Source organism: Durio zibethinus, chromosome 10 (genome assembly GCF_047325235.1).
Source record: "Durio zibethinus cultivar Kanyao isolate XHJ-2024 chromosome 10, ASM4732523v1, whole genome shotgun sequence".
Classification (NCBI taxonomy): Eukaryota; Viridiplantae; Streptophyta; class Magnoliopsida; order Malvales; family Malvaceae; genus Durio; species Durio zibethinus.
The window spans coordinates 13,863,430-13,935,518 of record NC_143171.1 but is presented as its reverse complement, the minus strand read 5'-3'; the positions used below and the strand labels follow the sequence as shown (position 1 = coordinate 13,935,518).

At 28.4% G+C, this 72,089-nt stretch overlaps 1 long non-coding RNA gene and 1 pseudogene across 1 annotated transcript; one reads left to right on the top strand and one right to left on the bottom strand.

Annotated features, from left to right (window-relative positions):
• Positions 1–28,618: 28,618 nt before the first annotated feature.
• Positions 28,619–28,715, top strand: LOC149516432 (small nucleolar RNA R71; annotated as a pseudogene).
• Positions 28,716–52,986: 24,271 nt separating this feature from the next.
• Positions 52,987–55,717, bottom strand: LOC149516431 (uncharacterized). The gene is made up of 2 exons (XR_016345967.1): positions 54,017–55,717; positions 52,987–53,818 (listed from the first exon to the last, which is right to left on the bottom strand). It is a non-coding gene; the product is annotated as an uncharacterized LOC149516431 (long non-coding RNA).
• Positions 55,718–72,089: the final 16,372 nt, after the last annotated feature.

Here is a 72,089-nt window from a genome sequence, read left to right as displayed (position 1 = left end):
TTATATTGACATAAAAAGTTATACCATTTAATCCTTCTAGGATTAGTTTCTAACTTTTTTTTTTAAGAAATCTTTAACTGCTTGATAATCAGTTCTAATAGTAAAGTTTTTAGTTGCTAGATAAATATGAAATCTAGTTACAACATTTTTTATAGTAGCTCTTTTTCAAATATAATGTATTTTAATTCATTTGGTTTAAATTTTCCTTTAATATAACCATAAATTAATTCTTAATTACGTACCTTTGATTTAAGTACACATCTTCATTGTTGATTTGAAGCATCTATTTCAAGAATAAGTAATTCTCTTGGGTTAGGAAGATATACTTTAGGTATAAATTTAAGATTTGATTTAATTTGTTTAATAATATCATAATCATCTTCTGTTCAAGGAAAAGGTATATCATTTTTGGTTTTTCTTGCAAACTTTCTCTTTTATAGAGAGATTTTTAATGAATTATCTTTCATAATTAAGAAGACCTAGAAAGCTTTGAAGTTGTTTTTTATCTTCAAGTTCTTTTGAAAATTCTTTGATTTTTACTATAATATGATCTTATAAAGTAAGAACTTCTGAAGATAAATTTAATCCTAAGAAATCTATATTAGTTTTTTCAAGCTCTATCCTTTTAGGTTTGAATATTATACCATGTTTTATATATTCTTAAGCTATAAGATTTAGGTTTTTCCTATACTCATTTAATGTTTCAAAAAATATATAATCAATATATACTACATAAAAATCTTTATATGTTCCAAAAATTGTGTCCATCCATCTTTGGAAGATTTGTGGAGCATTACAAAGTCCAAAGGGCATGACTTTCCACTGATAATGACCTTTTGGTGCACTAAAAGCTATCAAAGATTTTAACATTCGATTAGCATTATTTCCCAAAATCCTTATTTACAATCAAATTTACTACAATATTTAACATTCTTTGCTTAATTATTAATACATCTTTTCTAAGAATAAAGTATCCATTAAATATTAAATTTTGATTAAGCCTTTTATAATTGATTGCCATTTTGGCTTTTCCTTTTTTTTGTTCAACATGATTTCATATCATAAATGCTGGGTTTGAATGTGGACTAGTAGTGGGTTCTATATGTCTTTTTTGTAAAAGTTCATTAATTTGTATATCAAATTCATCTATATCTTGTTTAGTATAGATTATTGGTTTTACTCTAATTATTTTCTTTGAATCAAGAATTTTTAAACTACAGAATCAAGGACTCCTAGACCATAATTTTAATGGTTCCTCATTAAGATTTTCTTTTAAGATTTTATATAACCATTGTTTTTCATTAATTGATTTAATTTTCATTTTCTTGATTTTAGGTTGGAAATCAGAGTCACATATATGTTTATGATTTTTTTTACTAATGGTATTTCTATAGATTCTTTATCTATAGTAAAAACAATATTATTCATATTCAAACATAAAGGTAAATAATTGTATAAAAATTATCTCCTAATAACGTATCATCATGCATAAAAAGAAAACATCAAATTTTTGGGATTATAAATTTTTTATTCATTAAATAAATAGAAACATTTTTGGCTTTATATCCTATTATTTTTTCTTTTTTGTCGATTTCTACTACTGCTATAGGGTGTTTCATTGGCTCTAATTTTTCTAATGGTAAAGCAATACTTCTACAACTACATAGAGTTGCTCCGGTGTCAATTAAAACATTTAAAGAGTATGGTTTATACTGTTAAAATCTAAATTATACTTCAATATAATTGTAATACCTTTTTGGTTGATTTTTGAAAATGTAATTACTTCATCATTGCCAATTTTATATTGGTTGATTATAGCCAAACTCTGAATATCATTTCTTCTAGTATTTCTAGAAGAAATTGAATTTAAAATTGAGTTTATTGAGCTGTAAATCAAATTTTCTTGATTTTAACTACTTGTATCTCCTAGAAAAATAGGAATATTTATATTTTTTTTGTACATATTGATTGAGCTTGAGAAAGAATAGATTGCCTATGTGAAACAAATGATTGTCCATTAATAATATTTTCAATGTCTTTATTATCTCTATTTGAGAATGAAGGTATTGAAGAGGGTGGTGGTAGAACTAAATTGTTACTAGAACCACTTTCTCCATGATTTTTAAAATACAAGTTATTTCCTTATGAAAAAATTCCATAAGTTTTATTTTTCTATTAAAAGAAATAGGTTCTATAATACCTTTTAATAGGCATCTAGTAGGTACTGGCATATGTCTAAGATTCATTAATCTTAGTTTGATTTCTAAACCAAAAGGTCTGGATTCAAATATTTCTATAATATTAGAATCTATTTCTTTAATAGATATAAAAGTATGATCAGTAAATTCATTAATAACTGTCTAGTTTATAGATAGATCATAAGCCACATTTCTAATTTCTAACTTGTTTGTCTATATTCTGAGTCTAAAACAATCTTCTATTAATGGGTCATTAACAAAAACAAAATTGTTTGGTTTTACTTTGAATCAAACAACACCTGATACAAGATTTGATTTTTTTCCTTCTATTAGTCTTTAATAAGATTTTGAAATCTTTTAACTACTAATATTTCTATTATTGGTATATCATTACCAATTTTAAATAATGCTTTTATAGTTATCATAATTATTCCTAAATGTATATATCTAACTTTAGGATATTTTTGTTTAATTCTCCTGATTTTTTCTTTTGTAAATAAAGGAATATCTACAAATCATTTATTAAAATCAATAGCTATGGTATTTCCAAGAAACTTTTCTATATGTTTTTGTGTCCATGGTTTGAATTTAGAAAAGACAGGTAGTTTATATATTTCATCTTTTTTTTAATGATTTTAGCTTTTCTAGTAGTTTATCTGAAATAGTAACATCTTGTCCTAACACATCACTTAATTTAGTCATTTGCTGTTCTTCAGCAAGTATATCTCTAGTTTTAAAACTAAGTTGATTATTAGCTTTTGATATAGGATTGTTACTAGATTTAAACTTGAAAATATACTCATCATCATTTGAATCAAAATCTATTTCAAAAATTAATTCATAAATAATTTCTTCTTTAGAAATTTCTTCTCCAAAACAAATTTCTAAATCTTATTCTTTGAGAGTTTTAACAACTTTTTATAGCACTTTTTCCTTTATTAGGATATTGAGGTGCTATATGACCTTCTTCATCACAAATGAAATATTTACATTTGGATTTCTTTTTGGAAGTTTTTCTTCTAACAAATTTTTTTTTTTTGGCTTCTATTTAACCAGTTTATATCTTCTTTTATTTTTATTTTTTATAGAATAGGTTTTAGATTGAAATTTACATCCCAATTCCCATTCATTTTCTAATATTTTTGTGCATTGTTTATCGTTTAATCTACTTTTAACTTGCTTAGTAGCCTTTGTTTTAAGGCAATGTTCTATGATTTGTTTAGAAGCAAAATAAATTCTATTTTCTATAAAATCTAAATAGTCTTTATTTTCTACTATAGGATTGTGAAGTTCTAAATATTTAGGATACTATTGATAGTACAGTTCATCCCAAGGTGATGGTAGTTTTATGAAAATATTGTTCTTTCCAAAATTTTGAATGTGATTCATCCAATTTTTAGTATTCATGAATATATTTTTTAGAAATTTTTTCTAAATGTCTTATATCACATAATTTTATCATAGTTAACACATAACTAGCTTCACTATTTTGATCAACAGGTTTCATTCTTCCACAAAATTCTTTTTTAGTAGATTTGTAAAGTTTTCTTAACCAATTTGGTATAGTTGTAATTTGATTTAAAAAAAGTTCCTTTTTAAAATCTTCTTGCTTCAAAGTTTTCTCATTTTTGTAAAAATTGCAAAACATCTCCTTAAAGTGTTCCATAAAAATAATTTAAAATTTTTTCTTTAGACTAAGTGTCTTTGTAGTTGTTTACTACAATAGTCATAGCCTAATCTTCTATGGTTTTTCCATAATCATTAATGGAGATTTTTGAAAAGTCTAAATATGTTCCTCTTTAAGCTACAGTTCTTTTGTTTAAAGATTCTATGTAGCTAGATTATGGTACAGGTTCTGTAATAGTTCCAAAAGATGTTCCAATTTGTTTTCTTTCATTTTTATAAATATCATCTTCAATTCTATTTTCAAACTTATTTTTATCATCAATTTTTCAGTTAGAAATTTCTCCAACTTTTCTTTTTCCCTTATTAACCTTTTGTTGATCATGATCAATATGTGTAGGCTTAGTATCGATCTCTTTGTCTACTTCTTCAAAATATGAGGATTCTATACTACTATTTTCATATTTTACTACTGGATTAGTAGTTAAAATTTAATCTTTTTTTTTATCTTCTTCATCTGAGCTACTTTCATCGGTAGCATTATAATTAAGCATATAACAGTAATTAAATATTTTGGAAAGTTCTATATGTGTTTCATAGTTTTTTTTTATCATATTTAAATAATCAATCCTTTTTTTAGGAGCAATAGTTTTTTCCATTTTATACTTAAGATGTTCTATAACACTTTTATGGGATTTAAAATCCAAATTTTCTATTTTAGAAAACTTAGTTGGTTGAACAGATGATGGTTTATCATCATTAAGTGTAAAGATAATATTACCATAATATAAAGGTCCAAAGCCATTTGTTTGACTCTTATCAACTTCTAATAATTGTAAATTTTTTATTAATATTTACTAATAACTATTTAGAACCTTGGTTTAAATCTAAACTATTAACTTGTCCTAAGCTATCTATTTTTTATTCTACTATATCAACTTTATTAAACAATTTTTTAAAGAAAATAGTAGATAAATAAACTAAACCATTAATACTATAGCTAATTATTAATGTATGATTTTCTAGTTGAGGATCCACATGCAGACTATGATTATGAATTTTTTGTAAACAAACACAGTTTTTAACTTCTTGCTCCATGTTCCTAGTACCTAAAACTGTTTGAATATCATACAAAGATTTCTAAGGCTAGATTAAAAGGCAACAATAAAGCCACAACACTAGCATAGAGATAGTAAACAGATATATGGGTTTTAAAACATAAAACTAAAAATTAAAAACTAAAAAAGTAAAGAAATACTTATAAAAATAGCTGAAAACTGAAAACCTCAATTGATATATATATATATATGTATATATATCTCAAAATAGATTTTTACTGACTATAATAGATAATGTTCTTTACAAAGCTTTGAAACCAATTACAAGAGAGATAAAAGATAAAAGGTGTGAAAGAAATATACAAGAGAGAAAGAAGAACAAGATGACTCAATGGGAAGAAGAGAGTTTGAGATCTTTCTTAGTCCTCGTCTCCCTTTATTGTCAATATCTATTAATTAGACTAGGTGACAAATTCTCAGTAGCAATTAATTGGATTAGATGACAAATTGCCAATAGCTATTAACTAGACTAGGTGACAAAATCTCTAACAATTATACATATCCGTCTTCTTAGCACAAGTGTTGACTTTTTATCTTCTTTTTCATGATTGGTCTGATTGTAGACTGGCTATTTGAAAGTCTAGAATTTTTTACTTGTTATCTTTTTTGTCCATCCTGTTGATTTGCCAAATTTATAGCATCTTCACCTTCTAGATTAAAAGATATTATTGAAGCTATTCTTGACTTGTTCCATTGTTCCCATCCTTCTTAATACTAAAGTACTAAAAATAGAGGATAATATAGGTTTTTTATATAAAGTGATATGTAATACAGGTTATAAAATTGTATAATTTTATATACAAATAAAATATACAATTATATCATACTTTTATAGGATATGTAATCTTTTTCTTTATAATAAATTACAATAGTCATAGATTATAACCTTTATAATTTTATAAATTACAAAAAATTACATATTCTCTTATAATTTTATAAAATTGTAGATTTTAGAAGAAAACTTTCTAAAAGGAAATCCAAATATAAATGTTTCATTTGTGATGAAAAAGCTTATATATCAACTCATTGTCTTAATAAACGAAAAAATGCTAAAAAAATTATTAAAACTCTCAAAAAACGAGATCTAGAAATTTGTTTAAAAAAAAGTTTATGAAGAAGAAATTATTTATGAATTAATTTTTGAAATAGATTATGATTCAGATGATAATGAGTATATTTTCATGCTTAATTCTAGTAATAATCCTATATTAGAAGCTAATAATCAATTTAGTTCTAAAACTAGAGATATACTTACTAAAGAACAACAAATGACTAAATTAAATGATGCTTAGACAAGATATTATTATTTAAGATGAACTGTTAGAATAATTATGTCAATATCTACTAATTAATGCATTGAGTGGCAGAGGACCTTATGCTTTCTTATGTTACGAATAGAACTTGTTTATTTAAGTTTTTCCTTTTCTAGCCATTCATGAATCCACTATTTTTGTTTCTACCTATACATGAATGAACTAGTTTTATTTTAAGTATTAAATATGGTTGCTATGGACACCTTTTTCTTATAGTTATTTTTGCCTATACGTGAATGAACTACTTTTTTTTTGTTTGTTATTATTGTTGTGGACACCTTTTTCTATCAAGTCATTTGTTATTGTGCATTATGTCATGCTAAGTGTGCTATATGGTTATTGTCTGCTTGTCATGCATTGGGAAGGGATATGAAGCCATGTTTGGGCTTTAATGCTTTCTAAGACATGTGAAGGCTATTATTATATTATATATATATAAGTTTATGATATATTTTATTGAAGATTAAAGTGTTTAAGCTATTAGGGTTTATGTCAAAATCAAAATTGCACTCTAATTAAAATTTTGAAATTTGATAATTTTTCAAAGCCTAACTCAAACTATTTCTCAATTATTATTCATCATGGAGATCAATTTTTGTATACTCATAATATGATTCATACTAGAAAAATGGTTGATTACTTTGATTTATGCTATGTAGACGTTATGCTAATGATTGAAATGAATGATATGATTAAGGTGCTAAGCTATACAGGTAATATAAGATGTTATTAGAAAATATCTATGGAGGCATTTAGTATTGATTCTATTAGGCCTCTTAGAATAGATGTTGATGTTGTCAATATGCTTACGAGCATGCTTAGGAATCATTACATCTATGTGTACTTAGAAAATGAGTCTATAAAATGAGTCTATAATTGATGAACATAACATAAATGGTAGTTTTGTTAAGAAAGTATAGGTGGATGTTACTTTAGAAACTGAAACTAAAGTAGAAACAGAAGTAAGATGTAATGTGAAAAAAGATGATAATCATAAAAATAATTTTGATTCCAATTTTAATGAGAATGAATATAATATGGAAGATGATCATGATCACAATTTTGAGGTTAATGTAGATTTGGGAATTAAGAAAGATATGGGTTTAGGTGATGAAGATCCAGTTGGAGGGGATGATAGTTTAAGTGTTGGAGCAAGTGTAACTAAAGATAGATATGAAAAATCAAATTCTTTGCATAGTGCACATGAATTTGATTAAAAAAATGTCAATAGATGAATGGAATTCAATAGTGAAACAGATATGAAAAATCTTAAGTTAGAAAAAGGTATATTGTTTGTTAATAGGGAGGTGTTGAAAAAAGCTATAAGATAGTATGGGGGAAGAATAAGTATAATGTCAAGTTTGAAAAGAATGACAAGAAGAGGGCTAAGGTAATATGCAATAAAGGTTGTCCATGAAAACTGTAGGGGGCAAAATTCAATGTAAAAGACCAACTGGACCATACTTGATAGATCAAGACTTATGTTTTTGAACATACATGTCTTAAAGACATGAAGAATAGAAACATGACTTTTATATGGATGGGTCAAAATTATGTTGACAAGTTTATTACTAATCTAAAATACTCCTTGAGTTCTTTTCAAAAAAATATGATGCCAAACTTTGTCATTAATGTGTCATTAACAAAAAGTTTTAGGGGTAAGCAAAGAGCACTTAAAATTGTGTATGGAAATCACAAGGAACAGTATGCTAAGATTTATGGGTATTTAGAGAAGTTCAGGCAAAGCTATAAAGGAACCATTACAATCTGTTCTCAAGATTGTAGATTATTTAAGAGGATGTATGTTTATTTACAAGCATGTAAAGATGGGTGTTCAAAGCTGGTTGTAGACATATTATCAGTTTTGATAGTTGCTTCCTAAAGGGGTATTATGGTGGATGTTTGTTGATAGCTATTGAGATTTATGCAAATAATTGCATCTATCACTGGTTTATACAGCTTTTGAAAGTGAAAACTATGACTCTTGGTGTTAGTTTCTGCTTTTGCTAAAAAATGACTATGAAGTTGCAAATTCTTATCATTGAACTTTTATGTCAGATAAACAAAAGGTTTGAACTTTATCCTTTTAATTTCTAATTAGTTCCTTTTAATATGAAATAAAGGTTATGATATGTAACTATAGTTTATATTTTTGTTGTTTTGGAAGGGACTTGTGGATGCACTTATGGATATTGTGCCTAATATTGAGCACAAAATTGTGTTAGGCATTTATACACAAATTTTAAGTTAAACCTTGCAAACAAAAGAAAAGCATCGAAGGACCGTTTGTGGAAAGCCCCTAGAGCTACTTATTTAAAGGAGTTAGAAGATACACTAAAGGAAATGAAAGCCTTGTCAATTGATACATACAAATGGCTTGAGGGACAAGATCCAATTCAATGGTCTAAGTCTCATTTCTCAACAATGGTTAAGTGTGACATACTTTAAAATAATTTAAGTGAGTCTTTTAACAAATTTATTTTAGATGCAAGGGATAAACTTATTTTGACAATGATGGAGACTATTAAGACAAAATTAATTCAAAAAGATTGTCTTGAAAAATGTAGTTGCTAAAAAGTATTCAGGACAACTTTATCCCAAAAAATAAAAAAAGTTGGATCAAATTGCATTATAATCCAGTAGGTGCTAGCCAAAATATACTAGTGGTCCAATATACCAAGTAGCATATCGGTCATCAAACCAGCACGTGATAGACCTTCAATTGCATACCTATTCATGTATTAAATGGGATCTAACTAGGATTCCATGCATGCATGCTATTTCAACCATGTTATTGTCTAAAAAAAGGCCTGAAAATTATATCAATCCATGCTTACAGCATGACCACACATGTCAATAAATATTCCAACTTTGTTTGCCCTATCAGAGGAGCAAATCAATGGATAAGTGATGAATCCCTAGAACCAATACTATCACCCATTCTAAAAAGGCCACCTCGAAGACCATATAAGAATAAGAGGAATGAAACTAATGAAACAGATGGGAGTAAATTCAAAATTAGCAAAGAAGGAAGGAAACTCAATTGTAGCAAATATGAAAAACCAAGGCATCATGCAAAGACATGCAGATGAGAGATTGGTGGTAATAGCAGGTTGAATGTAAATAGGAGATTTGTCAAACTAGCAAAAAGAAATGTGTTAAAGTTACCTGTAAATGTTTTGTTTTATTGATTAAAAATGATTAACGATAATAATAAACAAAATATAGAAACTTATTTTTATTATTTCCATTTTACAAGTGAGAAAAGCTATTAGGACTACTAACCAAAAGGCTAAGGATTTTGCCACTGAAAAGATAATATATAATATAAATCTTTAGGATCATTTAATCTAAACACTTACAATTCTAATGTAATTTTTAGGGTGTTCAGCCACCTCCAACCATATCTAAAAGATTTAGAGAGTGACCTCAACCACCTTAAACCATAATTGGAAGATCTGAAAGCCACCTCAGCCATCTTAAACCATAACAACTGGAAGATCTAGAGGGCACGTTCAACCACCTCCAACTATTGTTAGATGGATGCTTGATGTAAGTAATTATTTTGTCTACCCCTAAACCCGCCCTAAAAAAACCCTTAATCATAAATATTGAATCTTTACTGTATTGATATATATAGCTCTAGTCAAGTTTTTCAATTACAATAGAATTTTGTATCTAGACTAAGTGGAGTTTTTGAGCCTATTAGAATTCCTACAAGTACTGAAACTAGCCAAAAAGGAATGTAAGTGTAGTGGAAGTACTTGATTAAGCACGTTGTTAAGAGAAAACTACTTTCAACCAATGTTGAACATAATAAAAAAGGTACTAAAAGACCAGTAAAGCCAAAACCATTATATGGAAAACAACAAGAACTTACAAAATAGTTTTTGTTTTGTGTACAAGATTGGGTTTGTGTATTTTGTAGACATGAATAGTTTAGGATATTGATATAACAAAAATGTCTTTTTTTTTATGTTGGATTAGCAACAAGTTTCTTTTTGATAAGAGTATAGATGTAAAGGTTTTTTTCGTAGATAAAGAGTTTCTTTTTGCTGGTAATGGTATACATGTAAAGGGAATACAAATGTATTGATCCTTAAGAGTTTATTTCAAGTCCAACATACTTACTGGAACTACATTTGACAAGGATGGTGTAAATGCCTTATAATTATCAATACAATCATGTTTTTAGATCTATTACTGGTTTATTGGTTTCTTTATTATCAGTTTTTTTTATTATCAATACAAGATATGTTTTTGGCTTAGTTATAATTATCAATACCTTATTTGTTGAAGTTACAAGTTCATTAAAGTCAGTTTTAAGGTAAACCAATAGAGATCTACTGCAATAGCATTGAGTTCTTTTATTGCAATAGCATACTAAAATAGCCAAATAACTTGAGTTCATTATATAATCTAATCCATTACATAGTATAACTTGCACTTGATACAAAAATGTTCTAAAACCCATCCTATGGCTACCATCATTCATTAACACCATATACAAAATACGCAACAAGCCTATACTCCTTCAATGCCATTATACCTAATGCACCTAAAACATTACCTTAAAACCCATAATACATAACATTCAATAGTAAACCACCTTAAACCATTATATCAAAGCTTAATCAAAGTGAAAATCAAGCAATAGGCCAATAACAAAATCCACAGTACACGTTTCTTCATTTGACGGCTCAACGATTCTCACTTTTCTTTAAAGCCCAGTAAGCACAACTCTTGCACGATCACTAATTGGTGGATCATACCAATTGAAAAAACATCTATATAAATGCAGATAATTCTTACAACCCAAAAACCTTCTTCCAAGATTGTCATTTAACTAGAAGGTTCTCAACTTAGCTGGTATTCGACAATGATAAAAAGGAATACTCATGTAAAAGCTTTCCATTCTTAACCAGAAGAGAAGAAATAAAGAAAAATAAGCAAAAATAAGAGGGAATGAACAAAAAATATTAGGGAAAGAAACAGGGAAAAGGGAAACAAATTAAAAAAAAAGGTTGTATTTTTGTGTGACATGGAAAAAAAGGCCATGTTAGCAAAGTGTTTCTAATCAGTTAAACCATGTTAGATAAATGTTACTGTTTAACGGTAATGTGACCTAAAAAATAACTTATTTAAACGTTAATAACTATATTAAAAATTTTAATACTTTAGTGACTATTTTAAAAAGACTACAAAATTTAGCGACCAATTATGTAATTTACTCTTATTTATTTGTTAATATTTAAAAAAAGAATAATAACAACAATAATGATATTTTAGATAGTTCAACCTTACCAACATATCAAAAGGTTTAAATTTTTTAAAAAATAAATTTTTAACAAAAAGGTTTTTCCAACATATTGGAAGGTCTATGATCTTATTTCCAAAAAATAAGATTTTACAAACATATTGAAGAATTTTATGAGTTTTTGACAAAAATTTAAATTAAAAAAAAAGAGCAAAAAAATATATAGTTTTCAAGAAAAAAAAAGGCTTACTAACATATTGAAGGGCTTGTTGTTTTATTTTTAGAAAAATAAGGTTGTACCAACATATTGGAGAACCTTTAAATATATTGGAAGATATTTTTGAAAATAAATTATTTTCTATAAAAATTGGATTTTTGAATTTTTGATGATGAAATTATTAAGAGCATTGCAAATAATAACTTTTATGTAAATTCCTAGGTGAAAAATTCTTTCTAAATTTTACCAACATATTGTAGAATTTAGAAAAGATTTTCAATATTAGGATTCTCACAAAAATTTCACTTATCACAAATAAAAGTTTTTACAAAAATTAAATGAATTTGATGACGGAGCTTTTTCAAAGTATGAACAATAGTCTCCTTGAATACTCTTAAGGTAGGGGAATGTTCTTAAATTATTACCAACATATTGGAGTATTTTAAGGATAATTTTTTATATCTAATTATTTGGTAAGGTTTTAAGGCTTTATGGATAACACAAAATCAAATGGTATTATCCTTTAGATGGGTGTTGTGGGAGTGTTATAACCTTTCCTACACATAAACGTATTCTTAAACCTAGTTTTGGTTTTGTAGATTAGAATCTACCTTTTCAAGATACCTGAGTCAAGCTTGGGACTTCTCTTTGAAATAGGACAAATTTAGTTAGGTGGCCAAGTGCACTTAAATAAAAAAGATTGGTGGTGACTTTTAAAGTTGTGTCTGGTAATTGGTCTATGAATTTATACGTTATGATAGTTAGGTGACTAGTTAGGGGCTAGCCAAGAGTCAAGCCATTAAACTCATGTTATCCAAGCCTAACTTAATAAAATTGTTAATTTTGTTTTACATATTTTATTTACTTTTTCATGTTACATATTGTCATCCACTTGCATGTGAATAACATGAGCTCTATACCCAAACTCTATCTTTAGGAGAGAGTAAAATACCTATGCTCTCGTGGCATTTCATAACTCCCCTAGCTTAGTAAAACACTCTCACTTAAATTGAACCCTTTCCATGTGTAGCCTACAAGGGGTAAGGATTAAAGTGCTTTACTAGTCTTTGATGAACAATAATGTGATAAACAACTTGGGAATTTGTAAAGTCAATCCAAAGCCACATATAGTGAGCCATAATGGACTTAACCCATAGGTAGAGCCATGTCCATCATTTTTTCGAAATGACCCAAAATTAGGACACATACTTTTGTTATATGTGAGTTGTACATTAATTTAATTTGTCTTTTTCTCTCTTTATATTGGATGCTAACTCTATTATTGTTTGTAACTTTCTTTTTGCATGAATCATGTTAACATCAATAGGTTGACGATTATTTTATTTATTTATTTGATTGTTTATTTGATTATTTACTTATTCATATATTAGCATTCATTCATTCATTATATCATTGCATAATATAGAAATCTTATGTTTTATCTCAGGCAGCGATTTGAATGACATGGATGATCAATTAGATACATGGATTTAGGCCTTGAAACTCAACCAAGATGAATTGGGGCATGACCTATAAGAAGTGAATATACAACTTGCCAACCTGGTGGAAAAGGGTTGAAAATCTTGAAGCGACCCATTCTCAAAAGTCTTCACCGATTCCAATTCGTGTGTACATTAAGCAACCATTTTGCTAAGATTAAAAAGCCTTTCACGATACTGATGTTGGTCCAAGTCATTCCAATGCATCCGATAGCTAAAGAAAAGACCAAGTTAAAAAAGAAATAGAAAAGATAGTGCTTTTTAATCTTATACTGACTCCACAGATTGGCTCATACCTAAATCCCCAACCAGTTATTCCTTGAGAACCTCTTTTGGCATCACAAACAAGACTTGCTCCTATTCGACCCTCACAGATTGGTCCATAACCATACAAATTCCCAATTATGAATAATTATTCCAAAACCCTGATGCTTATCAATTGTAGACACCTACTTTTGTCTGGATAAAATTTTGATCATTTGTGAAGCTCTTAAAATCCAACCTAATTCAAATCCAACATTTCTTTAATTTTTACAAGTTTCTAAAATCAAATTTTGGATCAATTTGACCAAACATAGAAACATCAATTTTCAAGAAAATGGCCTAAAAATCGAAAACTTTGTAGCAAAGGCAAAATAATATTTTCACTTGGTTTTAATGGTTGTAAAAATCCAACATTTGATAGTATGCATCTTAGACTATTGAATCATCTTAGGAAGGTGGATCCAATAGTGAATTGGCTCCTTGAAATTAAAATAAGGGAGGATTTTTTGCCCTTGGATGAACTTTTAATCCAAAGGCTAGCATTTAATCTTGAAATTTTTTTTTTATGGGAAGGCTAAAAATGTGCAAAACTAGAAAGAGGACAAAGTTGGAAAAAGGTTAAAAAAATAGAGGAGAAAACCAAGAAAAAAGGTGAAAAAAAGGGAAAAAAAAAGAGAAAAAAAAAGTTGAAGAAAGCTTGGAAAAGGTATAATCCCCATTTCATTTCTTACATTCCATTACATCTTCATTTCATTTTCATAACATTTTTACATTGGTTCTTCATTAATTTTTTTTATTTTTCTTTCGAGTAATTTATAGTTGTTCATTTCTTGTAAGACCTTGAATCAAAACCTCATCCAACTAAACCATAGCTGGATTGAATCAAAGTTCAAGCAACAAAAAACAAGAATCCACATTTGAAGCCATTTGAGGTTTAGCCAAATCTCTTCTTGGTTTTTGTTAGATGTTTTACTTGCTTTTAAGTTGCTTATGATGTTGAGATAGTAAGTTTGTTCTTTAATCATACATTTTTCATGTATTAATATTTATATGGCATTTTTGTTATTTGTCACATGCATCAATATTTACATGTTTACCAATGACATTTTTGTTATTTGTCACATGCATCAATATTTACATTTCTACTAATGGCATCCTTGTAATTTGTTTATGTCATATGCATTTTCCATGAAATCTCCAATTCCAAACCTCAAATTCTAAACCCTAAATTTCAAACCCCAAACCTTAAACCACACATGAAACACTAAATCACCCATAAAACCTTAAATCACCCTTGAAACCCAAAACCATTTTTCAAACCCAAAACCACCTTCCAAACCCTAAATCAAGCCCTAAACCTTAACCTAAACTCTAAGTGCCAAGACTGGTAAATTAAAAGCATACCGGTATTTTAATTTTTTACCTTAAAATTATCCTTGTCTAGTGTCTTGAGGCATACTGACCAAAGAAAGAAATACTTCACTACCATTAAGACAACTTAAATTATGATTAATCTATTCTTTTTGTGGAATGACATGAACCATTTAACACCTTAAGCAAGTTAATTTCACATGACTTATCTTTTCACATTAACCTTTATTAGGGGTGGTTTGTCAAAATAAGGCATCTTTTTTAAATAGTGGTAGGGATATGCAAAAAAAAAAAAAAACAAAAAACAAAATGAAATGAAAAGAAAATTTTGATTGTGACATCATGCACTTAAGGCTTTGAATTAATCCAAAAATGAAAATATCCCAATAAATATATGTAAAAATCAATGACAGCAAACTAAGGGGTTCAAAGAGAGTTAAAGTCCAAGGAAATTGAAAAAAAATAACTTTCTTCATACCTATTCTTTCGAGAAAAATTGCTTATTGAATTTGAATAACTATGATTGAGATGATAAATGGCCATATTTCAATATCCCTTCACAAATATAAGAAATTTATCCCTTGCTAGCTTTTTGAGCCTAATAAAATTCTTTTAAAGTAAACATTGGCCAAGTATCACCCTTCACACTAAGGGGTAAAAATGAGCATTTAAAGGGTTAAGCATGGTAATGTCGAAGAAGAAACCTTATATGTTAGGGGCAAAATGTCCAACAAAAGGTCTCTAAGTTTTAAACCCACTCAAAGAAAAGGAAAAGAATAAGTGAAAGAATAAGAAAATAAGGAAAAGGAAAAATAATGAAAGAAAGAAGAAAAATAAATAAGGAGAAGAAAAAAAAAGGTAAAAAAAAAGAGGGAAATGAATGATTAACTAGAAAGTATAGGAAAAAGAAATGACAAATGCCCTAAAGTGAATCCTTCAAATGAAAAAATGCTTTTTAGTTTAATTACCCTCAAACATTTATTTTGGGCCTATCTATCCCTTTCTTTGAAAACTTTGAACCTTAGCTTACGCTACGTCCTTAGGAAAGTTTATACTCGACCAAGCATGATTGCTTAAAATTAAAGAGTTTTTCTTTTAGGAATGGCCATAAAACTTATGATCCTTTTTGTCTTCCTTTATTCCCTAATTACCCGTTTAGACTATTATCTCATTTTGGATAAGTTTGAAGTCTTGAATGCATGGTGTAATAATAAAAAAAGGGGAGAAAAAAGAACAAGGAAAGTGAATGTGGTCTAATGTGAAAACCCTGCAAAAGGGCAATCTATAGCAAACCTAGAAAGCCTCAAAGCCATTTCTGATGTTAAGTGAAATAGATGCTAACCAAAGGTAACCTAGACCCATAGATAAATCTGAAGAAATTAAAATCCCCAAAAGTTTGAAATACACAAAAAAGGGATTATTTAAAAAAAAATTAGAGTTTTCTTTCCTTATCCCTAAATGACCTTCCAAAATTTTGTGCCATCATAACTGACTTTGACATCAATCAAAGCACCACATTTAGATACTGAAGAAAGTGTCAAAAGTGTTTGGTTTTCAAAAGAATTGTGCATTTTAGAACAATTTATGTTCCATTTGCAAGCTTGCATAGAAAATGTATACACTTTTTTTATTCCTTTCAAGTGGTGAAAACTTTTTTAATGAACTGAAACATTCAAATGCCAAACCTTCCAATCCGTTGAAAAAAAAATTGTCACCTCTTTCATTTTTAAAAAGGAAGCCAATTCCCAAGAGACTCTCAAAGTTATATTTGTTCAAATATTTCATTCTATTTGACCAAGAAATTTAATTATGTGGGGTAAATTTTGTTGACCTTTTTGAAAGATTTTGAATAATCGGTTATTCATTTTTGTGAAAAATAAAGAAATCATGTTCAGTTTAAAAGAAAATTGTTGAACATGACAATCTTTAAACTAGTTTGGATTCAAAAGAAAAAGTGAGAAAATTTGTTTTTATTAAAGAATTAATGATGTCAAAAAGAAAAAAAAGAAGCAAAAATGTTTTTTTGGGAATAGTGGTGTGTCTTCTTTACACAAATTGAGTCCAAAATGCATGTTGTATGTTGCATGTGTATGTTTGTAAAAATAAAGAGAGCATATCAAAAATCAAAGGAAAATAAAAAAAAAACCTATCTGAAAGCAAAAAAGGTAAAAATTGGTCAAGAAACAAGTTGGAATAGGTGAAGGAATAGTAAAATGGTAAGTTTAGATCATTTTGAGAGAAATTAAAGATTTAATTAAATAGGAAATGAGAGATAAGCAAAATTTTTGGTGTTTACATTTATGCTGGGGCACATACATCATAAAGTTCTTGCATTTGCATGAGCATTGGCATTTGTGAAATGAAGTTCTGTGATTGTAGGGAGTATTAAAAAAAAGGGAAAAATTGAACTTAAAAATTTGCATCTTTAGGGCACTCATGTCGTGAACTTTAGCATTTGCATTCATAAGAGGGATTTGCATTATGGAAAAGAAATTTGTTAGTAAAAAATTTTCCATACATCTTTTTAGGTGCATTTGTGTCATAAAAAAAGAAATTTTGCATCATCGTAGGGTCATCTATATGAAAGAAACATTGGCATCTGCATCATAAAAAAAATCACTTGCATTTGCATTAAGTATTTCCTTCATGAAAAATTCTGTCATAACATGACTTCTTGCATTTGCATAAAAACATTTGCATTCACTTTTTTTGTTGGAAATAGACATTTATATCATGATTACATTTGTCAAATAGAAGACAAGAAGTCTATAAAAGGAAAAAACTCAAAAAGAAAAGAATCTCCCAATTCAAGAGATAAGAAAAGTAAAGTCTACCAAGAAAAAAGATGAAGGGAAAAAGTTTGAAAAAAAATCAAAGAAAAAAAAGGTGGAAAAAGGAAAGGAATAAAGTAAAAACAAAAAAAAAGTATATCATGAGAAAAGAGAGAAAAATAAGAAAAAAGAAAAGAGAATATAGTTTGATGAGAGGAAAAAAATATCATAATAGTTTGAAAAGTTGAGAAGAAATCTATAAATGATGGGGGGTGAAGAAGAAATGAATGAAAAATATGATAAATAAGTTGAATAAATATCAAGCAATTTTTTTTAAAAAATAGAAAAAGTAACCCAGCCTAATTGTCACCGAGTAGAATTAATCCCAGTTTAGTTGGCACCAAGGAAAAATTAAGCCCAGTATACCTAGCACTAAGGAAATGAAGCCTAGTTTAGTGACACTAAGAAGAATTAAGCCTAGTCTAGCTAGCACCAAAAAGAATTAAGTCCAATTTAATTGGTACTAAGGAAAATTAAGCTCGATCTAGCTAGCACCAATGAGAAGTAAACCTAATTTAGCTTGCACCAAGGAGAAGTAAGCACAGTTTAGTTGGCACCAAGAAAAATTAAGCCTAATCTAGCTAGCACCAAGGAGAATTAAGCCTAGTTTAGCTAGCATTGAGGAGAATTAAACCCAGACTAGCTAGCACCAAAAAGATCTAAGCCCAGTTTAGCTAGGATATTTAAGCCCAGATTAGTTGGCATTAGGATAAGATTTAATCCTAGATTAGCTGGCACCAAAATGAAATCATTAAACCCAATGAAATTGGCACCAATTAAGAACAAAAGGATGAAAGAAAAACTCAAATGAAAAAAAAATTATGAATAAAGTAAAAATGATAATGAAATGATGAATGAAAGAATGGGAAAATGAATAAAGAAAATGGGAAATGAATGATGTGAATGTATTGGTAAATGAAGAAAATTGGAAAGGGAAAAATGATAGAATAATGAATAAAGATAAATAATTGAATGATAATAATGAAAGAAAAATAGAGAAAGTGTTTTTGGCAAAAATCATTAAACTATTACTGTAGAGATCAAAGTGAAAAGAAATTATAAAGAAAAAAAGAAGAAAAAGGCTTGAATTGAAAATAAAATAGTTCAATCAAATGAATTCTGGTGTGACTGCTAACGACTTATCCAGAATTGCAAATTCAAGAATAGTTGTGAACATGAAAACTTTATTTCCATAAGTATAAGCACATGCTGTGAACAAAATTGTTTTCTTATACATTATGTTCATTACATACATCACACACATTGCATGTAGAATAAGCTTCATTTTTTAGAAAAACAAACATGTTTAAAGAATAAATACTTCTCAAGAACAAACAAAAGAATAATCAAAGAAAAGAAAAAATCTTTTAAAGAAGGAAGAAATCATTTTCAAGGCCTCAGATGCAACATGACTTTTCAAAGATGAACTTTCAAAACTTTTTGGCATAAGATTTTTTTTTTAAGGTCACTTGCCTATATCCATAGAAGCACTTTTTAAAATAAGATTTTTAAAGTCACATACCTATGTCAATAAGAGCATTTTTCAAAAAAAGACTTTTAAAATCACTTGCCTATATCTAAAAGAGCATATTTCAAATTGAGATTTTTTTTTAAATTACCTGCCTATGTCTATAAAAGCACTTTAAAAAAAATTCTAAAAAAAAAACTAATTTTGTCTAGGCAAAATCTGATAGTTTGTGCAGCTCTTAAAATCCAACCTAGTCCAAATCCAACATTTCTTTAATTTTAATAAGTTTTTAAAATTAAAATTGAGACCAATTTGACCTAAATGCCTTAAAATCAAACTAGGTCAAACAAAGTCAAATTTGATCAAAATTGATCAAAAACAGTCAAATGGTTAGAACTCGAATCAACTTTCAAAATTTATAATCAATTGGAATCAATGTAGTTTTAAATTCAAATTCATGATTTTAAGGCATTGAAAAGTCTAATTGTACTTTAAAATATGTAAAATTACTGAATTACGCTTAAGGGTATTCTCATAATTTGACCTTCTTGAATTTGAATTTTCGTGAAAACCTTTATATCATAATTAAATATTTTTAATGATTTTTTATGCATTAAAAACCTTGTTCACACTTTGAGAGGTGTGAAATTACAAAAATACCCTTAAAGATATTTTTGTAAATTGACCTTCCTAATGTTAGAATTTTAGGAAAAGCTTTGATCATGATTTAGTATTATTTGATGATTTTTGGAATATTGACAACCTTGATCATACCTCGACTAGTGTGAAATTACTAAAATACTTTCTAGTGATATTTTTATGATTTGACATTTTCAAGGTCGATTTTTTGTGAAACATTTTAGATCATGTTTTTAAATTATTTGATTATTTTTGGTGCAGTAAAAACTTGGTAGCACCTTAGAAGGTGTGAAATTACCAAAATATACCTTAAGGGTAATTTTGTAATTTGACCTTTTTGATATCGAATTTTTACGAAAAACTTTTAGATCTTAATTTCATATTATTTAAAGATTTTTTGTACTTTAAAATCATAAAAATGAGGAAGGGAGCATTGTTTTCTAAGAAAATTAGGTAAAACGATCTTTTCACTTGCTTCCAACAGCATTAAAAATTCAATCTTTGCCAGCAAGCATTGTCAATTATAGGATGATCTTGAAGGGCTAGATCCAATGGTGAAAAGTGGCTCTTTGTAAGAAAAATAAAAGAGAATCTTAATCATTAGATGAACTTTTAATCCAAGGGCTTGCATGCATTAAGGGAGAGATATTTTCTCTTCATGAAGGTTGAGGAATACATGATTTTAAAAAGGGAAGATAAGCTAGAAAAATCAGTGGAGAAAATAAGGAAAAACATATGAAAATTTGGAAAGCATGTTTGGAGGTATAATTTCTAATTCCCATTCTTGCATTTCCTATCACATTTTCATAGCATTTTCATATTTGCTTCTTTAATTTTCTATTTTTTTCTTAAAACAATTCATTGTTATTTGTGGTTTTAGCTTCAAACTTGTTCTAGAAACTTGATCAACTAATCCATAGTTTGTTTTGAGACAAGAGATCAAAGAAAGCAAAGAACACTCCATCATTAACACCATTTGGAGGTTCGACCAACCTTTTTTTCACCATGGTTGAACTTCTTTTTGGTTCTCTTTGTTGATATACTTGCTTCTAAATAATGTTTTTTGATGTTTAGATTTGTATTTTACATGAATTTTGGTTAGTTAGTGATATATGTTTAGTGTTTGGTTCATGTTTTTGTTTTTATGGATTCCTTATTATTCTAGTTTGCTACATGTTTGATGGAATTCCTCTTGTAATAGAAATGCTTTTGTATGATGAATATCTTGATGTCTAAAGCATGTTTGAGTTTAAATGAATGAATGATGGTGGGAGACCGTGGAAGCATTCAACCAAGCCTCCCATGCTTGAGCTGAATATTTCCTCTAATTTTCATGGCTAGATGTTATTTGGTTCATCCTTAATTATTTGTGTTCTTGCATTGTTCATCAAGTCTTTTTAATGTGTTTGACTTAACCTCTATGAATAAAACGTTGTTTTGGTAGCCTATTTTTGTAATTTTTGTGTTTGTTTGTATGAATTTTCAAAAGACCAAAAAAATGGTGGAACATGTTTTGAGAATTTAAAAATTTAGTGTGTGTTTGGTTTATGAAAATAAAGCTATTTTCCATTTTTATTTTCACATAAAATAGGAAATGAATTAAAAAAACTTGTTTGGTTGAAAAACTAGAAAATATTTTTAAAAAATGAAAATAAAAATAGTTCAAAATTAGAAAACAAAAAAAGTTGTTTTGATTATTTTCAATGAAAATGATTTAGAGGAAATGGAAAAGTTGAAAACATAGGGATTTTAAAGTTTTTGTTTTATGTTGAAACAAATACCTAGAAAGGCCAAGTTTAAATCATTAGGTCTCCAAACTAATGCTTCTACAATTGGATAAGCTAAGGACAACTTGCTTGCAAAAGATTCTGTTATAGACTTTCCGTTTTTCTTTCTAAAAATATTTTTTCTTTTCCTCATTCTCTCTGAAACAAATCTAGAAGTTTGAACTCCATTTTTAGGTACTTCTCTTCCCATAAGCCATGATCCTTTTGGTTTTTTTTTTTTTTTTTGCATTATGTTAATCTCATTGTTTACATTTTTGTTAAATTTATCATCATTTTGTATCTGGGAAACAATAGAAAAAAAAAAAGAATAGAGGATGGTTAAGGCTGAACTATGTATTCTATTAGATATATCTTTGTGCATTCTATTAGATTGCTTGTAAAATTGGATGTGCCCATCAATTTTTGTGGAAATTTCTTAGTATAGATTTTTAGTCTTGGTTTTATTTGATGCCTTCTTTGTTAAATTGGCAAAAAAAATATAAAATTGAAAATCTTTTAATAGAATTGAAAGTATAATACTAAAAGAAGTATTATTTATTTATTTATTTAATTGTGGATCTATGAAAAGCAACCAATCTTTATGATAAAGTGTTGCTAGCAAAGAGAACAAGGTTGGGTTGGTTTCTTTAATGCCTCACCACTAATATGGCCTGAAGTCCCCCACTAGCTTCCTAATTCGCACCATGAAAATAGCAAAAAAAAAGTAGTATTTTTTATGGGTCCAATTTTATTTTTTATACAAAAGTTGACTTTGTCTAAAAAGCTAGATGATTTAATAAGTTAGAAAGTCCTTATTGTTTTACTTTTTTTTTCCTTAAAAATGAGCACGCTTTCAAGATGGAATTACTTATATCAATTGGTTAGGTCTTGATCCTTTTAATCATCTTTTAAAAGACATTTTCTAAGGAATCATTGTTGAATAACATCCAACGAAAAAGACTATAAATCCAAGTCCCAACAATCCATGCTTTCTTCTAGATGCTTCACCCAAGTTAACATGTTGTGCTAATATTCCACTAGCCAAATCAATGCACTTAGCTTGATGAGCCTCTAGGATCTAGATTGTCTGGCAACTAATATGGTTTCCATCACCAATAATTTCGGTGTCAAGCCATGACCATTTATCCAATGTTACAAAAAGGCACATTAATCTATTAGCATAATCAACATCGTCATGAACCTACAACTCCACAAAAAAGTTAGAGGTTATACTCAAACAATTCCCAGCCTGCCTCTCCTCTAATGTTCATGAACTTGCAAATCCAGAAACCATGAACCTATAACCCCTCAGAATTTTATGAAGGTAGTCTTGTTTGTTGCTTAACAACTATTAAGGAGTAAAATGTATTGAAGTCCATGGTAAAGACCACAATTTAAATTTTGTACACATTTAGTTTAGGTGGAAGTTTAGAAAACAACTTGTCTTATTTGGAGAAACATTTTCTTTTTGGATATTAACTTTGGTGTAGAGTTTATCCTATCTATAATCAACTTATTTTAGGGATTTGTGGAGCTTATATAGTACACTATTGAGGATACCTTTTGATGATTAATATTTGTAACCTAAGATACATGGTATTTCCCTAGTTCTAGGGATTAAAGCTACAAGTTACAAAAAAGGCTTTGCCATGTTATATCACCTTTTTAAAAAAAGGGTATTTCAATCAACCTTTGATTTATATTCCTTTTATTTGTTATGATATATTCCTTTTAGTTTTATTAATTCCTTTAAGTTTGAAGTTGCTGATATTTCACAAAATTTCATTACTTTATTGATGATTGACTGTATTATAATAGTATTTAGATGGGAATGAAGGGTAAAGATGATGATGTGAAAGATTTGCTAAAAGCAAATGCAACAGCATTTATTTATCTTGTAATTGACAAAATAAGAGAAGAAAAATTACAATCATCTACGTTTAAGAAAGAAGTATGGTCAGAGATAAATAATAACTTGCATAATATAACTGGAGTCAATTATGGTATTGAAAGATTGAAGGGTAAGTTCAATCGATTATGTACAAAGTATTGTCATTTTTTTAAATTAATTGGACATACTGAAGTTAAATGGATGTGGCATCCAACACTATTAATGCAATACAAGCTGTGAAGATTTTTTTAAGGTATAATTAATTTATATTTTTCTTTCATTTTTTAGATTATAATATATATTTAATTATCTAATGCATTTTTTTTATGGTACAGAAAAATAAAGATTTCAAAAAGTTCAAAAAACAAGGTTATGCAAATTATGAATTACTTAGTGAAATATTTAACACAATAACTAAAACTGGAAAACTTCAACAATTATTCACTAAAGATCCATTATCTCCCACTGAAGAAAGGTGTTTCAAAGAAGAATTTTATTTGGTACTATACATGTTGACTTAGGTGACAACAATTCAGAAGGTGAAGGGGATCAAAAAGGTAAAAAGCCTAATATTCATTCAATTCCTAGTACGCATTGATCTGGCAAGGTAAATAAAATGGACAAGATGAATTTATTTTTGGAAAAGTGGGCTGCTACATTGAGTGCAAAAAAAAAAGCTGCTAAAGGAAAACCTAAGAGATACAAATCATCTACTAATAGTGGAAGTACCACTTCTCATTTTTCATCCGATCCTTATTCTCTAAGTATATGCATGGGCTTTTTGGAAAAAATGAAAGTTGTTTCTTTATGTTCTTATAATAAAGCAACAAAAAAATTCACATCAACATAATGGAGACAAATTTTTGTTCAAATGTTTGATGTAAGGCAAAAAGATTAGGTGGATAGTCTTGCTTAATCTTATATTTTTTGTTTAATTTTTTAATAATTTACTTCTATTTTTATATTATGTGATAATATTCTAACATTCAAATGTGGAATGTACGGAGCATGTGATAACATTTTATCATTATATTATGGAATTCATGGTTATTGAATGATTGATAAATATCTTTTCTACTTTGTTATAGTAACTGAAATTGTTATAGTAAGTATAATGCATGATATTCGTCTTTTTTGCAAGAAATTACAATGAGTATTAGCTCTAGTTCAAAAACTTCATCCAATTTAGATGACAAAATGGGGTAATTTATACTTATAAATTTTGTCTATAAGTACTACAAGGCCAACTTGCCTAAGATGCCATGTAAGACTTTTATATTAAATGGAAAGGCATATGCCATAGAGATTTTAGATAGAAACCATACGGTATGTTATAAAATGTTTTGTATCAGAAAATATATTTTTTAAAATTTTTGTGAAAATGGAACATCTTTTACAATATGAAAAATTGGTTCTATGGAAGAAACAATTGCAATGTTTTTACATATAATTGGTCAAAATGAAACACAAAGAGTTACGGGTGATTGATTTCAACATTCTACGAGATTATTTCTGCAAGGTTTGAAAATGTTTTGGTTACTATTTGTAAATTGGGAACTAAAATTATTTGTCCTGGAAATCGAGGTGAGGTTTAACCAAAAATTGTTGGAAATCCTAATTGGTTCCTATATTTCAAGGTATGTTATAAATAATACTATTTTATATTTTTTTATTTTTTCAAAATTTTTGTGTAGAATAACATAATTTATATATTTATTTATTTTTATTAATTAAGGATTGTGTTAGAGCTATTGATGGCCCTGAAATATCTACTTGGGCTTTCGTATTGAAGCAAGTACCATTTCGAAATAGAAAGCAATCTATCACAGAATGTAATGATAGCTTGCTCTGATGATATGTTTTTTACATTTGTGTGTGCTAGATGGGAGGGAACAACTCATGATATAAAAGTTTTTGTTACTGTAATACTAAGTAATTCTAATGCAAAAAATTCTTTAATACAAAACTCTTAACATGTACTATTGCATAATACAAAGTTAAGAATAAACATAAAGTCACAAAAATATTTTTCAAAAACAAGCTTTCAATGGCTTATGCTAATCATACATACAAATGTACTCCATCTTTAAGTGATGTATATAACTCAAACAAATAGAATGTAAAACACTTTGTCCCATTTTTTGTATTATAAGGCATTCTTTCAATGACTTTACACAATTAGGAGCTCTTTTTAGAAACTTTTTTTGTGATGCATTCTTTATTGCTTTGTATTTTCGGCTTTTATTTAATGATAGCCATTTTTAGCTTTATTAGACTTTGCCTTTCATGATTGCTGATTTTCGTTTTTCTTTCTTTGTGCCTCCCATCTTTCTAAATACAAGAATATGTCCATGATACACTAGTAAACACATTGAGTTAGGACAACAAACGAAAGGATAATAATCATCAAAGAAAAGGTTTATTGAGCTTGTAATGTGGCTTAATAAACAAAAAAGAAATAGTAAATAAGCTCAAAATAATGATACTAAAGAAGTATTATCATAAGATGGGCTTTAAAAAGGCTCAAACGATCTAAAAAACTACCTAGATCATCTTTTGAGTTAAATATAGTCTAAGATTTTGTCTCAAGGGTTGAGTAAGTGAATTCTAGAGCACTTATTCAAATCTTAAACTTCATGCAAGTCCATATTTCACAAACCTTCACAAAAATTATAGCATTATAGAGAATAGTGATGCATGCAAAAAATCATATCCAAAGTAAAGACATGCTTAAGAATTCTTTTCAAGTTCTACCACATTCATATTTAAACTTCATATCATACTTTAGTCATTCAACAAAATATGCGCAACTTTCATCTAAGTGAACACTATAGTGAGATTTAGCAAGTCAATTTGGTTTTAAAAGCAAATATGAGTTAAAATAAAAAAAATTTCTTTTTCCCCCACACTTAAATGAAACCATATATCAAAAACTCAAAGGAAAAAGAAATGCTTTCCAAAAAATTTCTTAAAGACTGAATATCCATAATGCATTCTCCTTGCTTCTCTTTATCCTTAAAAATAAAAAAAAATTTAACAAAAACATTAAAACACATATGTCTTAAAAAACATAAAGAAATCATAAAAATCATAACCATTAAAGTAGATCTTGGGTTGCCTCCCAAGCATTACTAGTTTTGGTCAAGCTTGACCATCCTTAAATCTATGCATAATACTTTCTTCCCTTTGGAGGGAGCTTTCCTTGTTGCTTCCTTTTTTGTGGTATAACATAAATAAACTTAATTTAAGGAGGTTGGTTAACTCTTCTAGTGAGTATTACATAAACTGAGCTTGAGTTTCTAGAATGATTGACAAAATTGGAGCTAGGGTTAGCTAAGTTTTCTAGAAGGTCGGGAGGCTTTACTAATGAGTTAGACTCTTTTAGGGTTTCCTTAAATTCCTTAATTGCACTAATACCTTTTTCATGTCTTATCACACCATACCCTATAGATACAAATTACATTTTCTTATGTTTAAACCTAAGGGTAATGCTAGCCTCATACATATCTATTAAGGTTTTGGCAGTGAACAAGAAAGGTCTACCTAAGAGTAATAGAACTTGATCATCCTTTATATCTAAAACAATTAAATTCACAGGGAAAACATATTTTCCAACTTTCACCAGGACATTTTTTGACATTCTTTATGGCAACTTAGTAGATTGATCAATGAACTTAATGTTGAATGTATGAGGTTTCAGCTCTCTACAACCTAGCTACTCAAAAACATTCATAAGCATTAAATTTATGCGTGAACCAAGTTCACAAAAAAATCAAAGAATTTTAATTTTCCAATCATGCAAGGTATAGTAAAACTCCTTATATCTTTTAACTTTTTGGGCAAGAGTTGTTGAAGCTTAAGGCTGTAATCATCTAAGAATGTGGTTTTTTTTAGTTCATTGAGTAGCTCTTTTTGAATAGACCTCGAGCCAGGTGGTTAACATTAAAACACTACCTATATATTGTGGTAATCATCATTGGCTTTTGCTAAACTTTCTTTTGAATTTCTTCTTTTTCTTCTTTTTCAGGATCTTCTTCTTAGTTATTTCAGGTAAGCTCACCTTAAGCTATCTTTTCAGGTGGAATGCTTTATACTAATGTTCTCTTTACTTGTAGCAACATTTGCTTTTTTTAAGAGACCCTTCAATGTATTCTTCTAGATCTTCTTCATAGTTGATTTCATCATTTTCTTCATTAAGGTCTTTTTCATAGGTTTCAATAGCTTCAGGGGCCTTTAATGCCATAGCTAAAAATCCTCTAAGGTTTTTTTACCAAGTCTTAAAAGCTCTTCATCTTCCAAAATGTCCTCTCTTCAAATAAAATTAACTTCAAGTTGTCTTGCAAAGTTGGGTAGGTTAACAACTATGGGTTCATTATCTTTCTCATTAAAATCGTCTATCCTAACATCCCCTAAAGTATATACTAAATTGCATCCCTCCTTGCCTTTTTCTTTTTAGGTTGGTTTCAATGTTACTAGGTAGGGTATCTAATGGGTAATTTACTATGGCTTGGGAAAGCTAACCTATTTGATTTTCTAGGTTTTTTTATAGATACAACTTGGCTTTGGATATTGTTAGCTTGCATCAACTAGCTTAACATGTCCTTAAAGGTAGGTTTCTTTTCTTATGATGGGTTATTGTTTGGTGGATTGGAGCGGTAGTTGTTGGTTTGGTAATTGGCAGCTTGGTGCTTTGGTTAGTTCTAAGAAAAGATAAAGTGGTTTCACTAGCTAGGATTATAGGTATTCCTATAGGGATTATTGCTTGGTTTGTTTTGTTGGATGCAATGGACAAGTTTTACCCCATATTGGTATCTTTATGAGGAATAGGGTCATTCACATATGTCATAGGATACAAAAGGACTTTGTATAACATTAACAAGGTTGGCTTATGTTTGGGTTCTAAAGGCTAAAATCTTTTTTGTAAAGGCAACCAATTGAGAGTTAATAGAAGTAATAGCATTAACTTCAAATAAACTAACAAATTTTTTATTGACCTTTCTTTCCATACCTCACTAGTAATTATTGGCAACCATCTCTTCTATTAATTCATTAGCCTTTTTAAAAGTCTTACTCATTATAGCCCCTCTAGTAGTTGAATCTAAGGTGGTCTTCATGGGTGGTGTGAGACCATTGTAAAAGATCTAAATTTGGAGCTATTAAGGTAAACCATGATGTGGAGTAATTCTTTAAATCTCTCCCATCCATCACACAAAGTTTCACCATTAGCCTACATGAAAGTGGTAATCTCAATATTTAGTTTCGCAATCTTTATTGGTGGGAAAAATTTTGCAAAAATTTTTTGAATTAGATCACCCATGTTGTAATTGAACCTTGTGGTTAAGAAGACAACCAACTTTTTGCTTTGTCTTTGAGAGAAAAAAGGAAATAAGCTTAGTCTAATAGCCTTATTAGAAACACCATTGTAATGAAAATTATCACAAAGTTCAAGAAAATAAGAAAGATGTAAATTTGGATCATTACTTGGTAATCCTCTAAACTACACAAAAGTTTGGATCATTTCTATAATTAAAGGCTTTACAAGAAAAAGGGTAAAGAATTTTGAGGGACTATGTAGTTTCCAATGCCATGCCTAAGCCAGACACCATCAACATAATTTATGTAGGTGGCATATCCAGAAGTAGAAAGTACTATACTTAAAAGATGTTGGAATGGGCAAGAAAAAAAAAGCAACAGTCTCTCAAAATTCTTAGCCCTTTATTATTTGCATTCATTATAAAAGTAGGTACAGTGATGTTGATTGCCCTTTTCTTTTTCTTCTAAAAGTTCTCTCTATCTCTTGATCAACTATCACTAAGTTAACACTTTTGGATTGGTGTATGCAAACAAAAAAGGATCAAAGAAAAGCTAAAAATGAATAAATAAATAAATAAAAAGAGTTCAGATTATAAAAGCTTAAGAATTCTTTATTGATATGTAAACACCACTATAATCCCCTGCAACGACGCCAAAATCTTTATTACTGCTTTTGGTATAAAGCCTGTAAGCACACAAATCAAATAATAAAGTGGAGTATTCTAAGTATTGTCTCCTCAGGGATTATAGTTTGTAGTGTCAAGTAGTTCATAATATCGTCTCTTCAGAAATTATAGATTATAGTGTTAGGTAGTTCACAAGTACCAAAGATAAAAGGCTGAGATCCTATATCTAAACAAATGAATATTAATGGTTTTAGGGTTATAAGGTTTGAGTAGACAAGAATCAAGTATAAATTAAAGGTAATGTATGGCAGGGTTCTAAATTTCACCAGCTGTAACTTGGGAAACCAAGATTAATGCCAATTAACTAATCCTAAAGCCTAAACTTAAAAGATTGCAAAGTAAGAATTAAAAGATTGTAAACAAGAATACCAAATTGCTTTGAAGTAAATAAAGACTAAATGAAAAAAATTATAGAACAAGAAAGAACATGTAACAGAATCATGCAAAGAAAATAAAATAAAATAAAAAACTTGGATCAATCTTGGAAAACAATGTTTTAGCTGAAATTAAAGAAAACAAGAAACAAGATTTTTTAAACAAGAAAATAAGACAAGAGATATTTGAATGAGAACACTTCTTGATTAAAAAAGATTTAAAGAACAAAAACTTGAAAATTGGCAAATTTGTCACCTAAGCTAATACCTTACTAAAAGAACTAAACAACTAATAAACTTTAGAAACTAAAAGAAAGAAAAGAAGTGAAGAAAGGGATAGTGAAACAAGTGAATGGCCTTGCCTATTTATAGTTATAGGTTTGGCCAAAGAGGTGGGCTTTACAATTGATTAAGTTCAATTCAAAAACTAGGAGATAAAGCTCTATCTTAATCCTTAAGGTTGCCTACAAATATTAGATTCTTCATTCTTGAAATCCTTTAGCCAAATGTGATGATCTTGGCCCTTGATCTTCATGTGATGCAATCTTGATCAATCTTTCCCACTAGATTAGGCTAAAATGAGATTTCAAGAGGAGATAAAGCCATTATCTTATCAAAACTCATGATTGGCTTCAAACTCCTCTTAGCAAATGGATTAAGCTTGGAAAGTCCAAATGCTTGTAAATTTTCCTTCCCTCTCGCATAGCCGAATGTGGTAATGTCCTTGTGCAAGTTATTCTCTTCATAGCTTATCAAAGAGACATGTTTATCTTACAAATTCACCTTGGCCAAATGGATTAGGATTCAATTGGGCTTGTGAATGCCTGAATTTGGACCAATGGTGGGCGGCATAGAGCTTGCATGGTTGGGTCGAATGTGAGCTTTGCATGGTTTTATGTATGGCTTGCATGAAAATGAGTCTTTGAGCTTGAAAAACCTAAAGCCATGAAATAGCATGAAAAACACCAAAAATCATCCAAAATTTTAAAGTTTAGCACCATTTTAATATGTAAAATCTCTATTTACTTTGGTGCTATCATGTTTTGACATGTACAATTGGTTTGTCATATAGTTTTTAAAATGCCTAGATTTGTAACTAGTTTGTTCCTTAGTCATGCATTTTTCATGTATTAATATTTACATTTTTACTAATGGCATTTTTGTTATTTGTCACAACATCAATAACATTTTCACCAATGACATTTTCGTTATTTGTTCCATGCATCAATATTTACATTTCTACCAATGGCATCTTTGTAATTTGTTTCTATCACATGAATTTTCCATAAAACCCCAAATTCCAAACCCCAAATCCTAAACCACTCATAGAACCCTAAATCACCCATGAAACCTTAAACCACTTTCCAAACCCTAAACCACCTACGAACCCAAGACCACTATGAAAACCTAAACAAAACCTTAAACCTTAACCTAAACTCTAAACCCTAAACCAACCCTAGACCCCAAACCAATCCTAAACCCTAAACTAAATCCTAAACTAATCCTAAACCATAAACCCAAAACCCTAAACCCTAAACCTTAAATCCAAACCTACCCCAAACCCAAAAACTCGAGTCAACCCCTAAACCCTAAACCTTAAACCTTAAACCTAAAACCATAACCTTAAACCCCAAACCTAAAAACTCAAGCCAACCTTCAAACCCTAAAACCAACCCTTCATCCCATTCATGAATTTGCATTTCATTTTTTATGTTGTCTCATGCATTCTCAAATTGTCATGCATTCATATGTTGCCATTCATATCATGTGTTCATTTTGTTATTATCATGTTCATACACATCTTGCATATGTTTTTCAAAATATATTTTCAAAGAAAAATGTTTTTAAACAAGATAATATCTCAAATAAATATAGTTATTGAGATCTGGTTTAAATATAGAGGACTTTCGATGTTATTATTTATGTGAGGTGTTATCTTGGTTTTGTGGGGACAATTTGAAAACCCTGAAGTTAAGGATATTTTTGAAGCTCTACCTAAATATAAGAGAGTGAAAAAGTTGTCTTAATACTTGAAGCTTTTTCACTTTGATCCTAAATTAGAATGTTTTGTTTTAAAAAATTAATTTCTTTTCAAAAAGAAAAAAATTCAAGCTTTTTACGAATTAATGAAAAAGAAATTAATTTCTAAATACTAAAATGGGATCATTTTAACGATAGTCTAAGGATAATATGCAGTTAGTTGGTACCATTTTCAACAAGCATTATGAGGGTGCTAATCTTTCCCCATCATAACCTATTCCCGAATCTTAAATTTGATTTTGCAAACTTTAATTTGTTCTTTTTATAAAATCTTTAAATTTTTTAAATGTTTTATCAAAGCGAACAAAATTTTTTTGGGTGACCAATCACACTTTAAAAAAGATTGGTGGTAACTTCTCGTTTTGATTTTTATCAAAAATGCTTTATTAAGCCTTTTTTTTCTCATTCCTATTGGTTTGATAGAGAGGCACTTTTTGATCTCGAAACATCATGATAGTGGTGGACCGAGGTGATGTGGCAAACTGACCTAAGCACACCTCACCCATGCTAGCTTGGTAAATCACCAATGCTTCAGGTATAAATGCCCTTTCAATCTTTCCAAGTAAAGGGGCCAATTTTTCTCTTAACTCTCTCATTTTTACCTCTGAGCTTTTCCTTTCCTCCCAATCCAAGCTTGGCACCAACAATTTTGCCCCAACATTTTGGCACATTAAATACGATCTTTTTTAGCTGAATTTTGAATAACACCATGAAAAGGTGGATCAGCTTGGCCAAAGAGCTCATATCTACAATTGTTTTTATAAAAGCTCTGCTTGATAAAAGAACTCAACCAAAAAGCTCAAACTCAACTCGAACAAAGAGCTTAAATCTACAAATTGCTTTCATAAAGGCCCAACTCAACATAAGATTTTGACCAAAAAGCTTGGATTTATAAATTACTTTTATAAAAACCAAATTTGATAGAAAAGCTCCAAAGAGCTCAGACTCAGTTCAACCAAAAAGGTTGGATCTATAAAAAGAGCTCAAATTTACAAATTACTTTCATAAAGCCCTAATTCAATAGAAGAGCTTAGACTCAACTTGCTCAAAGTGCTCGAATCTACAAATTACCTTCATAAAAGCCCAATTCGATAAAAGAATTCGGCCAAAGTGCTTAAACTCAGCTCAGTCAAGAAGCTTGAGTCTATCAATTACCTTATAAAGGCCTAACTCGATAGAAGAGCTCGACCAAATAACTTAGACTTAGCTTATCTAAAAAGCTCAATCTATAAAATTGCTTTTATAAACGCTCAACTAGGCTAAAGAGCTCGATTAAAAAGTGCAAATCTACAAAATTACCTTTTGTAGACACCCTATTTCATTCGAGACTTTAAATCAAATGATCCCAATGTTTAGCTATTTTAAGTTTGAGTCATTTAGATCAATAGGGCAGTTAAAATATTTATTATGTCATTTGGATTTCGAATGGACCCATCCAATAGGTATTTGTACTTTGAGCCCAACAAATAATTTTATTTAGGCTTTAGGCCCAACAGGTGGTTCTGTTGCTTTTTCCACTTAGGTTCGAGCTTTGGCCCAACAATATTTTTTTTACTTTAATAAAAACTAAATAAAAAATAAAAAAAAGGAAGAAAATCAAAACAAATGCTTGAGATCCCATCCCATACATCAATCAGGTAGAATCATAGATTTTGTAAGGGAAACAATGGCAAATTCTTGGATTGAATGATTTTGGGAAAGTCAAACCCAAATTACACATGATCAAATCATCCCTAATTAAGATATTCGAGTAAATTATTCCTTCCAAAATTATAAGGAATTAAGCCCTATATAAATCATTCAAACATAGACAGAAAAAAGGACAGTGATTACGAAAAAATAGTACAAAAATTGTACAAACAATTAGGGTTTCATTTCTATTAAGAGTTTGCTTTTTTTTTTAATTCTAGGTTTTAGAGTCTTGGATTTTTGGATAGGCATTTGTTTGGTTTAATTTGACTTTAGGATCTTTCTTAGATTTATTGTTTTCTGTGAATTAGCTTAACTTTGCTATAAATTTTAGGTTTTTTTGGGTTTTCCTAGGTTTTTATGAATTTTTTGACAAGTTTTGAGTTTTTTGGTGAGGCTCTCCAATTTTCGACCGACGAATTTTCCTTCAAAGAAAAGGGCAATAGAAAACCAAAGGTAGAAAAAGAGTGGAAGTTTGAAAACTAAAGAAAAAAAGAACTTCTTTTGCTTTTAAGGTGAACCAAAACACATAGTTTCATTAATAGAAGGTCTGCATGTTTCTTTAAAACCAACCTGATACTCGCGCGACCCAATTTCAACCCATCTTCCATTTTTGCTCTAAGCCAAGCCTCACCTTTAACCAACCTTTAAGCCATGCTAATTTGAGCCACCTACAGTGTCTGAAGCCATGCTTCTCAGCCGCCAAGCCAAGCCAGATTCAAGTATTTATTTGATTTTATTTTATTTTTATGCTTATTTTATTTGTCAATTCATTTACTTATTTATTTATTTATTTTTAAATACATTTATAAAAACATACTTAAATAAAAAAAGCCCTACCAACAGATTGGATGGCTAGTATTTTTGTTTTTTTAAAAAATAAATTTTTACCAACATATTGGAAAACCTTAAGAGTTTAAAAAATCTAACCTTTTCTTAAAAGAAAATAATTTAAAAAAAAAAACCTTACCAACATATTGGTGGGATAATATTTATTTTCAAAATAATATTTTATCAACATATTGGCGAACTTTATAATTTTTAATAAAAATTAAGTTTGAAAAACAAAAAAAAAGATTTTTTTTCGTAAAATCCTACTAACATATTGGAGAATAATCTTTGGTAGAAAATCTTATCAACAAATTGAAGGATATTTCTGACAATAAACTATGTTTATAGAGATTTATTATCGCAAGCAAAATTAAATAAATCCGACAATGAAACCTCTTCAAAGCATGACAAATAGCCTTCTTGTATACTCCTGAAGTGAGGAAATATTCTTAAATTATTATCAACATATTAGAATAATTTTTAAAAAATTCAATATTAAAATTATTTGATAAATTATAAATATCTTTTAAAGCTTGGATAACTTGAAATCAAACTGATACCATCCTTTGAATGGGCGTTGTGAGGCTGCTATAACCTTCCTCACATGTAATCGCACTTTTGAACCTAAAATCTAATTTTGTGGACTAAAATCTACCATTTAAAGATACCTATGTCAAGTTTGAGACTTCTCTTTAAAATGGGACAAATTCAATTAGGTGACTAATTGCACGTAAACAAAAAAGATTAAAGGCGACTCTTAAAGTCTATGTCTACGATGGTTCCATGGATATATCATTAAGACAATTTGACAACTCCATTAAAGATCTTAAAAGTCAAGCTAGTAAATGATTTCTTGATATCCAAGCCTAATTTAATAAATTTTCCTTTGTATATATTTTATTTATCTTTTAATTATATCTGTCATTCATTTGTATATACATAATATGAGCTCTATACTCGAATTTTTTTTCTTACAAGGGAGTAAAATACCTAGCTTTCATGAGATTTCAATCTTTGCATGGGTTAGCAAAACACTCTCACTCAAATTGAATTATTTTTACTTGTAGCCTATAATGAGTGAGGATTAGAATGTCTTACTAGCCTGTGATAGACAACAATGTAAGAAACAATTTAAAAACCTTTAAAAATAACTCAAACGGTATATAGTTAACATAATAACCTTAACCCACAGGTAGAGCCATGTTCTCTTAACCTTTTAAAGTTGATCGTGAGTTAGTATCATGTTATTGTTGTATTTATTTTGTTATATATTTATTTTCTTTATATTGAAATAATTAACCAATTTTTTTATTTGTTTTTCTTTGTTTTACATATTCATAAAACATCTATACAAATTGCATAGCATACCTACCCCAAAGATACTTTTAATAAGAGCTTTCATGAAATCCACTAAACATCTAGTTTTCACCTCATCTATGTTCTTCAAGTACGAGTCACCTAATGATTTAAAGGTAAAATAAAAAAAAAGGGTAATGAATGGGAGGGGATTGTTTACCACCTAACTATGTTTCCACCTTACCTAATGAAGTTCTTTTGCTCTTCAAACACAATGATTTGAAGGACTTGTCAGATATATGGAAAAGTATGAGTCAGTCTAAGCTATCAACCTCTTGTGAAAAGTATGGCCATATTACGCATCTTATTTTAGTGGTAGTTAAAAATTCCTTCATTAGAGCAATGATGCAATTCTAGGATCCTTCATATAGATGGTTCATTTTCAATGAGGCTGACATGACTCTGACATTAAAGGAGTATTCTACATTGATGGGTTTACATCTCCAACCATTGATAAGATATATATCATGAGGCAAAAACTAGCATTTAGCAAGAATAGCATATCTCATGAGAGTTAAAAAGAAAGATGTGAATGTACAGGTTCCAGAAAGAATGACCATATTCATCATAAAGCATTTAAATAATGATCAAAATGTGGATATATTTACTTTGGCTATATATGGCATGGTAGTCTTTCCTAAAAATTTGGGTCATATTGACATAAAAGTGATTGATTTTTTCTGGCATGTGAAAAAAGATTGCAATCCTTCTCTTGCAATCATAGTTGAAATAATTAGATCTATGAACTATTGTCTTCATAAAGGTAAAACATGTTTTGTCAGATGTGTCATTACTATATTTGTGGATGAAAAGTCACTTTGAGCATAGGAAAAATGCATTTTCTAAATTTTACCTCCATAATCGAGCCCCAATTAAAGAGTTTTATGGGTATAAATGGCTGAATCCCACACTTAAGGAAGAATGGATGGTCCTATTACAAGGTCATACTTGTAACCTGATGAAATGGTTAGTTTTATGGATGAATCACGAATCGATGTTATATCAATGTGTAGATGAGATTGGGTTCCTATTTTTAGGTTTATGAAAAGCAACAAGTTATACACTGCTTATGGTTCAAAGGTAGTATGGGGCTAAGCAATTTGTTCTTATCACACATAAGCTCACTCAATCAAATTTTCTATATATCGAGTTAAAAATGCTACAAAAAGTAGATAATGTGATCAAAACATGGAAAAATCCCAAGAGAGTGAGTCATGAGTCATTTACTGATAAAGTCACTCATGGATATTTGGTATAGATAGCTAACATAGGCAAAAAGGTTGCATTAACTCTCAAAAATCATTACTAGCTAGTGAACTAGGAGTTTGATGAGATAACCTCGGAGGTAGAATTTGCAAGGAAAGAATTTGAAATTGAAAAAGACAAGATGAAGAAAGAAATTCAAAGGTTTCAAGAAAAGAATGAGCAATGGAAAGACAAAGCAAAAAAACTAAAAGTTAGAGTCCACAAGATCTCCAAAAAACACGATATAGTAGTTAATGATTTGGCTAAACTTCATCAATAATACAAGAAGTTGGAAGCTGAAAGTAAAGCCCAAAAGGTTGTTAGGGAACATAACAATGCCCTTAAAGAGTTGATGGAGGTATGTCAAGAGCATAAGAGGTTATGTTTCAAAGTGAAGGCCATAGAAGTAACTGATTAAACTTGTAAGAATGAAAAGTTAAAGAGAGAATATTTTCAGATGAAGGATGATTATGTTGAAACTCGAAAAGAGAATAAGATGCTTAAAGGGTATATTCAGACATTAAAGCAAAAATTGCATGAACAAAGGAATCAAATCAGGGCATTCACAAAAAAGCATAAGGAGCTATCCTACAAAGCATGATTTGGCAAAAGAGAAAATCTGAGAAGGCAAAAGTACATAAAGTACTTTGTGACTCGATAAACAAAGCAGTGATCAAGGTAGGAGAAATGGTTAAAGTGGCTTAGGCATTAAAAACAATGGTCACACTAGCAGGAAAATATGGACAGTGTCTGTTGAACTTCATTAAGAAGGCCAAAGATCAATATAAGTATATTAAACATTTTTATAAGTGGAGAATAACATATTTAGTGCAAAACTGACTTCTGTAGAATAAATGGAAGTTTTTTTTGTTGGAAATCTTTAAAAGGGCAAATATTTTCCTTTCTTTTTCATGCATTGCATTCACTTATTAATATTTAATTTTTAATAATGTTAGTTCATAATAAAACCACTAATTTATGATTTTAGTACACAAGGTTCAAAAATAACTCAACACCGGTATAACACTCGAGCCCAAGCTAAAAGAATGGAATAAGATGATACAAGCCATGTTGAGGAATTGGAAAAGGCTCAAGAGGAAATTAAAAGAGAGCTGAGCAAAATCCTTAAAAGATTAAGCAAGTTGAATAAAAGAAAGGGATAGAAAAAGATGTTTGGCATGATATTACTGATCCTTTATATCCTTTGGGTTATGGCCCATTTTAGGCCCAATCCACTCTTAGCTTTCCATCACAATAATATGCATTTTCAACAAGCTATACTTTCTTAGGAATGCCACTTGCAACTAGCCAAGGGAATGTCTAAAGCTATGTTAATCCTACCTTCACTAAAAAAGAAGTTAAACCAATCTAAGTTCCCAATTTGGATATCCACAAGAGAGGCTAAAATTGAAAGTGGTTGAGTCCTTGGAGGACTTTAAAGCTAATTACAAGATGAACATGCTCAAGAAGAGATTACAAGCTATAGAGAAAATTGATTTTTATAGCTCCATAGATGGCACTAAGCTTTGTCTAGTTCCAGATGTGGCTATGCCACCAAAATTTAAGGTACCCGAGTTTAAAAAATATGACAGTATGAAATGTCCCATCATGTATGTTACAATGTATTATCGTAAGATGATAATTTACGCCTTTATGGAAAACTGCTCATTCATATATTTCAAGATAGTTTGACTGGTTTTACTATAAGGTAGTACATGCAATTAGATAGAACCTACATCCAATCATAAAAAGAGTTGACTCACTCTTTTATCAACCAGTATTGCCATATCATAGATTTGGCTCTTAATCACTTTTTTTTGTAGAGTATAAAAAAAAAGGCGATGGAATTGTTTAAGGAATACACCTAAAGGTAATGAGACATAGTTGCTCAAGTCCACCACCTTTAACTAAAAAGGAGATAATGGTTTTGTTTGTGAGCACTTTGAAGTCACCCTATTATGAGATGATGATAGGGAATGGGACTAAAAATTTTATTGATATGGTAATCTCATGTGAGATCATTAAAAATGCCATTAAGAATGGCAAGCTTGAAGGAGGGGAGTCATCTGCTGCTAAGAAAATGCCCAAGAAAATGGAAAGTAAACTCAAGCTGTAAGTTTCGGAGGGCAACAATTTAGTAACTATTCTTCTTATCCATAATCCATTTGCCCTATATCCTATCCCACTATAATAGTGTTTCAACTTTCCCATATCAACCAGTTTCACAACCCTCTTATCCACCTACCTATCAACCAACGTTCAAACCACCTACCAACACATACAACCCTAACACCTCTCCGATTGCAAAACCCTCTATACGCCCATCCAACCCAATAAATGGTCCAAGAGAACCATGAAACAATTAAGAAAAGCCCACTTTCGATCCCATTCCTATTACCTATATAAAACTGTACCAAAAACTTTACAACAATCATTTAATTGCTCTTTTTCTTATAAAGCCACTTAAGCCCCCTTATCTTAAATGGTACAATCTATCTGCTCATTACGATTACCATTATAGAATCATAGGGCATTCCACTAAAAATTACCTTGCTTTGAAACACAAAATGCTAAATTTAATCTAAGATGAGTTGTTTAATTTTGATACTAGTGGGAAAACAAAGCCCAATGTCAACGATAATCTATTACCCAATCATATAGTAAATGCTTTGAATGAAGATAGGGAATGTTGTATGAAAAAGAGGGTGGAGGAGATTAAGATTCCATTTAGTCAATTATATGATGCTCTACATGATGCTAGGATGGTACAATTAACGGATCCACATACTTATCATTAGAAATGTGTCGTAAACCAAATTTGTAAGTACTATAATAGGGCTTCAAGTCATTTTATTAAGACTTGCAATCAATTCTATGAAAAGGTACAAAAATTGTTGGATTCTTATCAAATTGAGCTGTATATGGAGACAGAGGCTTCGAAAAGTGCTGAAGTGTCTATGACCAATAAGTCAAAGTGGATGCCAAAGCCAATAACCATTTATTGTGGTGAAAAGAAAAAATCAATCATAGATAAGCTTATTCCCAAACTAATGACCCCAAAAGTCCCAAGTCTATTCCCTTATAAGGATAAAAAGGCTATGATATAAAGGTATGGCTGTGATGTGACAATTCAAAGGTAGGAAGAGACCATCCTAAGCTAGACGCCACCAACATAACTGGTATAGGTGGCATAACCAGAAGTGGGAGCTGTTATACTCCAAAGATGCTGAAAAAGGCAAAACAAAAGAAAGCAATAATATGGAAAAGTAAGTTAAGCTGACACTAATTCCAAAAAAAGATAATTCAAGATCAGTGTCTGAGAATGAGGCCTACCAATTCTTGAAGCTAGTAAAGCACAATGAGTATTCTATGGTGGATGATTCAACAAAACTGCAAGCGCACAGACTGTTCAAGTAATAATATAAGCTAAAAAGCCTAAATATTGATCCCACGATGATTAGTTAAAGACATTCCTAAGTACCTATTATCCCCATACCCTTCTAAATTCAGTCAATCACACAAAGAAAGACATGGCATTAAACTAACTAAAAAATAAAATCAACCAAAGCATGTAACACATGTATAGTATGGTGTAAAATTACAAAATGTAAACTAAGTAAAATAAAGTACAAAAATAGTAGATAAATTGAAATGCAATGAACTAAACATGATTTAAAGAAAAAAATAGATTTGAAATGCAAGCAATAAAAAAGTTGCAAAATCTAAGCTCGAACATGAAAATCAAAAGTATAACAAACTTTGGAAACTAGAATTTCAAATTGGAATTTGGGTTTTATTCATGCAAAATCAAATGAATATGAACTGAAAATTAACAATATATTACAAGAACAATGTGAGAAACTAAATTGGAGAACAAAAATTAAAAGGAATTACAAGCATCAACAAGTAAAAGTGCAAAACAAAAACTAATTTCAGCTCGTTAACTACTGATTCAATGGAGAAAATTTCAGATCTAGAATTTTATAAAAAGAGTGAACTAAAATTGAGTTAAAGAAAGCTAAATCAACAAGTTTGCTACAAAATCTAACAAAAAATTTGCAACAAAAGAAGAAAAAAATCACTCAACAAACTAAGAATCCAAACAGTATGCAAATAAGTAGAAAACATAGCATGATCCACAAAATTAATCCAAACAGCCATCAAAAACATGAAATAAATTGCAACAAAATCAAAATAAGCAAGATAAAAAGTAAATCTAAGAGATCAAAGGCTTAAAGGAGTAAACAAATCACCTAGAGAGAGAAAACTAGGCTCCATCTTGAATTGCACACCTAATCTTCATTTCCTCTAGGATTTTAACCTTAACTTGCAAGAATTAACTGTATTGATTGAAAATAAATTTGATATTAATTTTTTACTATGTTGAAGCATAATGAGTTACAACATTGTAAAAAAAAATTAGAACAAAAAAAGTACAAAATTATTGAGCTCTGATTAAAATATTGCAACTAGGTCAAGTGCATAAATGTAGAAACAGATTTGAAATCAACAAGAAAACTTGAAGATTTGAGCTAGAAATCAACCAAATTTGAAATTTCATTGCCAAAATTGTAAAAAGCACTAAAAAATACTTAACAAAATGTAAAAGTACAATCAAAATCAATAGAAAAACATAAAAATCAAGGGTGGTTTAGTTGCTAAGAAAATAAAATAAAATAAAAGAAAATGCATAAATTAAAGAACAAGAAGAATAAAATCCTAAACTAAAGTCTTTCTAAAATGGTTTGCTTCACTTCTATTAATAGACAAGTGAGTGATGAAAGGAGCCCAAAAAAATCTCTCCAAAATATCTACAATGAGGTGCGCTTTTAGAGACTTCTTTTTTCCTTGCTTTTGCACTTGGTGCATAACTGTTTGGCTTTAAAACTCTTCATTGGTTTCCAAGCTTCTCTTCATGCATTTTTGCCACACTAAAAAGTCTGCTTTCTAGCCAATATGAGTTCTCCAAAGTGCTAGCTCTTGGGCTTTTGAAAACCTCATTTAAATCTTCAAAAGATGGCACCAAAGTGCATTGGTTACATGGCCAACTTCCAATATGTAAGCTTGCATCCTTGTTTCCTTGTTTATGCATTAAATGCATCCATTTGTTCTTTAATTTTTCTGCCAAAATTCAAGTCATAAAAGGGAAAATTTATGCATTATAATGCTTGAAAAAAAATGAAAATTTACCACATAAAAATTAACTTCCAACTCACTAATGCGTACATTACCTTTCATGCATGTATTAAGATCTTAAAAAGGTATTAATGCATAATTGACCTAAGGAAGATAATTCTAAATGATAATTATAAGAATTGAGACTTGAAATATGGTTCCATGAAATTCATTTAAGATTAAGAAGTTATAGAAAAAAAGGGTAAAAAGAACTCCTTTAATAGCAATGAAGCATAATTACATTAGTTGTAACCTTTGCTAGCATTTACCACAATAAATCCTTTAATATGTGTCCTAATTGTCCAAAATTTCTCATTTTCTCTATTTGTACCTACACATGAGATAAATTTGTATTTATACGTAATTTTGCCAAAAATCAAAAGGAACAAGCCAAAATATGAATTAAATTACACTAAAAATGAGTATGAAAAAGCTAAATTTTTAATGCAATCAGTGGACCAGTTAAACAAGATGTCGGCTAGGATCTTTTTATTATCACTGTTATTGAATTTGAAACCACATTGCAACTTTTTATTAAAGGTGTTAATTTAGGCTTATGTGACGCATATATTGTTAGTAGAGTATGTGAACCATTTGGTAGGGAATCTGATAGTGCCACATTATATAGCCTTCAATGATGATGAGATCCCACCAGAAGGAAAAAGAAGCACAAAAGCTTTGTATATTACTATTAAATGCAAGAATCACATTATAGGCAAAGTGCTTATTGACAATGGTTCTAATATTAATGTTATGCATATATCCACCTTAGCAAGGCTACCCATTGATATGTCCCATATAAAATGCAACCATATGATTGTCCAAGCTTTTGATGAGACTAGGCATAAGATATTGAAAGAAATTAAGATGCCTTTACAGATTGGGCCTTCTACATTTTGTGTAAAATTTTAAGTTATAGATATATCCTCTTCTTATAATTGTTTGCTAGGAAAGCCATGGATTCACATATAGGTGTTGTTCCCTACTTCTTACACCAAAAAGTCAAGTTCAATGTGAAGGGTCAACTTGTGATTGTGGCTAGAAAAGAAAATTTATCGGTGACTCAATCTATAAATGCTCCCTATGTAAAAGCTACAGAAGAATCATTAAAGCGTTTTTATCGATCTTTTGAGCTTGTCAATATTGTGGTGAGGGGTATAAATTATACCAACCTAATTTTACTAAGATCGTGGTTAGTTAGCTTGTCAATAAAGACTGGTATCCTAGAGCTAAACTGGGTAAAAATCTATAATGAATAAAAAAGCCACTAATGATAAAGGACAATAGTGAAAAACTAGGCCTAGGATATGAGGGTGAGGAATGAAAAATGAAGAGGATGCAAGATAACAGAAGAAAAAAAAAGATAATGAAAAGTGTGCCAATGGTCATTCCACACTTGTATGAAACCTTCATGCTAAGAGGATATATGTATTCAAAATCAAAAAAAGCTGTTGGGAAATAATTTAGCATAGATGAAGCTTTCGTCGAATTGTCTATTCAAATGATAGGTGAAGAAGAAAAAAAGTCCAAAAGGAAAAGGTGTTGGTCTATCCATGTCCACCAAGCTTTAAGCTGAAAAATTGAAGTGTCATCAAGTTACTTATTGTCCTTGATACCTATCCAATGTAATTATAACTCCCAATTGCTTATGCGTAAAAGCATTAGGATGGTCTTTCATGTATAGGCCACTTATCATTTATATTTCAATAAAAGAGTAAGAATATGCATTTTCATTCATTTCTTCTATTATTTTCAATTATCATTTTCCTTCCAACCAAAGCATTTTGCCAATACTTCTTATTTCATTCAATTTCAAGTTCTTAAGTGAATTTGAAAATAATAATGATAACAATCAAGGATTTAATTTTGAAAACTCAATTAATACTAATGAACTTGACATAGAAGATGACACTAATAAATACATTTTGTCTCTAGACCTAATAAGATTGATTGAACAATAGAATAAATCTATTAACCTTCATCAAAAAGTCACTGAGAGGATAAATTTAAAGGATGATGAGAATAAAAAGAGGTTAAAATAGGCACATTGCTTCAATTGGTTGATAGACAAAGGTTAAAAGATCTGCTACAAGAGTTTATAAATGTGTTTGCTTAGTCCCATTAGGATATGTCCGGGCTTAGCTTTGAAATAGTAGAACATAGGTTACCCTTGAAGTCAGAATGTAGCCTAATCCAAGAAAAATTGAGAAAGATGAAGCCTAAAATGCTATTCAAAATTAAAAAAAAATAAAAAAATAGTTTGATGCAGGCTTTCTACAAATGGCCAAATATCCATAGTGTACAGCTAACATAGTACCTGTCTTTAAGAAAGATAAAAAAGTATGAATGTGCATTAATTATCCTAATTTGAATAAAACTAGCCTAAAAGATAGTTTCTCTCTACTTCACAGTGATACATTGATAGATAATATGACTAGGCAATCTTTGTTTTCTTTCATGGATGAATTCTCAGGATATAACCAAATAAAAATGGCCCAAAATAATATGGAAAAAACTATTTTCATAATCATGTAGTGTACCTTTTGTTATAAGATTATGCCTTTTAGATTTAAGAATGCTAAGGTAACTTATCAAAAGGCTATAGTGATACTTTTCCATGACATAATGCATGAGGAGATTGAAGTGTATGTAAATGATATGATCATAAAATCCTGTAAAAGAGACAATCACGTAGCTAACCTCAAAAAGTTGTTTAAGAGGTTAAGAAAGTTCTAGCTCAAGCTAAATCCATCCAAATGTACATTCGAAGCTAAGTTAGGGAAATTGCTAAGCTTTATGGTTAGTGAAAAAGATATTGAAGTTGATTTAGACAAAGATACATGCCAACCAAAATCTATCTCTTCAAAACACATCAAAAGAAATCCAAAGTTTTTTAGGTAAATTGAATTACATCTCTCGATTATTTCCCAACTTACCTTCAAATATGATCCCATCTTTAAGCTCTTTAAAAAAAGCAATCCTAATAAGTGGAATGAAGAATGTCAAAAGGCTTTTGATAAGATTAAACAATACTTGTCAGATCCTCCAATGCTTCATTAAAGAGAAAAGGCTGGTAGCTCTGTGCCATGGTCAATTATATCATAAAAAATGATGAAAGCTCATAGCAAGAAAGTCCAACCTTATCAATTTTAGGAAAGGGAATTAGTTTTGAAATGAATTCTCCCATATCAATATAATAACAAAGAAAAGTGGATCCCAAACTGGGAAAGGTCATATGTCATAAAAAAAGATTTTTTTGAGAGAAGCATTAATCTTAACGAAGATAGATGAAAATGATCTTCTCAATCCTATAAATTATGATGCTGTGTAGAAGTACTTTGCTTAAAAAAAAGACAAAATAAAGAAAGATTCAAATTAAAAGGGTGATTTAAATTGAAAAGGGGTTTATCTAAATTAAAATCCTATAAAAGTGACTTGGATAAGAAGAGTATTACAACATTTAGGAAGTGCACCAATATGAAGGGTAGTATATTTTAAAAAGCTTTGAAATGTTGAAGACACTGTATAATTGAGTTTTTGAAAAAAATTCGAGATATGTTGTCATGATTATCTAATTGTTCATCTTGGGACATTGTTATCCTAAATAGCCATCATTATATATTTTTACCATGTCTAATTGCCAAAATTGTCCCAAATAGTCATTATTTGTAATTTTGTTTATTTCCCAAATAAAGGATATTCATTTTATTCCATTGTTTATATCTCATTTTTAATCTTTGCCTTTTTTATTCCTTTTAAATGCCTTATAATGAATAGAATAATATGTATGATTTGCATTTTACATACTTGAAATTGAGATAATGATTGATAATTGAATGATATCCTGAAAAATTGTACATTAATTTGGAGAAGTTGAAAAAACAAAGGCAAAAGATGAAATCTTCAAAGCCTAGTAAGGACATTGATTCTAAAAAAAAAAAAAAAAGAAAGAAAATTCCTCTTATGAAGACGATGGGTACTTATTTTGAATTATAAAAAATGGAGTTGATTTTGTTCCCATTGCTAAAGAGTTAAAGAGTTTGGAATTCAAAAAAAAAAGTCTTAAGAATCTATATACCATAATGAAAATTCATTAATTATCATTTACGTTACATGCATTGCATATAGGGATATGCATTGCATTTATTTAAAATAAAGATGTCACAAGATCCAACATGGAGAATGAGAGTGCAAAGACTTCAAATTCTCGATGGAGAAAAAACTTCTGAGGTAAGTTTTTTTAATCATCAAAGAAAGATTTTTCTTAAGTTTGTGAACCTCTAGTCAGAAAAGCCCATTTTCTGTTTTAAAAATCTTTGAGCCTCTGGTTAGAGGATTCTATTTTAAAGTTTTTTAGCCTTTGTATAACAGAGTCCATTTTTTAATTTAAAGTTGTTTAGCCCTTGTATAAAGGAGCCCATTTCTTAAAATTTTTGAGCCTTTGTATAGAAGAGTCCATTTTTTAATTTAAAGTTGTTTAGCCTCTGTATAGAGGAGTCCATTTTGTTAAGCCTATATTTAGAAGAGTTATATGAAGTTTTTAAGTTTTATGTCTTCATTTAGAGGAGTTCTTTAAAATTTTCCAAAAGTTGCATGCCTTTTTTTAAAAGATTCTTTTAAAATTCCTTGAGTTGAACCAAATGCAATGATTGCCTATGTTTTTGCATCATTTTTGTTTCATAAAAATGTGCAAAGGGAGATAACTATAGACATCATATTTTGTCTTAGGTTTTAAATCGAATGATCTAGATGTTTAGCTTATTCGGGTATAAGTCATTTGGATCATTGGGGCCATTGAAATATTTATTAGATCTTTTAGATTTTGAACAGACCCATCCAATTGGTATTAGAGCTTTAAGCCCAGCAGATAACTTTATTTGGGTTTTGGGCCTAGTAAATGGTTCTATTGGTTTTTCCACTTGAGTTTAGGCTTTGGCTAGTAGTAGCTTTTATTGATAGTTTTTTTAGTTTTATTTTTACTTTAATAAAACATAAATAAAAAATTAAAACAAATGCTTGAGATCTCGTCCTAGAAATCAATCAGGAAAAATCATCGATTTTGCAAGGGAAATAATGGCATATTCTTGGATTGAATGATTTTAGGAAAGTCAAACCCAAGTTACATAAGATCAAATCATCCTCAATTTAGGGATTTAAGTGAATTATTCTTTCTAGAATTAGAGGGAATTAACCCCTATATAAATCATTCAAACACAAATAGAAAAAGGGACAGTGATTACGGGAAAATAATACAAAAATTAAACAAGCAGTTAGGGTTTCATTTTTGTTAGAAGTTTGCTATTTTTTTTTTAATTTTGGGTTTTTAGGCTTTCTAGAGTCTTGGATTTTTGGATAGGAATTTTTTTTGGTTAATCTGAATTTGGGATCTTTCTTATATTTATTATTTTCTATGAATTGGCTGAACTTTGTTGGGAAATATGGGTTTTTCTGGGTTTTCCTGGGTTTTTATGAGTTTTTCAATCGAAGTTTCCAACAAGTTTTAAGTTTTTGGGTGACACTATCCAATTTTCAACTGTCAAATTTTTCTTAAGAGAAAAGGGCGACAAAAAACCAAAGGTAAAATAAGAGTGAAAGTTTGAAATCAAAAGAAAAAAAATATCTTTTTTTACTTTTAAGGCAAACCAAAATGCATTATTTCATTAACAAAAGGTCTGCATGTTTCTTTAAAACCAACCAGATACCAACATATTGCACTAAAATGTGACAAATAGTCTCCTTAAATACTATTAAGGTAAGAAAATATTTTTAAATTATTACCAACATATTGAGGTAATTTAAGAAAATCTTTCAATATTAAAATTATTTGGTAAATTATAAATATATTTTAATGCTTAGATAACTTGAAATTAAACCTGTATCATCCTTTGGATAGACACTGTGAGGGTGTTATAACCTTCCTTATGTATCATTGTATTCTCGAATCTAAAATATGGTTTCATATAATAGAATCTATCATTTAAAGATACCTAAATCATGCTTAAAACCTCTCTTTAAAATAAGATAGATTCAATTAAGTGGCCAATTGCACCCAAAATAAAAAAGACTAGTGGCGACTACTAAAGTTTATATCTAAAGATGAGTTCATGGATCTATACGTTAGAACACCTTCATAAAAGCCCAATTTAGCTAAAGAGCTAAAGCTCAAACTCAGCTCAACCAAAGAGCACAAATTTACAAAATTACCTTCATAAAAGCCTAGTTTGACTAAAGAGCTCAAGCTCAAACTCAATTCGACCAAAGAGCATAAATCTATAAAACTACCTTAATAAAGGCCCAATTTGACCAAAGAGCTCAAGTTAAGCTTAGCTCATCCAAATAGCACGAATCTACCAAATTGCCTTCATAAAAGTCTAATTCGGATAAAAATCTCAAGCTTAGACTTAGCTCGACCAAAGAGCTCAAATTGACAAAATTGCTTTCATAAAAACCCAACTTAATGAAAAAGCTCATATCGATAAATTGCCTTCACAAAGGCCTAACTCAACAAAAAAGCTTAGGTCAACAAATCGCCTTCATAAAAGCCCAGCTCGACTAAAAAACTCATCTCAACAAATTAACTTCATAAAAGCTTAGCTCAACCACCTTAACCTAAGAGCTCATTTTGAAAAATTACCTTCACAAAAGCTTAACTCGGCCACCTTGACTAAAGAGTTCATCATAATAAATTACTTTCATAAAAGCTTAACTCGACCATCTCGACCAAAGTGCTCACCTAGGTAAATTACCTTCATAAAAATGTAACTAAATAAAAGAGCTTATCTCATAAATTACTTTTTTAAAGGCTTAGCTCGACCACCTCGACCAAAAAGCTCATCCAAACAAATTACTTTCATATAAAGACTCAGTTCAATAAAAGAGTGCATATCAATAAATTACCTTCGTAAAAGTATAACTCAGTCAAAATAGCTTAACTTAACCAAAAAGCCTTAATAAAGGATTAACTTATCTAAAAAAGATCAACTCAACCAAAAAAGCTTAGCTTGTTTGAATTTTCTTGGTAGATCAACTCAACCAAAAAGTTTTAATAAATGATTAACTCGATTAAAAGAGCTCAACTCGATCGAATTTCATTAATAAAGTATTGGCTTTACTGGCTTGGCCAAAAAAGCTAAGCTTGAGTAAATTTCATTAATAAAGTATCAGTTTCACCACATTACCTTAACAAAAGATTAGCTCAATCAAAAAAGCTCAAGTCAGCTAAAAATACTCAACTCAACCAAATTTCCTAGATAATGTAACAACTCTACTAAATTTCTTTCATAAATGATTAGTTCAACCAAAAAAGCTTAACTTGACCAAATTACCTTTATAAATGATCAGTTCTACTAAGTTTCTTGATAAATGATTAGCTCAATCAAATTTCTCTCATGAAAGCTTAGCTAAGGAAAAATACCTTCAAAAAAGTTTAGCTTAGCAAAATTACTTTTATGAAGGCTTAGCTTGACGATGAGCTCGGCTCAAGTCGACAAAGAGCTTATTTCAATAAAAATCACATCAGCACATTCATTTCAATGTAAATCACCTCGGTATAAATTTATCTCAGTGTAAATCACCTTAATATAGTTTACTTCGATATAAATCCCATTGATAAAACAAAATTTAGAATCTCATTATAAAACCTATCAAGTGTCACCTCAATCTTGGGTAACTAACTTAAACAACCTAAAGGCCTTCAGGTCAGCCACCTATTAATCGCGACTATAGTTAAATAATTAGCAAACAAAGTCAAACTACTATTAGATCAAGGCTATTTTGGACATTAGGTTTGAGTTGACGTGATGAGCCGAACTAACATGGTAAACTGACCTGAGCACACCTTACCCATGCCAACCTGGCAAGTCACCAATCCTTCAAGTATAAATAACCTCCTCACTTTCTTTAGGTAAGGGGGCAATCTTTTTCTTAACTTTCTTATTTTTATCTCTGAGCTCTCCTCAAAAAAAAAAAAAATCCAAGCTTAGCACCAACATTTTTGCCCTAATAATATCTAAAAGAAAAATCAAAGTTAAAGACAAATTACCTATCACAAACACCTACAAAAGAAAAAAAATAGATATATAACTTACACTTTGTAATACATGAAAAAAATAAGTGCAAACAAAAGTGGAGAATTAAACACAAAATAAAAAGATATATATTACATAAATTATCAAGAGATGAAATTTCATTTTTTTTTTAATAATAAAGATTATTATGAAATATGTTAAAATAAACTAAATTTGATATTTTTAAATTTTAAAAAATAGATATCCAAATTATTAAAAAATTAATTTTAAAAGATAAAAGATATATATTTAAATTATACATCTAAATTATTACAAAATTAATTTTGAATAACTAGTAATTTTTAATACTTTTATTTATTTGATAAATACCATAGAATTATAAGTAAACTAATTTTATAAGATAAAAAGATATATATTTTAATTATAAATAAATTATTAGAAAATTAATTTTGCATAACTTAAAATTTTAAATATTTTTTATTTATTTGATTAATTTTAAAAGATAAAAAGATATATTTAAATTATATATAAATTATTAGAAATTAATTTTGGATAACTAATAATTTTTAAATATTTTTTTTATTTTATAAATACCATAAAATTATTAAAAAATTAATTTTATCTAATAAAAAATATATATTAGATTATATATAATTATTAAAAAAATACTTTTGAAAAACTAATAATTTTTAAGCATTTTTATTTTGTTAATACATACTATAAAATTAAAAACTTTCCATTAGTGCACGTGTAGTAACAAAAAATATGATTGTATCTTATTGAAAAATTTAGATATGCATGTGGTTTAAATAATTTGTTCACGGAACTTCGCCTAGTGGATTTTTCATAATAATTAATTTCTGTTTATTTTTAGATCACAATAAAAAGGACTTTAGCATAGGTGGGTTATAAGTAGATATAAAATGATTGTTAAAAAATAAAAGGTAAAAGTTAAAGCTGAATTGAGAGAAAAAATTATTTGATTGAGTGAAAAGTTAAAGGTAAAAATAAAAAGTTTACGTACAACACCTACAAAATATAAAAATAAATATTATTATAATTTTATTATTATAAATTTTCACTTTGTAATATATTGAAAAAAAATCAAAGTTAAAACAAATTTCCTACCTAGACACCTAAAAGATAAATGACATATCATAAACACTTAAAAAAATACCTATGTAGCTTATACTTTATAATACAAGAAAAAGAGAAGGTGAAAAATAAGGTGGAGAACTAAATACTAAATAAATTTTATGTTAAAGAAATGAGTTGTTTTTAAAAGAAAAATATAAATTATCAAGAGATTAAATTTTGGTTTTTTTAATAATAAAAGATTATTTTAAAATCTATTAAGATAAAAATAAATTTGATATTTTAAATTTAAAAAGGTATATATCTAAATTATTAAAAAATTAATTTTGGATAACTAATAATTTTTAAATAGTTTTATTTAGTTGATAAATACCATAAATTATTAAAAAATTAATTTAGAAGATCAAAGATATATATTTAAATTATATATATGCAAATTATTATAAAATTAATTTTGGAACTACTAAATTTTAAATATTTTTATTTATTTGATTAATTTTAAAAGATAAAAAGATATATATTTAAATTATATATTTGAATTATTAGAAAATTAATTTTGATCATATATTTTTCAAAATTTTAATTTTAAAAAACATATCTTTAGTGTTTTATTCTATAATTTAATATATTAATATTTATGTGATAAAAAATATATTAGTGTTTATGTTTTCAGATTCTTTCAATCATAACAACATAATAGTGAAATAAAATTATCAGTCAAAACCAAAACATAATTATTAAAAATAAATTTATTTCATTAAAATACTTAATTAAATCATTAATTAGAAAAAACATTAATAAATTGTATAAAATATATATAACATACTTTATTTAATTTTATTTAAATAATTTTATTGATAAAGATATATTTTATTTGTAATAAAACAAAGAATAAGTGCTAAAAATATCTTTTTCTATCCCTTGTAATAAATAAAAAGTAAACAATTTATGTTAGAGTTGTAATTGCTTTTCACTTATCATGTAATTACAACCCGGGTATATCATCCTGGTAGAATTATTTTAAATTTTTAACTAGAATTTGACCCTGCTATGTTGAGGGTTAATTGCTTTTTCTCAAATTTTTTTATTTTTAATATATTTATTATAACATAAATTTAGTAAAAAATTTTAATACTCACAAAATATTATAAATTTTAAAAGTTTTAAAAAAATTAAATCTAATATTTAATAAATTGTAACTGTTTTTCTTATTAACTTTTTGCACATGTAAAGAGCATTATGGTTCTTTTTAATTATTTGAGCAATTCTATAATATTTTCCATTTATTGTATATGATTGTATATTATAAACTTTTTGTGAAAACAAAAAAAATAAAAAAAAAGTTTAAAATAATAATTTTTAACAAAACGATTTTTTTTTGTTTTTATTTATATATTTATAAGATTTTAATCTTTTATTTATTCTAAATAATAAATGAAAACCTTTTAAGTTCTGATATTTTCCTTTTTTGACAATCAATCGAGCACTTCACTTGGAACTTTCTCTATTACGGACAAATTTTACTATTACTAGATTATTTTAATAACACAAAATAGTCATATAACAATTCTTCCTTTTTAAGCATTTATTTTCACTTTTTTTTAAATTGAACTAGAAGGATGCCCGGTTTCCCTCTGGGTCTATGATTAAGATAAGATTAAATTTATGACATTTTTACATATTAAACAAAACTATAAACATCACCAAAATTGAACTTATATATATTAAACAAATTATAAAGATTGGGTTAATAATTTTGTACAACCATTAACTCTAGTACACTATTCTAACGTAAAGCATTATAGTTTTCCAAAAAAATGAAATTGGCATATATACCTGATACACACGTGAAAAAAGAAGCCTTTTTTTTTTTTCTTATACAAGTTTGTCTATTTGCAACTGCTCTTTTATGGCTGCATAAAATCAAATCAAATTAGAATTCCAATTAGAAGCAAAAGATGAGAGTCAAAACACAATAAGCATTCAACTCCACACATAAAGACTTACTCTATTGATGAATTGGCAGCTTGAAAGATACTATAAATCCCCATTATTGTCATCCTCATATCAGGTACAATTGTTTGAAACAAATTTCAATCCACTAAAAGTAACATATTTCTAGGAAGCTCCCTAGTAGGAAAATCTTTCAAATTTAACATAAACACATCAACAAATAAATTTCATAACTTGCTCTCATCAGGGTTTGTTGGTCAACATACTGGCTCCTATCAGGAACCACAATCTAGTCATGCAATGATTGAGCATGTTGTTAAGAATGCAAATTGTTTATTAAGCATAAGAAAACATCGTTACTTGTTTATTTAATAGCACATAAAGTTTGGCCTTCATGATTTAGGTGAGTTGGATGAAGTTCGTTTGTAAAAGAATAAAGCTTGGAAACAACATCACTCATGTCCACATGCTTACTTGGTGATTCAGTTGAATAAAGTCAAATAAGGTTGGTGAGGCTTTATTTTTTCTTGATCATCTGTCTTCCTTTCCTTTACTTCAAATTATTTCACATTTCTCAGCCTGCAAAAAATGATTTGATATGACTGAGATGTAAATTATATATGTTATATTAAGTAATTATTATGATACATAAGACATAAATTTCTACATTTGCAAGCAATGCATAGAATGTCATAGTTGTAATACACTAGAGTAACTCCATGTTTAAAGCTTCAAGCAAGCTCTGACAAATTCATGATATAAAATAGGATCAAGTACCTTTTTCACCCAAAAATATGATTGAGAGTGACTGCCAATCTGACTCCCCCAAGCTAATCTCCAATTAACAATTGGTAATCAAGACAGAAAATAGTAATCTGCAAGCAGCTTTATGTTATTATTTCTCCTCTTATGAGATATAAATCAACATCTAATATGCTTAATTTCAGTAAAAAATTTAAGCTTAACTTCAAGTACTGATTATTCTTTGACATTTTTATATACCCAATCACAAGCTATTATGATACTTTTATATGAAAATTTGTATTAAACATTAGATTCAAAAAACAAATTAAATTCTATTGCCTTGCAAATAAATTTGGTGATAAATTTTTAAATATAAAAAAAATTTAACGAAAGTTCAACTGTTAATATTTTATATATCCTACCAAATTATTGGTAAGAAACATTAATGTCGGGCATGCTGTTTTATTGAGACTGCAGCTCTTCCATCTTTTGACTTGATCTGTCAGTCTACTTCTCAATCATTAAAAAAAAAAAAAATATGAATCCAACGTAAATTAGAAATTATAATTGATGAAATAATAATAGAATATGATGAACCGTATTTGCCAAAAGGGGCCCAAATCACTTCAGCGACTTTTGGTTGATCAACCCAATATCCTAAATGAAGAAGGTACATTCTGGACAAAATTAGCCAGATTTATTTTGTATATCATCCATTATATTTTAACAAATTAAAAAAAAAAATTCTGCAGGAATACCAAAATACCCCTTTTTTTTAAAAAAATAAAACCAAGAAAATTCAAAATGATCAAAGTAGAACACATGCCTAAACAAATATAACGTGAACAGATACAGAATATATCAATTAAAATTAAAATTTCCAAGAACCCACAGCAACAAATCTAAAAATTTTACATATTTACAACTGAATTTCCATAAACAAAGATAATGCAATAAGAGTTCCACCCATAATTTAACTAACCGCTTTTCATATAACAGATTCAAAATAATGCGATTAACAAATAAGATTTGATTAATTAAAATAAATTATAAAAAAAAGTAATTCAAGACCTATAAACTCCTAATTTTTATTGCATTACAGTTCTTAGGTTTCAAGATCTATAAAAAATAATTGTTTCTTTTCAGTGGGATTATTATTGTGATGTTGTTTACCAATTGCAACTGAAATTTGGTTTCAGCCAGCTATGATTCCTCTTACTCCTGTCTCAGCTGGGATTATTTTCAGCCTGTTTACCAAATTTTAGAGTTTACCTTTGTTGCCCAGATTTTCCCTTGCACATATAATTACCAGACACCAATCGAAGCAAAATTACAGAAGCAAACAAAAAATCTAAGAAATAGAAAACAAAAAAGAGAAAAAGAGAATAAAACAAAAAAGGATCTTTCTTTCTGAGTAAACACGGCGAGTTAACTCCGGCGTTGGGGTGAATGGAGTAAACGCGGCGAGTCAAGCTCTTCATCCATCTCACACAACATCTTTCTTATGTTTTGTGTCAGGTTAAGCACTGCTTGGTTCCAATGATCCTGGGAATTCTGCTCAAGGGCAAGATGGCATTTTGGGTATTGGATTTGCTGCACCAAAAGAAAGCAATGAAGAAAAAGAAGAAGAAGCAGAGCAAGCATGAAATGAAATTATTTTAAAAAAAAATTAGAGAAGCTTCTGGACAAAGCTTCAGTTTTTTATCTTTTCAAATTTATCCCTCAATTTTTTTCTTGATAACATTGGTAACGTGAACAGCAAATTCAATAGGGGACAACTTTTATTTATTTATTTATTTATTATTATTATTATTATTATTATTATTATTATTGACGAAGGTGATGATTAATTCATTGGTGATTATTGTTTATTGGTATTTTATATTTTTTATATTTTTATAAATTTTATGAAAAATATATATTTAGAAAAAATTAAAGGAAAAATTAAAAGAGAGAAAACAAAAAAAAAAATCTCAATTATTTTTTTCCTTTTTGTAATTTTTTAAAAAAATATTTTCTAAAAAATAAAATGAAAAAAATAATGAAAAGAAAAATAAAAAATCATTGTTTTCCTTTTTTTATTATTGTTTTAAATAAAATGAATGATGTTAATATGATATTATATTAGTTTCAGATTCAAGTCTCATCATATATTATCCATTTTTATGTGATACTCTATTGAAGCATGTAGGTGGTAATTCTAATTTACAATATTTTCTGAAAATTGAATAAAATTAAAAATACAAGTTATAGATATATGTATGTTGAAAAATGTCTTTAAAATACTGATAATTAAAAAAGAAAAAGTGATTCTAATAAAAATATACTAATATCACTACTATAAAATAATTGATTAAAGAAAATTGAAAAAAATAATAAAGTCAAGTATTAAAGTATAAAAATAAGTCACTAATTCAAGCACAATAAAAAGGTTAACCGGCACCATTACCACAACCCAATTTTATTGTAGCCAAAAAGTCCAATTTTATCGTAGCCAAAATGTTGTAGAAATGATTGAGAGCAAAATAAAGAAAATGTTGCCAACTGAAACAACAAAATCAAATTAAGGGTCCAGCCTACTTGCTTTGGCCTTCATCGTTAAACACGTAATCAATAACCCATAGAAAAAATTTTCATTTATCCAATTAACTTATCTGAAAGAAGCTGAAAAGAATTCTTGGATCTCTTGGCATGATTCCTTAGTAGTTTCCCTAAATTTAGGTCTCCTCCCTAAAAAATAACATGATGGAAACAATTAGGACAAAGTCCAATACACAACTAATGTAAACTATATATTTGTCATGTTTGTGCTATTCAAGTGTTCATCCATGGCATGAAACATCATCACTTGAGATTTGGCCCTTAACCTGATCAGCTTGGAAGCCTGAATTCTTGGATTGGTTCATATATTCATTTTCAAATGTTTACCCTCATAACATATTAAATGTACGAAATTATGCATTAGAATGAATCAAATAAAAAATTCTACGAAACAAAATTAAGAGAAAAATATGGTAAAAGGAAAAACAAGAACAAACAGGAATTAGGAGTTTTGTACACTGCTGTTAGGATTTTACTTTAGTTTAACATTTTTTTTTTAATTTTTTGCCGAGATTTATGCCTTAAGGGAGAGCAATATGCAGCCTATATATTAGAGATGGACCAAAAAATTATAGTTGATTTTCATAGTGAAGCCAATTCTAATGGTCATTTTCTTTAACAACAAAATTAGGAGTAAATGTTCAAATTAATAGTAATAGTCTTTTAATAATTTGTCGAACACTCCTAAAACAAGGAAAAGGGATCAATGAAAATATTACTATTATATAGTTTTCAAATTATTATATATGATTTTTTTTTTTTTGTTTGAGAGCTCATTATGCAAGATTAATATGATTATTGGCGGGAAATTTTCTTTTTGCATTTAAAAATTTAACATTGAATTGCTATTTATATTTTATATATTTATTAAGTTTTTTTTATCCATGCTTCGTACTTTTAATCTTTTTAAAAGTTAAAAATAAAAAAAAATTTAAAAAATAAATCAAAAAATTAAAATAACAATTATATTAAGGAAAAAAATTATTTTTAAAGATAAATTAAGTCATGAAACCTATAAAAGAAATAAAAGTGAATAATCAATAAAATTTATTTATATTCTTTATTTTTTAAAGATTTATTTTCAAATCATTAATTTAAAAAATATGTGTAAATTGAAATTAATATAATAATAATTTGTGACTTTTCGTCTATTTACGATTAATTAAATTTAAGTGCTTAGTAAAATATGAAAACTTTTTCAAATAAGGATAATTTATATTTATTTTTCTTTTCAAAGACTTTTTTTTAAATCATTAAATAAAGAAACATGAAAACCAAAAATGAAAAGAGATCTACTTAAACATATGTTAAACTAAATTAGATTTAAACTCTCTCATATCTTTTGTATACAATTTATATTTATTAATCAAACCATTGGATTTTATGCTCTATTTAAGTAAATCATGCATTGCAAAATTTTAAGTTAATGTAAAATATTTGTTAATTTATTTTTGTGATAACAATAAAATTTTAATTATTAATATATATTGAAAACAATATTACACTCAATCGAAATGATAAAAATATTGAATTGACTTGAAATTTTACTGAATAATAGGTATAAGTAAGTTGTTAAATCTAATGGTTGGTTTATAAAAATATTTATCGTATATGAAGTTATAAAATGGTGTAAAACAAATTAATTTTACAACTATGTAATTTGTGTTAGGGCAAAAGCCTCAAATCCAATCAAGCTAGCAGAAATAAAATCAAACAATTAATCAATCACACAAGATAAAATAATTTAACGTCGTTTGATCCAATTTAACTATATCCACAAATAAGAAATAAAATCTATTAGTTGTAGAGAATTACAAACATACAAATCATATCAACCTCACATAACAATCATAAGACCTCTCATCTCCTCTAGTCTTATGGAGTATTTTTAACCCAAACAAACATATACCCATATACACTCATGCACCTATACCTATGTAGACCATCTCAATCTCCTCTAGTCCATTTAACATATATACCCTTAAAGATGTTAATTTCTGCTAGTTCTATAGGGTGTCTATCCCATAAAATCCTATAACTCTCCTACATCTTTTTCTCATATCTAACCCTATTGAGACTTCATCTATTTATAAGCGTACAAACTTGCCTATTAAGAATCCCTTTCCTCTTAGAATTCTTCTTCTACAAATTAAACTTGCCTATTAAAATTTTTTTTTCTTAGAATTATTGTTCTACAAGTCCTCTTGTCCATCAAGTAATATTTAGCCAATCCCAAACAAATCTGTTATTGGATTTGAGTCATTATTCCCAACAATCATCACCTTGACTCAAATTTCATCAAATTATCCTTCTTCATGCTAGATATGTTTTGCTCCACCTATAATGGAAGTCTCATAATAATCTTCTCGTGTCTTCACGCTTGACACAAATCGACTGATCAAAGCATAAGCTCGAACTCTTCCTTGAATCAAGCTCTCTAAGCTTGCATCTTTCTATGTCTTAAACCATGCTCTGATACCATTTGTTAGGCAAAAGCCTTTAATACAATCAAGCCAAAGAAAACAAAATCATACAATTAATCAATCACACAAAAGATAATAATTTAACATGATTCGATCCAACTAACCTATGTCAATGATGAGAAATAAGATCTATTAGTTGTAGAGAATTACAAACATACAAATTATATCAACCTCACTAAACAATCAATACTTTAAGACCCTCTCAATCTTTTTTAGTCTTATGAAGTATTTTCAACCTAAATAAACACATACTCATATACAGTCATGCACCCATACCTATGTGGACTATCTTATTCTTCTCTAGTCCACTCTAATATACACACCTATACCTATGTGGACTCTCTCAATCTCCTATGATCTAGTCTAACATACACACTCAGAAAGACGTCAATCTCCGCTAATCCTATGAGGTGTCTATCCCATAAAACCCTAAAACTCTCTTACATCTTTTTCTTATACCTAATCTTATTGAGACTTCATATATTTATAAGCATATAAACTTGCTTATTAAGAATCCCTTTTCTCTTAGAATTCTTCTTCTACAAGTCAAACTTGCCTATTAAGAATCCTTTTTCTCTTAGAAGTCTTCTTTTGCAAGTCTTCTTGTCCATCAATTAATATCTAACCAATCTTAAATAAATCTATTATGAGATTTGAGTCACTATTTCCAATAATTTGGTCCCTGTTTTAAAGTTAATATGATATTTTATATGACTTTTCGTATGTGTCATTTTTCTTAAATTCAATTCGTAGTAGAATATGAAAAGATTGAAATTAATATGATAATATTTATAGATTTTCCTTATCCTATCATTTTAATTTGTTTTGGTGGTAGAAAATAATAAAAGTTTGAAAAGTTAATTTATTTTTTTCTCTTTTTGTTTTAATATCATTACTTACTAAATATGAAAACATAAAAAAATTAATATTCTAATATTTCTTATTTTACTTTTTATTTCAAATAAATAATGAATTAAAGTCATGTTTAGTGCATAATATGATTAATAAGATAAGATGATTATTATCCTATATCATGTTTTATTTGTATATAAAGAGAAGAATAGGATTGTAAGGAGAATTAATCATCTTTTTAGTATAGAATAACTCAATCCTTTCAAAATAGAGAGGATTATTTTTAATCTATAGAACTTACATATTCAATTACATTCTTACAATTACATCAATAATTTAAATTATATAAACTTTGAGAAAAGATAATTTTGAACAATAAATAAATAATCATATCCTAATCTTTGCACACATCAAACATAAAATAGGATGATATTATTTAATTTAATCTTATTCATAATATAATATTATCTTATCATATCATTATCTTGTGTACCAAACACACCCTATCAACTTAATATGCAATGTATATGCATCATGAATTAACATATTTATTATTTAGAATCTAATTATATATATAGATAAATATGCTAACTCTTCATATTCTATTTTTATGTTAATTTATTTTAAAAAAATAATAATACTTGTAAACATTGATACTAATATGATGACTCTTCATACTATTATTTTTATTTTAAACTAAGTTATACTCAAAAAAGAAAAAAACATTTAATATTTGTATTTATTGTGTGGAAACCTAACATTACATAGAAGTAAATGGAGAATAAATTATTTTTAATATGTAAAATCAAATAATAAATAAATATTCGTTTACGTTGTTTGTTGTTTATGTTTGTACTCTTTAAAACGTATGATATCACTAAAAACTCATATTTTAAGGGATTGATGATAAAAAAAAAATTAAATGAATTATTTTCATTAACTAAATGAAGGTGTGGTTCTAACAAAAAATTATTTTGAGAAAGAAATCTAAATAAATAAATAAACACATTTAGATAGCCACGAGCTTTATTATTTTTACATTAAACCCCTAATACTAATACTTTTTATGTATGTATGTACCTAAAAGTGGAAATTTATATGAAATTTCTATTATAATGAATTATCTTTCAAAACTCATATATGCTAACCATAGTTTCAATAGTGGAATATGATTAATTGATTTTCATTAAATCCTTATTGTTTTATCAAGTATATCCACATATTATCATACTTTCGATAGCCCTTGAATTAGAGATCTTAATGACAATGTGTGTGTAGCGATCAAGACTAACAGAAGGCTAAGTTTAGCTTAAATAGATTTTCATTTTATTAGTGTATTTTTTTTTCTTTTCAAAAGTAAGAATTTGAAATAAAAATGATAATTTCATTATTATATATAAATCATCATTTAAAACCAATATTTTAACTGATAGATATTAAATGAAAATGACAATTATGTTGTTATGAATCATCATATTAAATGATGTAGATATTAAATTTATTTATTTATTATGTTATTTAATCACCAATGTTCATCTCTTTTTAATTTCTTCTTATTTCTTTTTTATGAAGTAAATATTGTAAACTACAAAAGTCAATAAAAAAAATTTATGACTAAAATTATTAATAGATAAATATTGTTATGCCTCATGTCTTTATACCTATGTTTCAATGCCAATTAATGGATTTTTTTCACTATTCATAAAAGTTTATTATGTGTTAGACTATATATATATATAAAAAAAAACATTAGCTATCTCTTATCTATAAAGCTAGCCCTTGAGACTTGAGTAATTTATTTTATGTTATATAACAATTGATGATTATTCACATGAAAAGATGATTGTTGACTATTATAAGAAATATAATAAAATGGTATCCATGTCAAAAACTTTTTTCTCATTTTAGATTATTAGTAAGTGTGGAAAAACTAAGAAATAAAACTGTGTGAAAAATAAGAGTAAAAACTGAATGTATATTAAAAAACTATTCATTTTGAATTAAGAAGCACTTTATGTTTATATACAACTAATTAGGAGTTAAACTAGGAAACTAAATCTTCCTAAAAACTTATCCCTATAATTAAAGGATTGACTATTCTAATATTCTACCTTTAATTCTAAATATACAAATTCTCAATTTTAGGGATACAAATATATATAGATTACAATCAACTACTAGATTATAACCAACTACACAGATTACAACCAGTTGTAACTAAATGTTTTCCCACACTTCCCCTCAAGCTACTGAATAAGTGTTTTCCATTCCCACCTTGAAAATAATTTCTTGAAATGTTATACTGCTGAGACCTTTAGTCAACACATCTGTAAGTTAACTTTTGGTTGATATATATGGTGTACAAATCAACCCACTATCTAGTTTCTCCTTTACGAAGTGCTAGTCTACTTCAATGTGTTTTGTTCTATCATGTTGAATAAGATTGTGTGCAATGCTTATTACAGACTTGTTATCACAGTAAAGTCTTATTGGTACATCCTATTTTATCTTCAAGTCTTCTAGGAAATCTTTAACCATAGTAGTTAACAAATTTCTTGAGCCATTGCTCTAAACTTTGTTTCAGCACTTGATCTTGTCACCACATTCTATTTTTTACTCCTTCAAGCTATAAGATTACCACATAAAAAAGTGCAGTAGCCTGAGGTAGATCTATTATTAGTTACCAAACCTGCATAATCAGCATTTGTATATGCCTCTAGTAATAACTCTAAATTTCTTTTGAACAAGATACCTTTCCCAAGATTAGCCTTCAAATAGTGTAGTACACGATAGACAACTTGTAGGTGCACTTCTTTAAGACTATGCGTAAATTGACTTATCACACTCACAGCATATGTTATATCAGGTCTAGTATATGAGAGATAAATAAGTCTGCCAACTAATCTCTGGTACATCTCCCAATCTATAGTAGCATCTTTATTAGCTTCTCTAAGTTTATAATTATGATCTATAGGAGTACTTATAGGTTTACGTGCGAGTTTTTCAATTTTTTTCAAAAAATCCATCACACATTTCTATTGTAAGATGAAAATACCATGTCGTGAGTGAGCTACTTCAATTTCTAAGAAGTACTTCAATCTCTCTAGCTCTTTTATCTCAAATTCTCTAGCCAAATATTGTTTTAAAAATTCTCTCTCTTTTTCATCATCTTCGATTGTAATATATCATCAACATATACTAATAGAACTATGACTTTTCTTGAATCTGAGTGTTTGATAAATAGTATGTGATCCTCTTGACTCTGTTTATATCCTATTGCTAGCATCATCTTGGCAAATCTCCCAAACCAGGCCTTAGGAGACTGTTTAAGGCCATATAAAGCCTTTTTTAGCTTGCATACTTTGTTTGCTTCTAGATGACCTCCAAATCCTAGTGAAACTTTCATATATATTTCTTCTTCTAAATCACCATCTAAAAATGCATTCTTTATATCAAATTGTTGAAGCTACCAATTGTAATTTGCAGCCAAGGATAACAAAATCCTAACTATATTCATCTTGGCAACTGAAGCAAAAGTTTTTTGATAATCTACTCCATAAGTTTGAATGTAGCCCTTAGCCACCAGCTTGGCTTTATATCTTTCAATAGTACCATCTACCTTGTATTTTATAGTGAAAACCCATTTACATCGAATTAGATTTTTTCCTATAGGCAACTTTACCAATTCTTATGTCTTATTTTTCTTTGAGGCCTTCATTTTTATTTTCATGGCCTGGCTCAATTTCTCATTGGATAATGCCTCAGATAATGTAGTTGAACTAGAAATAGTGTTTAGGCTCATGAGAAAATTTTTATGGGATAGTGAGAATTTTTCAAATGACACAAAATTAGAGATTAGATATAATGGATGTTTAGTACATTCTTTGGTTCATTTCCTAATGGCAATAAGCAAATCATAATCATTAATTTTAGGAGATTCATGCTCATTTTGAAAAATAGAGTCAGAGACTGTAATTACCTCATTTCTAGAGTTAAGATCAGGTTCTTGGACTGGCACTGATTCTGGATTTGAAACTTTCTTTCTTGAGTACACTTGTAATCCTTCATAGAATCAAGAATAATATTATCCTTTGTCACATCTTCTGTGTTTGGAATGGGTTCAAACTCAAATTTAGTGTTTGACTTGGGTTCAGCAGAAATAGGTTTCGACTTAAAAGAATTAATGGGTGAAAATGTTGAAAAAGATGACAAATCAAGCAAAAAGAAGTCTTTATCCTTATCTTCCATGAATGAAGTCTCCCCTTGAAGATAAGATTAAGTAAAAAATAGTTTACTTTCTTTAAAAGTAACATTTGCAGACACATAAAATTTTTTGTTTGAAGGATGATAACACTTATACCCTTTTTGAGTTAATGAATATCCCATAAAAATGCACTTAATTGTTCTAGGATCCAACTTCCCCCTATTGTAATTGTAAACATAAACAAATGATGTACAACCAAATATCTTAGGTGTGAGGTTGTTTGTGATATTAAAGTTGGGATAAAATTGTGAGAGTAGTTTCATAGCAGTTTTCAATCCTAAAACCCTTGAAGGTAACCTATTTATAATATGTGTGGTAGTGAGAATAGCTTCCCCCAGTAGGATTTGGGTATATTTGCTTGAAAAAGTAAAGCTCAAGTTGTGGCTAGTAAATGACTATTTTTTTCTCTGCCACTCTATTCTGCTGTGGAGTATTAACATAAGATGACTCATGGATAATCCCTTCCATTTGGAAATAATTAGATAAACTCTGGTTGAAATAGTCTCTTGTATTATCAAACCTAAATTTCTTGATTTTCACTTCAAATTGATTTTAGATCATGTTTTGGAAACTTAAAACTGTACTATTCACATCTGATTTAGATTTTAAAAAAATCCAAGAGATCCTGGTACAATTATCTATGAAAGAAATAAATCACCTTGCACCGAAAATATTAGAAATTGTAGAAAAACCCCATATGTTACTATAAATCAAGTAAAAATGAGTAGAACTTCTTTTATTGCTAACTGAAAAAGACACACATTTGCTTTGCAAGTTCACAAACATCAAAATGAAAATTTTCAACATTTAATCCTTTGAACAAAGAAGGAAACATGTTTTTCAAAGTTCTAAAAAAAAGATGTCCAAGACGAAAATGATAAAGCCAAATTTTGTCTTTATTAAGAGATTTTTCAAAAAGAAATGACAAAGGTAAACTATTATTAACATTACTTATGTTGTTTAATGTCTCAAGATAATATAGTCCATCCTTCTCCTTAACAAGTCCAATCTTCTTCCCTGAACTCTGGTCTTAAAATTCACAATAATAGGGATAAAAAGTCACTTTGTAGTTTATATCTCTAGTAAGTTTTTGTATAGATATCATATTAGTAGACAATCAAGGAACATGAAGAACATTTTTAAGAACAAACTAGAGATTAATTTGAACATCTCTTAATCTTACCATTGTAACAAGTGAACCATCTACAACAATAATTTTCTTATTATTGGGAATGGGGTATATGTATTAAACTTCTATGAGGAATGTGTCATATGGTCTGTGGCTCCTGAGTCAATGACCCAAAAACTTGTAATAGGTTTAACCGAGATATTTAATCCATGAGAACTAGAAGCTTTATGCCTAAACTAGAGACCTTACCTAAGGAACATACCCCAGTAGGTTTTTCAAAGGTTTTCAATAGGCTTCTCATCTTCTCAATCTATTCTCTATCCAACTCTCCTTGTTTCTAAGACATCTATAGTACTTCAATAATTTTTCTAGATGACACTTCCTCAAATTGGGTAGTAGTGATATCTTTCTTTGAACTGAATAAGTCTTAATATATAACCAAAAATAACTCTCAGCAATGAAGGCTAAAGAAGGAAAAAATAAAATGGCTATGAAGACCTTAATAGGGTTCGACAATGAATGCCTAAATAAGGTTCAGTAATGAATACCTAACATAGAAGTCAGCAATGAAGGCTAAAAATTTTGCTTCCCAAGAAGAGCCTAAAGCTTTGATACCATGTGAAAAAATTAAGAAATAAAAATGTATGAAAAATAAGAGTAAAACTGAATGTATATTGAAAAACTACTCATTTTGAATTATACAAGCACCTTAGGTTTATATACAACTAACTAGGGTTTAAACTAGGAAACTAAATCTTCTTAAAAATTGATCCCTAAAATTAAGGGAATGACTATCCTAATATTTTGTCTTTAATTCTAGAGATACAAATTCTCAATTTTAGGGATATAAATATATACAAATTACAATCAACAGATTATAATCAACTACACAGATTACAATTAATTGTAACTAAATGTTTTCCCACAATAAGTTAATTTATGATTGTGAAATATATTGGTAGTTTAGAATGTGGTGCATCCCACATTGGATAAAAAGATCTAATTATTGATGAATAAAATTAATTTTTGTATAACTTTATTCATATTTTAAATAATTATGTTTGAACGAAACAATTATCATATTACAAATAGTCATAACTATTTGAATATAAATAGAATTTTGTTCATAAAAGTCATAATTATACAAAAGGTCATTACCATTTGAATAGAAATTTATGTTTGTTCATTCATTATAAATAGATCTTTCAGTATAACCATTTTCACTACTTCTAATTGAAAAGTTTAAGACTTTGTTGTATCTTAGAGGTATAATTGCCTTTAAAAAAATATTCTTCACACCTCAAAGTCAAAATTCTAATCTATTATTTCTAATCTCTTATTTATTTTTCTAACAATTTAAAGACAATTAAGAAATTCATATTTCGCATAAGGAATATACAAGGAAAAGAAATTGGCAAAATTGACTTTTGAAATAAGCATGGAAAGCTTCAATTATCCAAATAATTTTTTGGTGAAATAAATACTAAATACAAGATAAGTTTCTTGTTATTATCTTTCTAGTTTTTATATTTTCTTGTTAACAATTCATAAGAGACTTTAAGTCTCATTGAATTTTGCTTTTGTTATTAACTATTCTTTTAATCTTTTGATTCTAAATTAAATGATTTAATTTATGATTCATGATTGTATGGTATGTTATATGTGGATTTTCTTGATTATGGCATTGAATGGTTATGAGCATAAAATAGACATGTAGTACTTGCTGGCTTTGGTTATGAATCTTTTATAGCCTTGTTATATTTTGGTAAGATCATGGTTATAAAAAAACAAAGAGATAATATTCTCAAGAATTATTTTGAGGCATAAAAGAAATTGTGAATTTATAAATCTTTTCAAAAAAGAAGCAAGTATATGTGTTCTTAACATAAAATCATATTTTATGGTCCATATTCCATGATTGCATTTTATTGACAAGAGAATAATGCATGATTTATATTATTTAATTTATATAATATTATTTCAATAAGAAAGAAACATATTATTTAAGATAACTTCAATTCAATTAGAGAAGTTATATAATTCCTTATAACTAGTTAAAATGCTTTTTATTTGTTGGGTTAAAAAATTGCATGTATTTTATAACTTGGATAGTAAAATTTATAGTATTGTGTGGTTATACATGAAATTTTAACTACTTTTAATGATATGAACCTTAGTAATGATATGAACCATAGTGGATATGGCCTTAGTGTCTATGATCAAATAAATTTTAAGTATCCAAGAGTTGGAATGAAAGTCTCAAAAGACTTTAAAAAGCATGAGTTTATTAGTTTTTAGGGTGATTTTTATTTTGTATCATACTTATTGATGCATACTCTCATATTGAGTTGAAATAAAAGTTTTGAAACTTTTATGAAAAGGAAATATTTTCGTCCCGTTCATCCAATCTTGGCTCAGTCCAGATCATTTTCCTAACTTGTGGCTCAATCCCAGTCATTCAATCTTAGCTCAATCAAGATCATTTTTCTGACTTGTGTTTCTATCCTAGTCATTTTATCTTGGCTCAATCCATATCATTTTCTTGACTTATGGTTTCATCCCCATCATCTAATCTTAGCTCAGTCTAGATCATTTTTCTAACTTGCAATTTCGTCTAGAAAATCCAATCTTGGCTCAATCCAGATCATTTTTTTGACTTTTGGTTTAATCCCAATAATTTGATCTCGGTTCAGTACAGATTATTTTACAAACTTGTGGTTCAGTCCTGGTCATTCAATTTTGACTCAATCTAGATCATCTTTTTTAACTTATGGCTTAGTTCTGGTCATCCGATCTTAGCTTAGTCCAGATCATTTTCTTAACTTATAGCTCAATCTTGGTCATTCGATCTCAGCTCAGTCTAGATCATCTTTCTTGACTTATGGCTTAGTCTCGGTCATTCGATTTTGGCTCAATCTAGATTATTTTCCTGACCTGTGGCTCAGTCCTAGTCATTTGATCTTGGCTCAGTCTAGATCATTTTTTAACTTGTGGTCCTATCTCGGTCATCCAATCTTGGCTCAGTCCACTTCATTTTCCTAACTTGTGATTCTGTCCTGATCATCCGATCTTATCTCAGTCCAAATCATTTTCCTAGCTTGTGGTTCAATCTCAATCTTTCAATCTCAACTCAATCTAGATCATTTTACAGACTTACAGTTCAATCTCGATCATTCGATCTTGGCTCAGTTCAGATCATCTTTCCTAACATGTGGTTCAATCTCAGTCATTCAATCTTGGCTTAGTCCAGATCATTTCATTTTTTGACTTACAATTCAGTCCCAGTCACTTGTTTTGATCTCGGCTCAATCTAGATCATTTTATTTTTCTAATTTGTGGTTCAATCCCAATCACTTGTTTTGATCTTGACTCAGTCCAAATTATTTTGTTTCATAATATAGTCTTGATCATTTTCATATTTTGGTATACTTCGATCACTTTTTCAAATCTCGGTTTTTAGACCCGAACAAAATGGATGTTGTTTGTCCTTGCACAATTCTTATTCCATAGAAAATGCACAAAGAAGGGCAACTATAGACACCCTATTTTGTTTGAAATTTTTTTCGAGATTGGAAATAGGCTTTTGGTTGTGAATTGAGCTTAATTGGGAAACTTTGGGCCCAATAAGAAAAGTTTTAATTTCATTTTGATTTAATTTGTTTATTTTGATTTAATTTTACTTTTTTTTATAAAAAAAAAAAGAGAGAAAGTTTGAAAAAAAAAGTTGAAGATTTTGCAATAAGTTTTGGTGCTTAATATATGCAATTACGTTGAAGATTTTGTAGGAAATTTTGGTGCTTGATTTATGTAATTACTGAAATTAATTCAAATCACATTCAATTTATGTACTAAAATAAAGAGGGATTGAATCCTATAAAGAACCAATAGAAAACACATAAATGGGATATAGAGGAATCATACAGAAAACAACCACCAGCGATTCCTAGTAGAAAATATCTAGAAATCAACTAGCAGCAAACCAGTAAGCAATTTAAAGCCAAATTTTATAACACAAGCATCAAAGAATTCACCAACAATTTCATCAATGAAATGCAATAACAAGAAAACCTAAAACCCAACAATTCATCACCAACCTAGAAAAGACAAAACCCAGAGCCTTGGATAGAGATCAACATTCAAGTAACCAATCCTACAATAGGGAACCCAAACCTAATAAACCTAAAAGTAATAAATGAGACACAATCATTATTAAAAGTATTCTAAAAAAGAGAGGCTTCTAGCATAGGTGTGGTGGCCGATAGTGGAGGAAGCAATGGCAAAAGACTATTTTCTAGGTTGGGTTTGAAACTTAGAGAGAAGCTAGAGCAAAGGGAAGATCCTTAGCCATTTTAACTATGATTGGTGGTTCAGGCAGTGGTCTTGATTTCCATATGGTGGTGACAAGCGACAGTCACGATGAGATTTGATCGGTATCTGGGTTTGAGAAAACCAGTGGTTAGGTAAATAGCAGAATATAAGAGGAGGAAGAAAAAGGAAAGAGAAAGACAAGGAGTGGCAAGATTGACAGCGGATTAGTGCCAGAATCTAGGTTGCTAGAATTCTCTTTGGTGTTCTTTAATTCTATAAAGGAGGCAGTTTGTGTTGAGAGAGAGAAAGAGAAGAAGAATTATTTTGGCTTGGAAGGAATTATAAAAAAAGGTGTCATTTAGGACTATTAAAGAATTAAAATTGTCTTCTACTATAGACCCACATGGATACCTAGTGACCAACCCGATTGTTTGGTAAAACTTTTTTTGGTCTTGGTTTTTTCCCTTAATCTATTTATTTATTATTTATTATTTATTTTCTTATTTGTTATTTCAAATGCTAATTGAAGTGAAAAGAAATAACAAAATAGTAAAAAATAATTAAAAAATCTTTTCAAATAAATTCATAAATCTCACAAAACTATTGGAAAATTTTCATGGATTTAAAATTTATGGAATCCACCAAACTATTGGGAAATTTCATAAATCAATTTTCAAGGAAAATATTTTTATCCTACCAAACTATTAGAGGATTTGCTTCTTAAATTAAGTCTTACCAAACTATTGAAAGACTTAATTAAATTCTCAATTTTTTTTATAAATCTTTTTACAATAAAATCTCATTAAATTATTGAGAGATTTACCTCAAAGTAAATCCTACCAAACTATTGAGAGACTTTACTAATTTTTTTGAATAAAATACTATAATAAATCTAACAACAGAGCCTCTTCAGAGTGGGACACAGGTCTCCATGAATACTCTTGAAGTAAGAGAATTATCTTAAATTGAGAGAATTATCTTAAATTGAAAGAATTATCTTAAATTGCTATTAAACTATTAGGGTAATTTAAAATTAATTCTCAATATTAAATATTTTGGTAAAACATAAATATTTTTAAGGCTTGGATAATTTAAAATCAAACTGGTACCATTTTTGGGTGGGCACTGTGAGGGTGCTATAACCTTCATCACGCGTAACTGTGCTTTCGAACCTAAATCTAATTTCGTGGATCAAATCCAATCAGGTGGCCAATCACACCTTAACAAAAAAGATTGGTGGCGACTCCTCTAATCCATGTCTAGTGGTAAGTCCATGAATCGATACGTTATGACAATAGTGTTGTAAGTTTTTAGTATAATTTTATGGGTAAATTATACAAGCTAATAAGTTTAGTACAACTTATTTAAGTAAAATCATAAAAGGTCCTTAAATATCTTAAAAGGATTAAAATTGCTTGGTTTTATTCCTTATCCAATTATATTAGAAGAATAATTTATTAAAATAGATAAAAATATAGAAATAGAATGGTTGAAATTTTATATTAATGAATATAGAGTTATGGCTACAATCATTATCATCTATTTCTTAAAATAACAAGAATGAGACAATAATGTCTAGAGCATATAAGTGATATGCAAAATGAAAAGTTTGGACATATTAGCTTAAAGTGATTATATTAGAGATTCAATCTCAAGTTAGGTTAATTGCCATAAAAAAAAATTGAATTCCAAGATATTTAGTTAATAGTACTACAAGTAGAATAGATTTAAACCCTTACTATTAGACACTAATAATGGGAACTTGACTTTGAATTAGTAACCACTAATTACAAAGTTTAATGGGTTAAAACAAGTTATTGTTATGTGTCTGTTAAGCACTAGTAAAATCCATTCAAATTTTAGAAACTAGTGTGATCCATTTCATAGGAAGGATGAGTTTTTATACACTTAATGGAGTTTATTATTTAAATATCTAAAGCAATGGAGATATAAAAGAAACTTTACCTATATAAATATAGAAGTGGTGCTACTTCAATAAGAAAATTTGGGGTCTCTCTTGTAAATATTTATAAATAGGATAGACACATAGTTATAATAGTGTAAAAGCGATCATAAACCTCTGACAAAAAAATTAATAAGTATTATATATGTTATATCTTCAATTTTAACATTAAGAGTTAAGGTTTAATTTATAGACACCATCAATTTCGTTAGAATTCTAAGATATATACGCTAATTAAAAGTTTAAGTCGAGAGATACCTTCTTATATTCGTAATATTTATTTGTATGAAAGGTTAAAAGATTAAGCACCAACATTTCAAATTAGTGCGGAATTGTTAATAGTTTAGAATATGGTGCATCCCACATTGGATAAAACATTTAATTATTGATGAATAAAATTAATTTTTTGTATTAATTTTATTTATATTTTAAATAATTATGTTTATATAGAAACAATTATCATATGACAAATGGTCATAATTATTTGAATATAAATAGATTGTTTT